Source organism: Artibeus jamaicensis, unplaced genomic scaffold (genome assembly GCF_021234435.1).
Source record: "Artibeus jamaicensis isolate MK-2021 breed Jamaican fruit bat unplaced genomic scaffold, CSHL_Jam_final scaffold_916, whole genome shotgun sequence".
Classification (NCBI taxonomy): Eukaryota; Metazoa; Chordata; class Mammalia; order Chiroptera; family Phyllostomidae; genus Artibeus; species Artibeus jamaicensis.
The window spans coordinates 63,530,960-63,603,048 of NW_026522059.1; positions in this window are offsets into that span (position 1 = coordinate 63,530,960).

Sequence of the window (72,089 nt, forward strand, 5' to 3'; positions counted from 1 at the left end):
ACCTAACCCAACATCTACAAGGACTGGAGGAACAACAAGAAAGACAGCCCAAAGCTAGTAGAAGGAAGGAAATAATCAAAATCAGAGGAAAATTAAATGAAATAGAGACTAAAAGAATAATTCAAAGGATCAATAAATCCAGGAGCTTTTTCTTTGAAAAGATAAACAAAGTTAACAAGCTTTAAACCAGACTCACCAGGAAAATGGAGAGGACCCTAATAAATAAGATAAAAAACAAAAGAGGATAAAATACAATGGATACCACAGAAATACAAGGAATTGTAAGAAATTACTATAGACATCTGTATACCAAGAAATTTGACAACCTGGGTGAAATGGACAAATTTTTAGAAACATGTAATTCTCTAAAATTGAATCAAGAAGAAGCAGAGTGCCAAAATAGACTGATAAAAACTAGTGAAATTGAAGTATTCCTGGAACACAAAAGCCCTGGACCATGGCTTCACAGGAGAATTTTACCAAACATATAGGAAAGAGCTAAACCCTATCCTTCTCAAACTATTCTAAAAAAATCCAAGAAGAGAGAAGACTCCCAAACTCTTTTTATGAGGCCAGCATCATTTTAATTCCAAAATCACATAGCAAAGAAAGAAAACTTCAGGCCAATGTTGCTGATGAACATAGATGCTAAAATTTTTTAACAAAATATTAGCAAACCAGATCCAGCAATACATTAAAAAGATTATACACTGTGAGGTGGTGGCATTCATCCGAGGGATGCAGGGATGGTACAATATTCACAAATCAATAAATGTAATACATCACTTAAAAACTAAAAGACAAAACCCACATGATCATATCAATAAATGCTGAAAAAGCAATTGATAAAGTACAGCACCCATTTATGACAAACACAGCAAAGTGGGAGTACATATCAGCCATATACAGGCCATATACAAGAAACCTGCTGCCAGCATCATAATCAGGGGTAGATAAAACTTTCCCCTAAGCTCAGGAATGAGACAAAGGTTTCTGCTTTCACCACTTCTATTCAACATAGCAGTGGCAGTTCTAGCCACAGTGATAAAACAAACAAACAAACAAACAAACAAACAAACAAAATAAAAGGCACCCAAATTGAAAAGGGGAAAATGAAACTGTCATTGTTTGCAGATACATGAGAGTGTATATAGAAAACCCTATAGACTCCACCAAAAAACTGCTCAAACCAATAAACAAATTTGGCAAAACAGGATGTAAAGTCAATATTCAGAAATTGAAAACATTTTTGTATACCCACAGTGAAAGATCAGAACCAGAAATTAGGGGAAGAAAATCTATTTGCTATAGCAACAAGAAAAATAAAGTACCTAGGAATAAACTTAACGATGGAGGTAAAAGATCTGTACTCAAAAAACTGCAGAATACTGAAAAGAAATTAAGGAGGTCACAAATAAATGGAAGCACATACAGTGTTCATAGATTGGAAGAACTGACATCATTAAAATGCCTGTGCTCCACAAAGCACTCTAAAGATTCAATGCAATACTTATTATTTTTTTCAATAGAAATATAATTTTTCTATTTTTTATTTGTCAAAACAAATTTTACTTTTTCTTTCTCTTTTTTAAAATTGTTGTTCAAATAGAGTTTTCTCTATTTTCCCCTCACCACTCTCCCCCACCCCAGCCATCACCACCTCCCACCCTGGATCCTACACCCCTTTGGCTTTGTCCATGTGTCCTTCATGCATATTCCTTGATGACCCTTCCCCCTTTTTGCTTACATTATCCCCTCCCACCTCCCCTCTGGTTACTGTCAGTTTGTTATTAATTTCAATGTCTCTGGTTATAATTTGCTTGCTTCTTTGTTTCATTGATTAGCTATAAAAACTATGGTACGTTTGCACAAAGGAATACTACACAGCAGAAAGAAAGGAGCTACTACCCTTCACAACAGCCTGGATGGATCTGGAGAGCATTATGCTAAGTGAAGTAAGCTAGGCAGTGAAAGACAAATGCCATATGATTACACATATAAGTGGAATCTAATCAGCAATACCTATTAAAATAACAATGGCACATTTCAGAGATATAGAACAATATTTCAAAAATTTATATGGATCTATAAATGACACTGAATAAATGACACTGAGAAAAAGGACTATGCAGGAGGGATCACAGTACTGGATATCAGACTATATTATAAGGCCATTGAAATCAAAACAGTCTAGTACCAGCATAAGAACACACACATAGATAAATGGAACAGAATAGATAGTCCAGAAATAAACCCATGTCCCTATGGTTAATTAATATTTGACAAATGGGACACAAGCATACAATGGAGTAAAAAAAGCCTCTTTAATAAATGGTGCTGGAAGAACTGGACTGGTAGATGCAAAAAAATGAAACTAGACCACCAACTTACCCTATCTGAACTCAAATGGATAAAAGACTTATCTATAAGTTGTGACATAATAAAAGTCCGAGAGGAAAACATTGGCAGGAATATTTCAGATATCCTATGTAGCAATATTTTTGCCAATATATCCCCTAGGACAAGGGAAATAATTGAAATAAATAAACAAATGGGATGACATTAAATTAAATAGCTTCTGCATGGCTAAAGAAACCATCAGAAAAATGAAAAGGGAACTGACTCTATGGGAAAACATATTTGCCAATGATACATTGGAGAAGCATTTGATCTCTAAAATATATAAAGAACTCACATGACTACGCACCAGGAAGACAAAGAATCCAATGACAAAATGGGCAAATAACCTGAATAGAAAATTCTCCAAGGAGGACAGATAGATGACCCATAGACATATGAAAAGATGCTCAACATCACTAGCCATCAGAGAGATGCAAATTAAAACCAAGATGAAGGTGTAGGTAGACATGCTTTGCCTTCTCGCATGACCACAGAGAATAATAATTAAACCTCAAAACAGATAACACCTAGAACTGTCAGAAAATCAAACTCTGTGGAAATCATACAACCAAGGATTTAAAGAAGCCACATTCATCCAGATGGGTAGGAGGTGGTGGAGACACAAAGATAGGTGTGGAGGCAAGGAGATGCAGTGTGGCATACAGAGGCAGTGGAATGGGTGGTCCCACTTTCACATTTGGTGGATAACTTGGGAGCGAGCAATCCTAGCCCAAAGCCAGAGCACACAGCCCAGTGTTCCAGTGGCAGGAAGATAAATCCCTATAACTTCTGGCTGTAAAAACCACTGGGGGTTGGAGCAGCAGAAGAAACTGCCAGGTTTTCAAGAGACTCCTCTTAAAGGGCCCACATGTGTTAGAATGTACTCAAATCCACCCACTTTGTGATATAGCATCAGGGCAAGAGCTGGAAGGGTTCCAATTGCATATGGGGAGTGGGTGAAGTGACTGGAAATGGGGTGAGTGCAGGGAAACCTCCAGAAGCCAGGTAGTGGCACTTTCCCCCTCTGAGCCTTTCCCCCACACAGAGGCAAAAAGCAATAAAGCAGGTTGCCTTGCCCTGGTGATTACCTAAGGATCCATCCCACACAAATTGCAGATGACTTTTCTACAATAGGCCACATTACTAAGGGAATCTAAGCAGCTCTACCTAATACACAGAAACAAACACAAGGAGCCTGCTAAATTGAAGAGAAAAAGAAATATGGCCCAAATGAAATAACAGAACAAAACCCCAGAAAAGGAACTCAATGAAACAGAGATGACCAACCTATTAGCTACAGAGTGATCAGGATGCTCAAAGAACTCACTGACTACAACAACACCATAAAGAAAGAAATAAATTTCACACTAAGTGAAGTAAAGAAAAATCTACAAGAACCAACAGTGAAGGGGAGGGAGCTGGGGTTCAAATCAATGATTTGGAACATAAGGAAGAACTAAGCATTCAACCAGAACAATGAGAAGAAACAAACATTCAAAAAATGAGGATAGTATAAGAAGCTTCTGGGACATGTCCAAAAATGCCAACATCAGAATAATAGGGATGCCAGAAGGAGAAGAGGAAGAGCAAGAAATTGAAAACTTATTTGAAAAAATAATGGAAGAACACTTTCTTAATTTGGTGAAGGAAATAGACATGCAATCCAGGAAGCACAGAGAGTCCCAAACAAGTTGGACACAAAGAGAACTATACCAAGACACATAATAATTAAAATACCAAAGGTTAAAGATAAAGAGAGAATTTTAAAAGCAGCAAGAGAAAATCAGAGTTGCCTACAAAAGAGTGCCCTTAAGACTATCAGCTGATTTCTCATATGCAAGCAAGAAGGGACTAGCAAGAAGTATTCAGTGATGAAAAGCAAGGATCTTCAACCTAGCCAACTCTATCCAGCAAAGCTGTCATTTAGAATAGAAGGGCAGTTAAAGTGCTTCCAAGACAAAGTAAAGGTAAAGGAGTTCATCATAGCCAAGCCATTATTACATAAAATGTTATAAGGCCTTATTTAATAAAAAGAAAAAGATAAAAACTATGAACATTAAAATGGCAACAATTCCACAACTATCAACCACTGAATCCAAAAAGAAAAACTAAGCAAACAAGCAAAACATGAACTGAATCATAGATATGGAGATCAGATCATTTGGACGGTTATCAGCTGGGAAGCAGAAGGGGGAGTGTTGGGGAAAAGGTGCAGGGATTAAGAAGCATAATTGGTAGGTATGAAAATGACAGGGGGATGTTAAGTATAATATAGAAAATGTAGAAGCCAAAGAACTATGTACAAAACAAAATGACATGAACTAAAGGGAGGATGGCTGGAGGAAAGGGAGTACTGGGTGGAGTGAGGGCAACAGGGGAAAAATTGGAACAAATGTAATAGCATTATTAATAAAAGATATTAAAAAATAAAACCACAATGAGCTATCACCTCATACAAGTCAGAATGGCCATGATTAATAAATCAACAACAGTAAGTGCTGGCAAGGATGTGGAGTAAAGGGAACCCTAGTGCACTGTTGATTGGAATGCAGACTGGTGCAGCCACCGTGGAAAACAGTATGGAACTTCTTCAGAAAATTAAAAATGGAACTGCCTTTTGACCTAGCATTTGCACTTCTGGGATTATACCCTGAGAAGTCGAAACACCAATTCAAAAGAATTTATGCTTGTGGTACATATACACAATGGAATTCTATGCTGCAGAGAGAAAGAAGGAGCTACTACCTTTTGCAACAACATGGATGGAACTGGAAAGCATTATGCTGAGTGAAATAGGCCAGGAGTTGAAAGACAAATACCATATGATCTCACCTTTAACAGGAAGCTAAACAACAAAACAAACAAGCAAACGGAAAAAAAATAAAGACACTGAAATAGAGAACAAGGGGATAGTGACCAGAGGGGAGAAGGAAGGGAAGTTAAGGGGAAAAAGGGGGGAGGGATTTGGAGGAACAAATAGGAAGGACACAGGGACGAGAACTAAGGGGGGTGGAAAGGGGAGGGAGGGGGGGAGCAAGGGGGGGGGGAGGCTGGGATGGGAAAAATAGACAAAAAACTGTACTTGAAAAATAACTAAATAAAATTTAAAAAAAAGAAATACAAAAATGAAACTAAAAAAAAAAGAATTTATGCACCCCCACATTCATAGCAGTGTAATTTACAATAGCCAAGTGTTAGAAACAGCCTAAGTGCCCATCTGTAGATGTAGGGATTAAAAACTGTGGTAAATTTACATAATGGAATACTATGCAGCAGAAAGAAAGAAGGAAATCCTATCTTTCATGACATCATGAATGGAAGTGGAGAGCATTATGCTAAGTGAAATAAGCCAGTAAGTGAAATATAAATACCGTATCATTTCACCTGTAAGTGGAACATAATCGATGGAACAAACAAATGAGCAAAATAAAACCAGAGGCAAGGAAACATGGAACAGACTGACAGTGACCTGAGGGGAGGTGGGAGGGGGACAATGGTGGAAAGAAAGAGAAGGGACTAGTAGAAAAACATGCATGAATAACACATGAATGTGGTCAATGGTGTGAGGATTGACTGTGGGAATGGGGGGGTGGGCTAGTCAGAGGAGGGCAAAGGGAAAAATCGGGAAAATGTAATAGAATAACAATAATTTTTTTAAAACATGAAGTATGTTCTTGATTTCTCTGTTTAATAAATAGGATGGCAGATTAAAATGAGATTGTGGGGGAGGCACGCTTAAAAATAAATAAAATTTATTTAGTCAGATTTATTTGAAAACATGCAGTATAAAAGTGCAACTCAAACCTTGATGCATTTTCCACTGTTGCACACTTGGCTAGGTCAGTGTTGAAAATGTGTCTTCCCGAAAGCACTTGTTGCACTTGGGTGCCTGTTTACTTTTGGAGCTGTGTAGTGATACATCAACACCAGCTTTTTAAAGCAAAACCCATTTCAAATGACAGTATCCTGTCTTTAAAAGTTTAAGCCATCTTAGCATTCTGTGATCTGATGTACTTGTTAGAGGTAGCAGGATTCTAGCTACATTTCACACAATATTAAGCTTATGATGTTCACACATACACTCTGGGTATTTTTGTTGTACTTTTCCTCTTCATATGCTTTTCAACTGTGTCATGTTTTTCTGCTTTCCCCCACAACTGGCTCTGATATTATTTTGTATGAAATCGCCCTGTTTATAGTTTGATGCCATCCTATTAAATCTGGGATGTGATTAGGGGCTTTCGTGGTTGCAGAAATGCATTTAGATATTGTGACCATCGACACTCATGAATTCAGATTCATCCATCTATATTACATCCCTTTTTCCTTTTTCTTTTGAAATTAAAGCTTTAAAATTATTGGCTAAGATCATATGTGTTCTTTAGTAGAATCTGGAATGTAACTGCAATGCATTTTCATCTAATCTATGGGACTTGCACACAGTTTATCACCATTCCCATTTGAGCTTTCACTCTCTGCCACAGGTACTGTACCTTGGGACTAGCTCATTTCCTCTGTTTGATAGTGACAACAAAAGATCTAGACACTTTTTATATTTTGTAGATATGTTTTGGCTTAGCAAAATTTCTTATATTTATCCATTCATTCATATTTGTCTCATAGGATAAGGTAAACATATCATTTGCTTTAGTCCTTTTCCTTTTCTTGCTTAAATTCCAAATCTCTTATTTTATTATTTCTAAATTCATTTTCCTTAGTACATCCAATTCTCCCCAGCACTCCTGTGAACAGGTGTGGGTAGTGATGGGCAATGTATTGAGATAGCACTTCCTCACTCAGCACATACCCCCAGAGCAGCTTTATAGAACTCGGGCAAAGTACAGTGGAACTCTGTGGCAGATGGACTTTCAAATAGCATTCACCAAGAACCTTTCCTTTCATATCAAGGAATGTGAGCTATATATCCTACTTAGTATGCTGACATTTCACAGTTGATATCCTCGTGTATTTTCCCTTTCACTTGATGGGCAGGGGTGGGAATTGAGGTGCCCTTGTCAAACAAAACATGCTTTCTTTTTTGGCATCTCTTGACTGTTGAGTACAACAAATCTATTTGTCTGCATTTTACTTGTTTTCTAAATTCTTATGTTGCACACCTAATGCAGTGACTACCAAGTGTTGGAAATATGCTAAATTGGTTTCCAACTTCATTACCAGTTTGGTGCAACAATTGCTATATTCAAGCATATATTTAGTTTACACATTGTTAAGAAAAGTAAGTTTTATGCTATCTTCCATTTCTGTTTTACTAGTTTGTGTACTTGTGTTTTATTGATTTGCAAATGTCACAGAAATTAGTGTTAAAAGAACTCTTGAATATTGAATAGAGTGTTTAAATAATCTTTTCTTCATGACAGTGAAAAGAATTTTCTAGTTTAGTTTAGGTCCTGTGTTTTGAGCTTATTTTTACTTTGTACTCTAGAATAATTAGATGACCAATTTTCCCAAATGAAAAGAAAATGAGTTTTGACAGAGAGATAGGGAATTTTACCTCTGTCTTGTTTGTTCATAAAAGGCATTTTTTTTAAATATCAAAAACTTTCAGCAAAAATATCCCATTGGTCTCAGTCCTGCAGTAAATTTGGTTATGGAAAATTTAATATAATGTGTGTGAAGTGTCTGGAGACAAGTAAGTGTGTTTTTTTCCCTCTTGAGTAACTCCAGATTGTTTTCTTTAAAGTTTTGATTTAGCAGATAATCCTCTAGGTGTACCTTGACAGCCTGGCTAGTCCCACCCCAGCCCTCTGAACGTAACAGGCAGGCAGCTGGCTGCCTCACTACCTCCAGCTCTAGGCCTATTTGAAAGGAACATGTAAGTGCTCATGATGAATTTTAGTGTGGGGTTTATTTAGATTGAAATGTAGCCAAAATGCTCAGAAGTTTTCAAGGGTACTAGGGCCCATTACTGAGTGGGAGTTTGGAACATTTTATTTGTATAGATATAACCTTTGGTACTACCTCTCCTACTTATTTGAAGGAGAGACAGATGCTTATGAACGATTTAGCTAAAAAACATGAGAGTTTGTCCTCTGAAATATAAAGAAGAATCTGTGATGGGAAAATGTTCAGAATCAATGAGTCTAACTATTTTGTGTTAGTAGAAAGTGGATGTTGTTAGAAGTGAGTAAGCACAGCAGGAACAGATTATTATTTATGAGGCAAAATAACAGTTTAAGGCCATAGTTATTTGCCAGATGCTGGTCCAACTGCTTTGTTTGTAGAACTACATTCAATCCTTATAATCCTATGAAGTAGGAAGTATTATTTCTCCTGTTATATAGGTGGGAGAACTGGGACAGAGAAAGATGATTGTAGAAGGCAGAATAATGGCTTCCTCAAATATGTCCTCATCCTAATTCCTGGAATCTGTAAATATGTTATTTTATTTGGCAAATGGGACTTTTTTTCAGATGTGACTACTGTTAAGGACCTTGAGAAAAGGGTGGATTATCTTGGTTTATCTGGGTGGGTCTACGCTCACATGAGTCCTTAAGAGGGGGAGCATATTTCCTAGCTGTGGTCAAAGATACAGATGTGATGATGGAAGAACCGTCAGAGAGATGCAAAACTATGGATTTGAAGATGGAATGGGAGGCCATAAGCCGAGGAATGTAGGCACCCTCTATAAATTGGAAAGGGAAAGGAAATTGATTTTTCCCTGGAGTGTTCACAAAGTGTCTTATTCTGGTCAGGATATTATAGCAAAATGTCACAGACTTGGTGTCTTATAAATGACAGAAATTTATTTTTCACTGTTCCGGAGGCAGGAAATCCAAGATCAGATGTCAGAATGGTAGAGTGAGAGCCCTCTTCCAGGTTACAGATTTCTGGTTGTACCTTCATATAGCAAAAGTGTTTAGAGAACTTTGTGGGTAGTCTTTTATAGGAGCACCAATCCTATTTATGAGGGCTCCACCCTTATGACCTAATCATCTCCCAAAAGCCCCATTTTCAAATTGCATCACATTTAGCATTATAATTTTAATATGTAAATTTTGGAAGCACACAAATATTCACAACATAGCAGAAAGGAACACAGCACTGCAAACATCTTAATTTTAGTCCAGTGAAATCCACATCAGACTTCTGACACACCCAGAAATGTAAGATAATAAATTTGTGTGTTTTAAACCACTACATTTAAGGTAATTTGTTAGAACAACAATAAAAAATTAAGACAGTAATGACATTTATATGCATAAAAAGTCAAAGAAACTCTCAGAATTCTTAGCAGGGATAACAGAAGGTATTTATCTCTTGAAGTCAATGAGTAAAGAGTAAGAGATGACTTACTCTTACTTACACATTATTTTAAGTGTGAAGACAACAATTCAGGACTATAAGGGACATGAAAAATCAAGGAAGAATGACAGCACCAAAGGATCGTAATGATTATTCAGTAATACAGGAGCTGACCCTAAAGATATGAAACTAGAGATCCATAGCAGGAGGAAAACTGTAAAATTTACAAATAGTTGGAGATTAAATAACATACATTGAACAACAACAAAAATAGGTCAAGGATAAATTTTTAAAAATATATTGGAGAAAACAAAAATGGGAAATATAAGAAATAAAACTTGTGGGATGCATCAAAAGGAACTTTAAAATTTTATAGTGATGAACACCTACATTAACAACAAAAAAAGAAGTATCTCAAATCAACTACCTGGTATTATACTTCAGGGAACTAGAAAAACAACAAACTAAGCTGAAAGTAAGCAGAAGGAAGGAAATAGCGAAGATCAGAGTGTAAATAAATAAAACAGAGACCAGAAAAATAATTTAAAAAGCTCAAAGAAACTAAGAACTGACTTTTTGAAAAGATAAACAAAACTGACAGATATTTAAGTACACTAAAAAGAGAAAAGATTCAAATAAATAAAATTAGAAATCACAAGTAGACATTACAACTGATACCACAAAAATACAATAGATCATGAGAATAATATGAACAATTGTATACCAACAAATTGGATTAAAGAGAAGAAATAGGTGAATTTCACCAATTCAAAGACCCTGTGTACCCTAATGTTCATAGCAGCACAATTTGGCAGTCAAGTGTTAGAAGCAACCTAAGTGCTCATCAGTAAATGAATGGGTCAGAAAACTATAGCACAATAGAATATTGTACAGCAAAAAGAAAGAAGGAGCTCCTACCCTTCATGACAGCATGGATGGATCTGGGGAGCATTATGCTAAGTGAAATAAACCAGGTGGTGAGAGACAAATACCACATGATCTCACCTATAAGTGGAACCTAATCAACAAAACAAACAAGTAAGCAAAATATAACCTGAGGTATTGAAATAAAGAACAAACTGACAGTAACCAGAGGGAAGGTGGGCAGGTCTCATGGAGGTAAAGGGGGAAGTGTTGTCAAAAAACATGTATGAAGGACACATGGGCAAAGCCAAAAGGGGTAGGATCGAGGGTGGGAGGTTGAGATGGGTGGGGTGGGAGAAAAATGGAGACAATAGTACTTGAACAACAATAAAAAAGTTTAAAAAATAAATAGGTGAATTTCAAAACGGAATCATAAAGAAATAGAAAATCTGAGCAGATCAATATTGCATAAGAAGATTGAATCAGTAATCAAAAACTTCCAAAAAAGAAAACAATCAGACTATATGGCTTCACTGGTGAATTCAATCTAATACTTAAAGAAGAATTAATGCCAAATCTTCTCCAAAAATTGAAAAGCAGAAAACATTCGTAATTTATTTTGTTAAGCCAACATTACCCTGACCAAAGCCAGTAAGGACACTTGAAGAAAACTACAGGTTAATATTCTGGATGAGCATAGATGTACAAATTCTTGACAAAAATATTAGCCAATTAATTGAACAAAACATTAAAAGGGTCACACACTATGATCCTTTTTGATAAAAAATGGAATCTATCCCTGGGATACAAGATAGTTCAACATACACAAATCAATAAATGTGATTGATTTATTACATCTCTTTAATACAATAAAAGCCAAAAGTGATATGATTGTCTCAATAGGTGCAGAATAAGCATTTGACAAATACAACATTCTTTCCTGATAAAAACTCTCAACAATTTGGTTATAAAAGAAACATACCTAAACATAAAAAGGCCATATATGACAAGCCATATATAAAATCATTCTCAATGGTGAAAGGTTGAACATTTGTCCTCTGAGATTTGGAGCAAGACCAGAGTGCCCACTCTCACTACTTCAATCTAACATAGTACTAGTACTAAGTGTTCATTACATCAAAAGTAATAAGACACTTAGTAATAAATTTAAGGTTGATTCTACCAAGGAGGTAGAATATCTGTCCACTGAAGACTATAAGATACAGGTGGCAAACACAAGGCCTGAGGGCTGAATCTAGCCCTCAACCTTGTTTTATCTAGCCTGGCACCTTGTTTCTATCCAGCGTCAGTGCTGTGCTCTCGCTTAACTGTTAAGAGTAGTTACATTTATACAGTCCTAAAATTACATTCAGCCCTTTGAAGGCAACTGTGAGGCTGATGTGGCCCCAGTTAAAAATGAGTTTAACATTCTTGTTATAAGACATTGATAAAAAACATTACAGAAGACACAAATAAATGAAAAGATATTTCATGTTCATGGATTGGAATAATTAATATTGTTAATATTGCCCAAAATAGTTTACAGATTCAATGTATTCTCTATGAAAATCCCATTGGCATTTTTCACAAAAATAGAAAAAACAATTCTAAATTTACATGGAATCAGAAAAGACCTGAAATAACCAAAACATTCCTTAGAATAAAGAACAAAGCTGGAGACATACATATGGTGATTCCAAATAAGATTACAGAGCTATAGTAATCAAAATAGTATGGAACTACTATAAAAATAGGAATATAGAACAATGGAACAGAGTCAAGAGCCCAGAAATAAACCCTCACATATATAGTCAACTAATATTTGACAAGGAATTCAAAAGTACTTAATAGAAAGAGATTGGGCTCTTCAATAATTGGTGTTGTGAAAATTGGATGGTCATGTACAAGAATGAAACTAGACCCCTATCTTACAACACTCAAAAAAAAATTCACTCAAAATGGATTAAATACTTAAACCTGAAATCTAAATCTCCTTTGATTAGGTTTCCTTATATCTTCTTTACATTATCTTACCAATGATTTCTGGATATGATCTCAGAAGCACATGCAACAAATCCAAAATTAATTAGTGGGACTACATCACATTAAAAACTTCTGCACAGCAAAAGAAATAATAAATTATATAGAAAGTGTAACTAGGGGGTGGGAGAAAATATGTGCAAACTATCTAATGAGGAATTAATATTCAAAACATGTAATGAACTGCTGTAACTTAGTGGTAAAAAAAATCACGTTTAGAAGTTGTCAGAGAGCCTTAACAGACATTTTTCTAGAGAGTACTACAAATGGTCAACAGGTACATGAAAAGATGCTCAACATCACTATCATCAGCTAAAGACAAATCAAAACATGATGAGATATCACTTCACATCTGTTAGAATAACTATTTTGAAAAAGACAGATAACAATGTTGGCATTGATGTGGAGAAGAGGTTACCTTTCCATTGGTGGAAATGCAAATTGGTATAGCTACTATGAAAACAGTAAGGATTTCTCAAAAATTATATGTATAACTAGAACTACCATAAGTTCCAGCAATCTCTCTTCTCCATTTATACCTAAAGGAAGTGAAATAGGACCTTGAAGATATATCTGCACCCTCTATGTTCATTGCAGTATGATTTCCAATAACCAAGGTATGGAAATAACCTAAGTGTTCATCTACCAATGAGTGTGATATTATTCAGCCATGAGAAAAAATGATTTTTGCTGTTTGTGAAAACATTCATGGAACTTGAGTGCATAATGGTAAGTGAAATAAGGCAGACAAAGAAAGAGATTCTGCATCATCTTATTTACATATGGGATCTGAACAAGGCTGAACTCATAGAAACAGTATAATGGTGATGGCCAGGGCCTGAGGGGTGGGAGAAATGGGGAAATATTGGTTAAAGGATTTAAACTTGTAGTTATAAAAGAAATAATCTTGGGAATCTGATGTAAACCCTGATGTCTATAGTTAACAATGCTCTATTATATTCTTAAAATTTCCCAAAAGTAGATCTTAAATGTTCTAATCCTCACCCACAATACAATGGTAATTATATGAGGTCATGGAAGTGTTAACCAGCCATATGTCATAACATTTGAAATGTGTATATATCAGATCATCCCACTGAACACATTAAAGTAACAAAATGTTGTGTATCATTTACATCTCAGTAAAGCCGGAAAAAGATTTGTTGGATAAATAGTTACAAAGGAAAAAATATTAATTGCCTAGTATATGCCAGGCATGAAGCTAGGTGCCGGGTAGGTGATATGGTATTTTGATATATAAGACAGTCATGGATATTGCATTTTTAAGGTATATTTTTGTTGAAGACATTAAAAATAGGAAAAAATGAAAATGAAAATTTAATTACAATTGTGATAGGGTCATGTACATATAAATGTATGAATAGTGATTAAATATGATAGTGATTGTCTCAGTTGTTGGTGTTAGCTTTCTAGTCTTTCCCTGGATCTGTCTTTGATCCTTTCACAGCTCCAGGTCTTACAAAAAAGAAAAAAAACCACAATGCCTCCTGCTGACTTTGAATCCACCAAGCAGGTTTTGCTGGTCTTCCTGGATGTTGCAGGCAGCAGGAGGCTGGGCTCTGGGGTTTCCCCCCCTTCCCTCTGGTTCTGTGTTGGGGGCTCTGTCCATGAAATCCGGAAGCACCAATTCAAAAGAACCTATACACCTCAATATTCATAGCAGCACAATTTACAATAACCAAGTGCTGGAAGTAACCTAAATCCTCACCAGGAAATGAGTGCATAAAAAGACTATGGTGCATTTACACAATGGAATACTATGCAGAAGAAAGAAATGGATGGATCTGGAGAGCATTATGCTAAGTGAAATAGGTCAGGCAGTGAAAGACAAATACCATATGATCTCACCTATAAGTGGAACCTAATCAACAAAACAAATAAGCAAGCAAAATACAACCAGAGACTTTGAAATAAAGAACAAACTGATAGCAACCAGAGGGACGGGGGAGAGGGATAATGGGGGAAAATAGGGGAAGGGTATACATTGAGAAACATGTATATAGGACCCTAAGGGGATAGGATCAAAGGTGGGAGGCAGGCATGTGTGGTGCAGGAGGGTAGTGGTGGGGTAAAAGTGGTGGGGGATAACTGTTCTTGAATAACAACAAAAAATATGGTAGTAATTGATTGTTGGGAACTGCCCTGCCTGGTTTTAGAAGCTGTAACCCATCCATGGCTAAGGCTGAGTGAGCAACATTCAGACCCTAAGCCACTGAGACAAAGCTTATCTCCATGGCAGGAGTGCTGCTTCTGCTCCTTTTACTTCATCCATCACTGGCCCCCAATGCTTGGTTGATTAGCCAATGACAGGTAAGATTCGTCAAGGGAGGATTGACCTGACAGGCACGATTGCATGGAGGCCCCAGGGAAGGAATTGGGGGTCTGTGGAGAAAAGGGGTAATGGACCCTTGGCTTTGACATAGCCTGCGTCCTCATTCTGTCTTTGAGAAGTCTTCTGGCTGCCTTACTTCCCCTACCTGACTTAAGCCTGAAACAATGACAGAGGGCGGTGCAGGCCTGTGCTGGAAAGGGCAGGTTCCCTAGGGCGATCAGGCCTAAGAAAGAATACATAATCTATGAAACCTGCTTTGCTAAGAATGCTCTCAGTTAAATGATAAAGGTCTGAGAGGAAATGAGTTTGTTTGCCAAAGTTTTGTAGCCCTTTAGCTAACAGACCCTCACCCAGAATTGGGCCTCAGAGTTCCTCCTATGTTATCTATTGTTTGGTAGATAGATACCTTACTGCCTAACAATTATTAATGAGCTTTACCTGTATTCTTGTGCAAAATGAACCCAATAAAAACCCACTGAGGAAAAGGCTATTGGCCCTTCTCTTTTGAGAGATCGGCCACCTTTCCTCGTCAAGCAGATCATGTCTTGGTAGACTTATTCTCATCTGTGGTGGCTAGGGATGGAGCCTGTGGGCAGAGCGCCCACACAATTGATCAGCTTCCTTTACATGGCTAGGGAAGCTTTCTCCACGGAGGTTGTGTTTACATTGATACTACCAAAGGGTGGGGGCAGACCAGGATTATCTTCTGGAGGGCAGGCGCATTTTAGCACAGGCTTCCCCTACTAAGTGAATATTCTGGGAACTCATCTGTGTCAGTGTACCAGATAGTGTTGTTGTGATAGGCTGTGTTTGGCTGAAGCCAAACTTCACAGAAGTGAAATTTTTTGAAGACTCTTTCAATGTGTTTGCCCACACTGTGCTGAATGTTGAGGAGTTTTTGACCAAATGGCATGCCTCTCATCCCCTACCCTTCCTATTCACCTGATCTTGCCCCAAGAGACTTTTCTTTGTTTCTCCAGATTAAAAAAAAGTCTTCAAAGGGAAAGGTTTTGCCAATGTGAAAGAAGTGAAACAAAAATCTGCAGAAGCACTAAAAAGCATCAAAATTGACAAGTTCAAAAACTATTTTGAGCAGTGGAAAAAACATCTTGATAGGTGTAGTGTATCAAATGGAGAGTACTTTGAAGGTGACCTAAGTTTAAATATGTAAGAATAAATACACAATTTTAATAAATAAATCTCATTTTGTGGGGGCCCTCTTGTATATTTACATTGAGAGGCACAGAAAAGACTAGCCTCCAGGAAAGTGGAAAGAGTGTTATGCAGAGAATAGAGCAAATGCTAATGTTCCAAGAATGGAGAGAGGTTTTTACTGTGTTCATGGGACTGCACAAAGATCCTGATAGCTGGTGGAGTACAAGGTAGACAGATTCAAGATGAGGTTGAAATCATGATCCAGGTCAGGGAAGGCATTGACAGCCTATGCATATGAGTGGGGATTTTATTCTAGGCTCAGTAGGAAGCCATAAACATGTTTGTGAAGCAAGGGTGTAGGGGACCAGTTTGTCTTGGCTTGGCAAGTGTGACTCAGCTCTGTATGGAAAACCTACAGATGTGAAGTGGTGGGCTGAACCCAGACTTGCAAACCAAGTTTTCCCATAGGAATCAGGCCTAGAAAATGCTTACAGACTGTTATGGCTTGCTCTTGCTAAAACTCCCTCACCCTGGTCTAAAGCAACAAATGTGTAATGTTTATCTTCAAGGTAATTTCCAAAGCCTGTATGAGTTCTTCCAAGGACAGAGCTAATGAGCTCATTGCCATCCCCCTCTGCATGTTATTTTTATTTCCTTGATTGTACCTAGAATGTAGACAATAATATTCTTTGATGAACAGAATGTGATTATCTATCTGTGATGAACAGATAGATAATAAATCTTTCTATGATGTAAGACCCCAGGAAAACAATAAAAGCCTGTCTAGGCAAGGGTCAGGGCTCTCTCCTCTTGAGGGAGTGGCCGAGGCACCCACAGGCACTCTCCCCTTGAGAGAGCAGCCCGGCCTGTTTCCTTTTTCCACTCAAGATTGTTGTCGCCTGTGCATTGATTCTTGTCGTAAGCCACAACAGGCAGACTCTGCTGGACAGGGTCAGCCACACAAGGGAATGATATGAACTGATTTATGCCTTACAAAAATTTGACATGCCCAGGATTGTAGAAGACAAGAGTTGAAGCAGAAGAAAAAGAGGACTAATTCATGGCACAGTAGAGATGCACTCCTCCCTGCAGTGTGCACAAGTTTAGTGAATGTCTTTTTATTGAAGAAATTATACACAATTATTGTCTCTAGAAAAATCAGAAAGGCTGCATTTTAACACCTGTGTTATCTGTTAGTCAAGATTTCGGTTGCCAAAATAGGAACACTTTAACTGACTAGAGAAAAAATGATTTTGTCAGCCGTGATCTCATGCTACAGCTTACTGTCTCTGCCTAGATATTTGTGTATTTTTACCTCAAATTTGGTAGTATGATTTGGGGGCAAGTATCTCTCTAACCTGTGACTTTGAAAGCTAACACACGAAGAAATAACATCTTCAATAGTACAGCTTACATTAGAGCCATTTTAAATATAATCTCTGACTCAGTGTAATTTATAAAACTCAGGATAAATAGCCAAGTTTATTAGGTATGAAATTGTGTCTGGTATGGATCTAATATTCCTACATATTCCTATTATCTCTGATGATGAACTCACCTTTATATGAAAAGCTCTATTTTGCTCTGAAGACATTATGTGGAATTTAAAACATGCCACAAATATATATGTGAATGTGACTTCTAATTTCATTTCAAATTGAAAAAAAAATCTCAGTGGTGCAAAACTTGACCATAATGACAAGCTAAGTCTTTATGTAGAAGAAAAAGCCCTTTAAGGAATTAAAAAGCTAATCATCCTACAACAATAAACACTTATCTACATTGTTTATATGGAGTTTTGTGCTTGTTAAAGAGACTTTAAGAATCTGCAGTAGTGTGTGGAGTTAGAACTGCATTGGAGAATTAGAATTGCTAACTACCTGAATTGTCAACTATGCATTTTGGTAGATTTTTGCCTTGAATGTTAATGTGGTCTTTCAAGTATCATTTTGATGAATTTTATTGTTCATTTGATACAGTCTGGTTTTTCCAGTAATGTCCACTCCATCACTGTCAATATGCTACCATACCATTAACTATGACCAGAAGTAAACATTACTGAAAGCTGTGCCTGTTACTGGTGTTTTACACTAGTGTAATTTTGTTTTTATTTCCTTTGATTTTATGCTGATATGGGATTCAGCAGTATTTGCCTGCAGCCTCTTTCAGCTTTTCCTTTTAATTAAAATGCCTAATTGGGAGTAATAAAACCTCCAATTAAGCCTTTTAAATAAAAACTGCAAGCTGGAAGTGGCTGTGGTTGCAGAGAGAGGCGGGTACTGACACTGTCATTATGGTGGATTGTGTTACTGCAAGACGACTTGTGGTTTCCAGGTTTGACATGAGACCTGTGAGTTAGGACCTGGGGAGGGATATCCAAACAGATCATTCATTATACAGCTAAACATCCATGGGTTTTGGGGGGGTGGGCTTTGTTTATTAGGAAGGAAGGATACTGAAGGGAAGTTTAAATCATCATCACAGATAACAATTTCAGTAACTTAGCACTTTTGGTAGTAAAAATAAAATATTCTAGTATTTGAACAAAAACAAAATTTTTTTTTTAATTTTATTTAGTTATTTTTCAAGTACAGTTTTTTTTCATTTAGGTATAAAGTAATCTAAATATTTTGGCTTGCTCTGTGTTCCTTCGTTTCTTGCACTAGAAAAATATGCTAGAAAAAGCCTGCAGTAGAATCTAGGGTTATATAGTCTCCGACTGGACACACTGGTGCTTATTTTGCTGATTCTTGTGTGCAAATTGAATAATAACAGCCTCTATAATAGATGTTGACACTCTGAGCTCAAGAAAACTGGACTCTGACACACTGAAATACAGGGATACTTCATATGTTAATATTTTTTCTCATGGTAAGAAATATTTGCTAACATAATACAAGTTTTGGTAAATCAAATCACATTTTAAATATGCCAGAGATGTTTGATATTTGAAGGAATAATATAATGAATCATTTTGTATGACAAATAATCAACTCGTAATCAATTTTACTGTATAGTTTCAATTTACATATATCACTTAAAGTAGGCATATGCATATGTATACTTTTTTGTCTTATAGTTTGTCAAATGCTCAGTATATTGTACTAGTTTCAAAGTAAGCAGAAAAAAAAAACCCCAAAAAACAAAGACAGAGAACAAGGGGTAGTGACAGGGAAAAGGGGAGGAGAGACAAGGGGGGAAAAATAGACAAAAAACTGTACTTGAAAAATAACTAAATAAAATTTAAAAAAAAAAAAAAAGAAAATGAAAAGTCAGAGATGTCAGAGATATTTCTAACTTTGTAAAATTGTAATTATTTTAAGTGGATATAGGTTTTTGTGTGTGTGTGTGTGTGTATGTGTGTGGAGGCAGCCTGGAGACACTAATAGACCAAATATTAACTTTCATTAGTTATTCTCATTAAATTAAGGTCTTCTTGGGCTGCATGCATTCACTTACAAGGTACCTCTTGAAACACAGAGGAGCACAATACATTTCAGGTCAAGTATCTGTCTTTTTTCTCTGTACAAACCTTACCTTATGTAAGGTTCTGGCTTTGGGAACTGAAGGGCTAGGAAAGAATATGAAAAAGTGAGAGGACAGTTTGGTGGCAGAGGAAGAGGTGTTTTTTTTTTTAGGAAGAAAGCTTAGCTCAGGAAGATAAGCTTTCTAAAATCTTATCTTTTAGGAAGATACATGATGCTTCATGCAGCAGCAAACTCTCTAAGCATTTTCAACAGAAATCTACATACATTATAGATATTCGAGAAGCCAAACCATAAATGGTGAGTTAGCCACAGTATTAGGAACAAGAAGAAACCATTACTGACTATGCCTAGGGGCCTTCATGAGCTCCCAATCCCAGTCCCAGGATCTAGGTAGGCACTGAAGCCATGGTGAGGGCTGTCTTGTGAAAGCCCATATGTGAGCGATGAGCTGGTGTGAGTGGGCTGGAGTTGAGGGGGCAGGGAGTTAGAGATGCTATCCTAGGCTGGGGAAGGAGGATGTCAGTGGAAACAACATTGTTTCTCCCGTCTTTTCACCCTCTGATCCCTGCCTTTTCCTCCATTAGCCAAATCAAGGTGGAAATCAGCTGGCCAGGGTGGGTCATTTATGGGGCTAATTTTCCTGATATACAGTACAGAGAAACAGAAGGGTAGATAATGGATCTCAGAGTAGGTAGAATAGTGACCAGTTTGTGTGCTATTGATATTTTATGTCTGTGAGTAGGTCTAATATACAGAGGTGCAGATGCCTGGTATGGGGATAGGGGCCTGCCAAACTTCTTCAGAGAGTGCAACTAGAAAATGAGTGGGTTTAGGCCCAAGTCACTGAAACAGAGTGAATTCTAGTGGAGCTGTGGGGAAAAAAATTCTGCACTGGGAATGAAATGGAGATTCTAGAATCGACACAACAGTACTCTAACTATTTGTTCTTGACAAATCTTTAATATTTTAAGCATTTCCTCCCTTTCTTTTTCTTCCTTCCACTTCCCTCCCTCCCTCCCTCCCTCCATCCCTCCCTTCCTTCCTTCCTGTTAGGTTTGAATATAAGTTTGAAGATTAGATATGATACTCTGAGATTACTTTTGTGTTCAACATTTCATGCATGTTGCTTGCCAGAATTGTATCAGTAACATATGCCTTTTTCATTATTTTATCCATATGCCTCTGTGTTATGGTCTGATGTAACAGAATATTATTAGGCAATAAGAACTCTGCCTATTCAGTTTTTACCCTTGTTATTCTTTTAGGACCTGAGGCTCCCAGGGGAATGTGTGGTGGCTTTTAGTATTCTTTAACAGTGAAATCTTTTAAAAGCATCATTTCCTTCTAAAAACTCAGTTTTTCTCTCTTCCTTTCCTTGGACTCCTTCAGTTCCTCCCTCTTTTCTTTTTTCTTGCTAATATGCATTTAGGATCTAATATTATAAACTATGAAAAAGATAAAATAAAAATCTCTATAATCCTTCATGGAAGAGTTATATATTTGTTGGCAAGTGAATGATAAAAAAATGAAGTTCCAGTCCTTAAGTCTCTATCTTCTAACCTATTGATTTTTATGATCAATGAAATATAGGTGGTGTCAGACACTGGTACCATATTCCACCAAAGCCGATTAAGTACATTTTTTTTGTTCATGTGGGCACTAGATCTTCAATGGGGAATGCAGTGGGGCAGCCCATGGGAAAGACAGAACAGGTAAAGTATAAAAAAGGAGTCCTGGGAGCTGAAGGAAATCTTTTCTTAATCCAAAATTTACTTTAAGGGCTAAATTGTGCAACCAGGTAAGGCAGGTTTAATTTGGGAGAGGGAGCTTTAAAGCAGAGAGCATTGCTATCCTGTCTCTTTCAACTGACTCTCCATGTTTCACCTCTTGACCCAGCAAGCTCAAATGCTTGGAAGAGCTTCTAAGTAGAAATAAAAATGATAATTCTTTTTTATTTCTCCTTCTCCTTCTCCTTCTCCTTCTCCTTCTTTCTCCTTCTCCTTCTCCTTCTCCTTCTCCTTCTTCTTCTTCTTCTTTCTTCTTCCTTCTTCTTCTTCTTCTTCTTCTTCTTCTTCTTCTTCTTCTTCTTCTTCTTCTTCTTCTTCTTCTTCTTCTTCTCCTTCTTCTATGAACTTTAGTATCTGGATTTTCACTAAACATGGGAGGATAAATAATGGGAAGTGCACTTTTCCTGAACTCTGTCAATGTTCTATAAAATGTTCAGTTAACTGTACTTGCCTCTGTCCATATTTCTTTCTATACTCACTGGGTTACATGAAGTTTTTCTAGGGTTTTAGTTAACAGTAAAAAAAAGTCAATTTATTATTTTTTACTTAACTCAGATAATATCTGGGTGAATAAATACTGCTACTAATCATTTCACCTGCTTCATTACCTGTTGTTTAAACTTTTAAGGAACCATAACACAGTAGGATCTAAAACTCTTTTTAAAAGAAAAGTCAGCTAGTGGATAACAGGAATAAAACTTGATTTTTCCCTATGCTTTTGTACACCATCCAACACTTTTTCTGTGAGCTTTTCCCATGAGCTATCAAACCATGTAACAGCAGAGCAGGTAATTCCATTCCATGTGACATACATAAAATGAACAACAACAAAATTTACAAAGGAGTACAGAGAACTGGTTAGTGTTTGAAGCATTACACATTTAGAAATGTAGGTGGATACCAGCCCTGTAATTTAATAGCTATGTGACTTGGGTCAAGTTGTTTACTTTTCCTAAGGATTATTTTCCTCATTTGTAAAATGGGAGTAATAATACTTAACTCTCAGGTCATTGTACAGACTGAGACACTGAATGAAAAAGCTCATGGTCAGTAAGTGGTAGCTCAGATGCCATCACCAACAGAAGTGAAGCAAGAACCTTTTCTATCACTGTTCTAATCAAGGGACTATTGTGCCACAAGAGAACAAAGATCGAAACAGTGATTTCTCTTTCTATTTCAGAAAATGTGGATGGAGATCTATCAGTTTCTATTAATAGGGACAGAGGGTGGGTGTGTATGTGCAAGAGAACGAGAGAGAAACAGAGAGAGACGGGGGAGAGAGAAAATAACTGTCTTAATGGGTGGTGATGCTCCTACCTGGATGTAGTTAAACTGATTTCTTTGAAACATTTTTTAGTATCAATGGAGGGGAAAGAGCAATAGAGTTAGAATAAGAAAACTTAGGTTGATGTCTCAGCGCTGCCAAATATTGATTACATTAAATACATAATTTATGCAGGTACCCAGCAAATTAAATGTTTATTTGGTTTAAGGATGCATGAGTTGTTAGTCCCTCAGTATTGGGGCTGGATATAATTTCTGTAGGCTGCACTATTTGCTTCTTTCAAAGATCTTGAAAGAGTGACGAGAACCATAAAGTAAACTTTGGTCAAGAAGGTGACCATGTCTGTGGAACTGATTGAAGCTGTTAGAAATGTCATATCCTCCAAATATTTTCTTTGCTGACTTGGAAACATTATTACAGACTTCATGATTGCTGAATAATTTATGTCACTGATTCTCAAACTTTTAGGCCTCAGAACACTTTTATGCTTTTTAAAATGACTGGTGATGACTTGTTTATGTGAGTTATATCTACTGATATTGCTGTATTAAAATTTAAAACAGAAATTTAAAAATATTATAAAGGACCATTATATGTTAACCTGATTAACATTTTCATGAAAGGAACTACATGTAAATTTTTTATTCAGGGTAACACTTTTGTGCAGCAATAAGCATTTTTGTGCAAAAAATTTACATATTTAGAATAATGTCCTTAAGTTGGAATGCTGTTGGAATTACTGATCGATACACATTTTTAAAGCTTTGAATTTATGTGAGGCAAATACCTTTCAAAGGGCTCTATTCTTAACACTCTTATCATAAATGTATGAGTGTTGGATAATTTTATGTATATTCTGGGCCCTGGGATACATCAATAAGCAAAACATAAGAGCTGCATCCTTAGCAGTAGCAGACAATATAATTTGTTTTAATTTTTACATATTTGATAGGTAAGAAATGAAATGTCTACTGAGGACAAAGCATTAACAAAAGTACTGGAAGGTGCTGGTGTGGTCTTTTGTGTACATGAAGATTTTTCTAGTGTCTCAACTAACATTTAATACAAGTAGATTTTTAATATTTTCCTGATTTGTACCCCAGTACTAATGATTTTTTAAAATTTTATTTAATTATTGTTCAAGTACAGTTTTCTGTCTTTTACTTCCATCCCAGCCCACCACCCAGTGCTCCCCACCTCCCTCCCATTTCCACCCCTCTTAGGTTTTGTCCATGTCCTTTATACTAATGATTTTGTTTTGTTTTGGCTGGTAGACTTTTTAGAAGCTTTCAGAGCATACTTTAATCAGCTTACTTATTTTCCAGACAAAAGCTGATCCTGGGGCAATATATTCTAAGGGCTCTAATTTTTTAATTTTTATTTTTTATTCAATCTTTATAGTATTTTTTTGCATTTAAAAATGTTATTGTTCAGTTACAGTTGTTCCCACTCCCACTCCCCTGTGTCCATTGTTCTCCCCTACTTCTTTTTTAAGCCATAAACTATTTCTTTATTGTCATTTCTAAGAAGTTTATTGTTTACAAATTAAAATTAAAACATCCTTTAAAATTTTTTTTTATATTTAGGGGATTTAGGAGGGGCTTTCAAGATGGCAATGGAGTAGGACGGAGCAGATACCAGTTCCTAGTACAAAAGGGAGAGAAACCTGTCGGATTGGAGGAGAGAAGCCAGCAATCCAGCGGTTGCCAAGCATATATGAAAATAAGGGACCAGAAACCCTGATGGTCACGGAGGAACCAGATGGTAGGGAGACAGCAGCGGTACAGTAGTCTCGGGGACGGAGCAAAGAGGAACAGCAGGGATCTCCGCTGGTGCATGGTTGGGGGACTAGCGCCCGGCAGCCAGTGCCCAATGGCGCCTGGGCCAATGTTCAGGGCCCGGACAGCTCCCTACCTAGGATTTCTCAGCGGGGACCTGCCAAGTGGCCCAACCAGAGAGGAGCAGAGGGGATTTTAGCCTGTGCATAGTTGCGGGGTGGGGGGGGGGAGTCCAGCGCCTGGCTCGCAGTGTGTCTGGGCGAGTGCCTGATGTCGCCTGGTACAGCGTTCAGCGCCCAGATGGGTTCCCTGAGTGGCTCCCTTCCTAGGGTTTTTCGGTGGAGGTTGGCCAGGGGACCCAGGCAAACACAGGAACAGAAGGGATTTCAGTCCACACACAGTTCGGGGGATCAGTACCGACCACCAGCATGCCATGATGTGAGCACAGAGTTTCTAGATTGGCGCCCAGTCCTCAGATAGGCTCCCGGCTTCCAGTCTACCCCCCTCAGACTATCTGGAAGCCCGGGGCGCTGAGGGGTCCTGGGGAAAGAGCTGAGACACTCAACCCCCTCCCTTTCCAGCCAAGCCATGTGGGGTGCCAGGAGAGACTTGTTTGATAGAGTTTGCAGAGAGGGTGCTGAGGACAAAGGGCCCCAACAGAGGACTCTGTGGTTGCCAGCCCAGGAGAACTGAGAGGTACAGCCTGGGGCTCTGAATCCAATAGACACAATAGCCTGGTCTGCTCCACACCCAGCTTGGCAGCGAATCCGAGATTGGGCAGAGTGCCTGAAGCTTCCTCACAGAACGGGGGGGGGGGGGGGGCAGGTTTGTGCTCAATCCCAAGGGAACTAGGCAGCTCGGCCAGCACAGGCACCTGCAAGCACCGCAAACCAGGCCATGGCGGTAACCCCTGGGAGGGGAGCACTGTGAGGAAGGCCTAGTTCCCCACTGTAGGGAGCTGGGGAGAGGCGCCAAGTGTCTGGCTCCTGAGTGAGGACTGCCAGAAAAATCACAATAATCGACCCTCAGCCAACTGCAACCAGAAAAACCAGTTCGGCTAGTTTGAAACCAACACGTGACGTTTCTTTTTTGTTGTTTTTGGGATTTTTTCTCTCTATTTTACTTTTATTTTTATTTTTTTTACTTTTCTTTCTTTTTCCATTCTTTTTCTTTATTTTTTGCTTGTTTTAAGTAATTTGTTATTTCTTTTAAATTTTATTACTGTTTCATCTTTTGATACTTTTGTCCTCTTTTCTCAGATTTTCTGTTTTATTACTTCTTTTCTTTCTAAACTTATCACTCTCTCTTCCATTCCCCTACCCTTTTTTTCTTCCTTTTATTTCTTTCCTTGTCTTTTCTTTCTTTTACCCACAAGAGTCACAATCAACTTGAAATTATGAAAAGACCAGAGCTGGACCCATAAAAGAGGCCTCCCAATAGTAAAGTCAGAGAGACAAATTGCACTTTGCTGTAGGAGAGAAGCCAAAAGTTGCTGCAGATTTGAGTAGGTGGAAGCAGAGAACGACAGGATAACCAAAAGAGGCTGCACCACTGAAATTCACAGATATTCCACCACAGAAGTTCACACCATAAACCTAGAGAGTCAAAGCAGATTAATCTAAGAAGCTGAGGCTAACAAGAAGAGTCTCACAAACAATGGGAAGACACAGAAACAATCCCCAAATGAAAGGAAAGGAGAAACCCTCAGAAAAAATGTTAGATGAAATAGGGGCAAGTCAACTATCAGATACTGAATTCAAAGCACTGGTTATGAGGAAGTTCAAAGAGCTCACAATGAGCTACCAGAAACTATAGGGGAGTTATAAAGATCTCACTGCAAACTATATCAACATGAAAAAGGAAATGGAAATTATTAGCAAGGGCCAAGAGGAAATGAAGAGTATAATTTCTGAGATGAAAAACACAGTAGAAAACATTAAAAATAGGATAGATGAGACAGAGGATCGGATTAATGAGTTGGAGGACAAAGTAGAAAGAATCTCACAGAAAGAACGGGAAAGGGAAAAGAGGCTCAGAAAAACTGAAGAAGGATTAAGAGAAATGCAAGACAATATGAAACATAATAATATCTGAATAATAGGAATACCAGAAACAGAAGAGGAAGAACAAGGGATAAAAAACATATTCAAAAAAGTAGTGAAAGAAAATTTCCCTAATTTGATGAGAGAAAAAGGTACACAAATCCAAGAATCACAGAGTCCCAATCAAGAGGAACCCAAGGAGGCCGACTTCACGACACATCATCAAAATGGCAAAATTCCAAGACAAAGAGAGAATCTTAAAAGCAGCAAGGGAGAAAAAAGAAGTAACATACAAGGGAGCCCCAATAAGGCTAGCTACTGACTTCTCAATGGAAACACTCCAAGCAAGAAGAGAATGGCAAGAAATATTCCAAGTAATGAGAAACAGAGGCCTACAACCAAGGCTACTTTACCCAGCAAGGCTCTCAATCAAGATAGAAGGCCAAATAAAGAGCTTCCAAGACAAAAGAAGGCTAAAAGGATATGCTGCCACCAAGCCAGCTCTACAAGAAATACTAAAAGGACTGCTTTAAGGAAAATAAGGAAAAGCTAGAGACAGAGAGGAACACAGGTACAAAAATGACAATGAATAAATACCTATCAATAATAACCTTAAACATAATGGATTAAATGCTCCAATCAAAAGACACAAAATAGCTGCATGGATAAGAAAGCATGACCCACACATATGCTGCCTATAAGAGACCCACCTCAGGACAAAAAACCATCACAGACTAAAAGTGAAAAGCTGGAAACAAATTTTCCAAGCAAAGGGACAAGAAAAAAAAAAAGCTGGGGTAGCAATTCTCATATCAGACAAAATAGACTTCAAAAAAAGGGCCGTAAAGAGAGACCCAGAAGGTCACTTCATTATACGCAAGGGAAGAATCCACCAAGAAGACATTAACATCGTAGATATATATGCACCCAACATAGGAGCACCCAAATATATAAAGAAAATCTTAGAGGACTTCAAGAAAGATATAGACAGCAACACAATTATAGTAGGGGATTTTAACACCCCACTATAAAAATGGACAGATCTTCCAAACAAAATATTAACAAAGACATTGTGGCATTAAACAACACCCTTGATGAAATGGACCTAACTGATATATACAGAGCCCTTCATCACAAAGAAGCTAAATACACATTCTTTTCAAATGCACATAGAACATTTTCAAAGATAGACCACATGATAGGACACAAAACGAGCCTCAAAAAATTCAAGAAAATGGAAATCATACCAAGCATTTTCTCTGACCACAAGGGACTGGAACTGGAAACCAACCCCAAAGGAAAAAACCCAAAACACCCAAAATCATGGAGACTGAATGGCATGCTATTAAATAACCAATGGGTCAAGAATGAAATTAGGGAAGAAATCAAAAAGTTTCTGGAAACAAATGAAAACGATCTCACAACAACCCAAAACTTATGGGACACAGTGAAAGCAGTCCTGAGAGGGAAGTTTATAGCAATACAGGCCTACTTAAAGAAGATAGAAACATTTCAAACAAACAACCTTACTCTATGCCTGCAAGAACTCAAAGAACAACAACAAAAACAGCCCAAAGCAAGTAGAAGGAAGGAGATAACCAAGATCAGAGCAGAACTAAATGACATAGAGACTAAAAGCACAATTCAAAGGATCAATGAATTCAGGAGTTGGTTCTTTGAAAAGATAAACAAAATAGACAAGACTTTAAGTAGGCTCATCAAGAAAAGTAGGGAATGGACACAAGTAAACACAATCAAAAATGAAAGAGGAGAGATTACGACTGATACCACAGAAATAGAAAGGATTGTAAGAAATTACTATGAAGAACTGTATGCCAAGAAATTTGAAAACCTAGGGGAAATGGACACATTTCTAGAAAAATATAATCTCCCAAAACTCAGTGAAAAAGAAGCAGAAAATCTAAATACACCAATAACAGCAAAAGAAATTGAAGCAGTAATCAAAAAACTCCCATCACACAAAAGTCCTGGACCAGACGGTTTCACAGGAGAATTCTACAAAGCATTTAAGGAAGAGCTAACCCCTATTCTCCACAGACTATTCCAAAAAATCCAAAAGGATGGAAAACTCCCAAACTCCTTTTATGAAGCCAGCATCATCCTAATTCCAAAACCAGATAGAGAAACAACAAAGAAAGAAAACTTCAGGCCAGTATCACTGATGAACAGATACTAAAATCCTCAACAAAATATTGGCAAATCGCATCCAACAATATATCCAAAAGATCATACACCATGACCAAGTCGGATTCATCCCAGGGATGCAAGGATGGTTCAACAATGGCAAATCAGTAAATGTAATACATCACATAAACAAAAGCAAAGACAAAAACCACACGATCATATCAATAAGGAAAAAGCTTTTGGTAAGGTACAACACCCATTTATGATAAAAACACTCAGCAAAGTGGGAATAGAAGGAACATTCCTCAATATAATAAAGGCCATATATGAGAGACCTACAGCAAATATCATACTCAATGGGCCAAAACTAAAAGCTTTTCCACTAAGATCAGGAACAAGACAAGGATGTCCACTTTCACCACTTCTATTCAATATAGTTTTGGACATTTTGGCCACAGTGATCAGGCAAGAAAAGGAAATAAAAGGCATCCAAATAGGAAAGGAGGAAACAAAACTGTCACTGTTTGCAGATGACATGATAGTGTACATGGAAAATCCTATAGACTCTACCCAAAAACTGCTTGAACTAATTAATGAATTTGGCAAAACAGCAGGATACAAAGTCAATATCCAGAAATCAAAGGCATTTTTGTATACAAACAATGAATCAGCAGAAGCAGAAATCAAGGAAAAATCCCATTCGATATAGCAAAAACAAAAATAAAATATCTGGGAATAAACCTAACCAAGGAGGTAAAAGACCTGTATGCAGAAAACTACACAGCACTGAAGAAAGAAATCAGGGAAGACACAAACAAATGGAAACATATACCTTGTTCATGGATTGGAAGAATGAACATCATCAAAATGTCCATACTACCCAAAGCTATTTACAGATTCAATGCAATACCTATTAAAGTACTAATGGCATATTTCACAGACATAGAACAAACACTTCAAAAATTGATATGGAACCATAAACGACCCCGAATAGCAGCTGCACTTTTTTTTTTAAATATTTTCTTTCTTTATTTTTTGAGAGAGGGGAAGGGAAGGAGAAAGAGTGGGAGAGAAACATCAATGTGTGGTTGCCTCTCATGCGTCCCCTGCTGGGAACTGGCCTGCAACCCAGGCATGTGCCCTGACTGGGAATCGAACCGCGATACTCTGGTTCGCAGGCCGGCGCTCAATCCACTGAGCTATGCCAGCCAGGGCGCAGCTGCACTTTTGAGAAAAAAGAACAAAGTAGGAGGGATCAGAATCCCTGATACCAAACTGTATTACAAGGCCACTGTAATCAAAAGAGCCTGGTACTGGCATAAAAACAGGCACATAGACCAATGGAACAGAATAGGGAGCCCAGAAATCAACCCAACTCTCTACAGTTAATTAATATTTGACAAAGGGGGCAGTAACATAAAATGGAGTAAAGATAGCCTCTTCAACAAATGGTGTTGGGAGAACTAGACAGCTACGTGTAAAAAAATGAAACTTGAACACCACCAACTTACACCATACACCAAAATAAATTCAAGGTGGATAAAAGACTTAAATATAAGCTGTGGCACCATTAAAGTTCTAGAGGAGAACATTGGAAAGAAAATCTCAGATATTGCACGCAGCAAGATTTTTACTGATATGTCCCCTAGAGCAAGGAATATAAAGGAAAGAATAAACAAATGGGATCTAATCAAAATAAAAAGCTTCTGCGTGGCTAAAGAAAACAGTATTAAATTAAAAAGACAACCAACTGTGTGGGAAAACATATTTGCCAATGATAACTCAGACAAAGGTTTAAGCTCCAAAATAGACAAAGAACTTACACGACTCCACTCTAAGAAGACACCTAACCCAATTAAAAAATTGGAAAAGGACTTGAACAGACACTTCTTCAAGTAGGACATACAGAATATCCAGAGACACATGAAGAGATGCTTAATATCTTTAGCTATCAGAGAGATGCAAATTAAAACCACAATGAGATACCACTTTACACCGGTCAGGATGGCTATCATAAACAAAGCAACAAACAAAAAATGTTGGAGAGGGTGTGGGGAAAAGGGGTCTTTAGTTCACTGTTGGTGGGATTGCAGACTGGTACAACCATTATGGAAAATAGTATGGAATTTTCTCAGAAAAATAAAAATCGACCTGCCTTTTGACCCAGCAATTCCATTGCTAGGATTATATCCCAAGAATCCTAAAACATCAATGTCAAAGAACCTATGCACCACAATGTTCATAGCAGCACAATTTACAATAGCAAGAGTTGGAAGTAACCTAGATGCCCATCAGTAAATGAATGGATCAAAAATTTGTGGTTCATATACACAATGGAATTCTATGCAGCAGAGAGAAAGAAGGAGCTACTACCCTTTGCAACAACATGAATGGAACTGGAGAGCATTATGCTGAGTGAAATAAGCCAGGTGTTGAAAGACAAATACCATATGATCTCACCTTTAACAGGAAGCTGAAGAACAAAACAAACAAGCAAGCAGAATAAAAACCAAGACACTGAAATAGAGAACAAGGGGACAGTGACGAGAGGGGAGAGGGGAGGGAATTTCGGGGGATAAAGGAGAGGGATTTGGAGGAACAAGTATGAAGGACACAGGGATAAGGACTAGGGGGGAAGGAAATGGGAGGGAGGTGGGGAGCACGGGGTCGGGGGGCTGGGATGGGAGAAATAGACAAAAAACTAAACTTGAAAAATAACTAAATAAAATAAAAAATTTTTATATTTAATTGTTGTTCAAGTATCCCCTGCTTCTTTCTTTATTTTTCCATTACCATGTATCCCCTTATACCTTCTACACCCAGCAATCACCACACTGTTGTCCATATCCATGAACCTATTTTCTTTTTGCTTAGTCCTACCACCCCCTCTCTGCCTGCTGCCCTCCCCCACCCCCAAATCCCCACTAGCTGTCATCCTCATCCTGTTTTAAAATCTTGGTAGACATAAAGCAAGAACGGTGTATTTGTGGAAGGTAGAGTGGAGGTTGTTAGAATGGTCTTAAAATTCCAGGATAATTTTAGTGAGACAGGATCTCAAATAGGACTGTGATGTAGGACTGTGAGAAAGGGTTCAGGTGGTGTTACAGGCTGAATGTCTCTTTCCTAATTCATATGTTTAAGTCTTAAACCCTGGTATCTCAGAATGTGACTGTATTTGGAGAAAGGGTAATTAAAAAGAGATTAAGATTAACCGAATCTTAATTTAGTTAAGAATTAAGGTAGGCTCTAGTCCAGTAGAACCTGTGTCTTTATCAGAAGAAGAGACTGAGACACAGACACAGAGGGAAGACCCTGTGAACAAACTGGAGGAAAATGGCCATCTGCAGCATTGCACTAACAGGCAGAAAGTGGGAGATGGATGTTTTTGCTTGTTTACTCCTGAGCAACTGCTTCTTGGTGTCCATTGTCTTGTGGGAGGAATGCTGCGCCCTCTTGTGGGACTCTAGATGATTTTGGGGTCTGTTACTTGGGTAAAAGCTTTAACAGTTGGGGCTCTAGATGTGAGAACAAGCTGCTACGGGGGGATGCTGGGACTGGGTTTTATTGTTGGAGGAAGAAGGCAGGGGAAGTGCCCACCACCTCCCCCTAGCTCTAGGAGATTGAGGTCTGCTTCCTAGCTAGCTGATTGGAAGTAAGACCTACCCAGTCAGCAGCTTGCAAAGCCTGCAAGCAGACCCCTTCCTTCCAGGAGAAAATGGAAGACATGGTTTTTTGCCTGCTCACCAGTGCTGAATCTGCAAGGGTTTGCAGAACTGTTAAGAACTGTTTCTTTGTGCACTGTTGTCACATGGGATTTGAGAGTGCAAATCCCCTTGGCTTTCACAGCTAGGTGTTTGGGGTTCCTCTCTGAGGGGCAGTTGATATGGGGCACTCCATGTGCTGTAAATACTCCTCTCTTCTCAGGAGAAGCTCGGAGCTGGGGTCTATCCGGATTCTGGGTCTGTGCTTGGGGTGTGGTCTATGGACAGAGGTTGTCTCAGTCTTTCCTTTTCAGGGTTTATTTTTCCTTTCCCCTCATGTGCAGGAGTCCCTTAGCTAGTTTCTGGACTTCTCTCAATGAGAAATGCTCCACATGCAGCTCTACGTGAGGTGTGTATGTGGGAGGACAGAAACCCAGGATCTGCTTCCATTCTCATTTCACTGGGAGTTCAAGGGGTGCCCTGGGTGAACTGTGACTCAGGTGTGAAGCTGCCTGACTGTGGATGACAATGCTCTCAGATATATAATCCGCAGAGACAACCTTTGAGCACGTAGCTCTTAGTATGAAGTGTAAACTTAATTAGTTTTTTCATAAGAGGGTTTCATTAATTATGAAATTAATTGTTTAATTAATTAAACAATTGTTTATAACACTTGCTCATTCTCACAAACATCAACAACTTTGGTCATTTACTTTGCAAATGACCTTTAATTTGCTTTTTAAAAAATTTAAATTAACAACCTGTTGACCTTAAATAAATAGATATTTTTTCCAGTAAAATGCGTTTATTTGGGAACAATAAAAAATTACAATTAGAGTTGACTTATATGGTCTAACGATGAACTACATGCAAGTCCAGACAAATAGGAAAGGAACATTTTGCTTAGACTCAGGACAGACTACAGACTATTGTATAAAAAGAGCACACTGGAGAGAAGGAAAGTTTGAGGCATAGTAACTTCTTACTGGCTGAGCTACAGCAGCCTCCCATTGATGGAGCTGTTAATGGGAAGGAGGGAATCTTTCCTTCCTTTCTGGGAGGTAGTAGGGCCACTTCTTGTCAGAGATGCTGGTATGCATGCCTCTTTCTGTTAGGGTCAGTAGGATGCACTGAGTGACATGCGAGTGAGCATTTTCCCTTTCAGCCTCCTGACTCCATTTTAAATGAGGTTTCTATTTATTTTCACAAACCAAAGAGGTCTTCTTACAGCATTACTTTTGCCCTTGTTAGCATTTTTTCTGCTAATTTTTAAGAAGTGTTGCTAGCTCATTTGGAATAAATGTAAACTTCTTAAATGAGTTAGGTTTTGTTATAGAACTGTGGATAATTAAGTTATGAACAATAAACTGTGAGATACTAGTGAAAAAAATCAATGCATGGGAACGATTGTTTTCCCTGGAAATAGAAAATTAGGTACTTCAGGGACTACATGGTAAATGCCCTAAATTTGGAGCTTCTCTTTCAGCAGAGAAACCATAAAATTAATTTAGCTGATGGTTTCAGGGTAACAATTTTTTCTCTTGTTTTTCTGACTTTCTGAACCCTGACACAAGATGCTTAAGTAGAGTCAGTTCTTTTAAATGAGACTGCTATTTTTATCATTAGTTCCTTTTCTTTTTAAAATCAAGTTAAGTAGAAAAATATTTGGAATTCAACAAAGATATTAAATGACAAATACTACTATTCTGAAAAAAATTTAAAAGGATTTAACAAATATTTTATTATTTTATGTTGCTTAACTATTGATTTGTTATTTCATTACTATGAACTTTCTTATTTTTTAAAGCTATTTTAGAATTTAAGATGGTAGAATATTTTTATTTTTATAGAAATCATCAGATATGCAGGACATTTATTTAAAAAGGAGCATAAATCATTTTAATGAGTGGAAGTTCTTTTCTTTGTTTATTTCCACTGTCTGTGTCAGTATATAAGATACAATATGTGTAAAGGATAACAGAAATTTCAGTGAAAAGGTAAAGAATATAATCCTAAAAATGTATAATATTAGGCCTGGCTGGTGTAGCTCAGTGGATTGAGTGTGGGCCTGTGAACAAAAGAGGTGCTGGTTCAATTCCCAGTCAGGGAATATTCCCAGGTTGAGGGCCAGGTCCCCAGTAGGGGGTATGCAAGAGGCGACCACACATTGATGTTTGTCTTTCTCCCTCCCTTTCCATCTCTCTAAAAATAAATAAATAAAGTCTCTTAAAATGTACAATATTAGATTTGATAATGATGCAGCTACAAAGTCTTAAACTTGTGATTTGCTTATATATTTAAATTATATGCATTTTATGTCCTAAATATAGCTTAATTTTAGCTGTTTACCTCTCTCTGTATGTTTTTCTTTGAGTATTTCTCTCTGTTTCTTTTTCTTCTCTCTCTCTTTCTAGCTCTAGGTTTCCCACAAGTTTGCTTCATTGTTACATTTCAGGTGAACCATTCATGCTGCCTCCATGTGCACCATGTGACTGGAGCCTCCTGGAGTAGTCCTGTGCTCAACCCTTGTGACCTTACACAGCAGTCCCATGAACCTAAGGTATAGCAACTTATTACTTAGTTTCTTCAATAGCTCTATCACTGGACCTGTGAACTTCTTCTAATTGGTTGTTTTAAATATTTTTAACACAAGTAAAAGAAATAAAAATTTACTTACAGAATGGCACTGGCTTGATGTGATATGTTTTCAAACAGTAAAATATACTCCTTGGGAAGTGTGTCCATAAGATACACTCAGTCATCCTTACTAATCTCGTTATTGGGTTAAGTATCAACAACTTTTGTGTATTGTTGCTTTCTCATCTGGGAAATGCAAGTTGTGGGACTAACTCAGAGGTTTTCAAACTCTGACCAACATGAGATAGTTGTTAAAACTGTAGATTTTAGGTCCCACTTCAAGCCTTGGAATTATCAATATCAGTGACTCTGACCTGAGACTATCTATTTCGTAAGTGCTTCCCAGGTGGTTCTGATTTGGAAACCACCAAAACAGGATTATGGTACTTGCAGCAACTGTACATGGTGATTTTTTCATTTATAGATGGGTTATTTGTTTATTTGTTTGATAATATCTTTTCCTTTTTTCCCTTTTCTCCCTTTCTCCTTAGTATTTTGCATTTGAGTTGCTATTTATTCTGCTTACTATTCAATTATATTTTGAGCCACAAACACAGTGTTACTGTGTTAATAGCATGTGTTGTACCTAGAGCTGTTTTACCGTATGTGTGCCTCCCACATTAAAAATGCCATTGTTATTTTGAGTTCTTATTTATTAATTTCTGAGCTTAAGTTGCTGGATATATCCATTTTGATCTCAATTATTAGTGTTCATTGACTAAAGGTGGTTTTTTCTTAACCAACATCAAGTATTTCTTGAACAGCTACATGAGAGAAAATACAAAAATTATGACAAGAATAAAATTATTACAGCTATCCCAACTTAGACAATGGGAGATGTTGTGACTGATAAAACCTTCCAAGTCAGAACTGCTTCTGAATTTTGCACATTTTAAGGAGACTATTGATGATAAGAGAAGAAGGCTTTGTTGCTGAAATATAATTAGTGCCATTGATTAAGTTAACAATTATTTATTGGGTACTTGTTCTACATCAGCCTATTCTGATGATGCAGAGAAACAATAGAAGACAGGTTCTTGCCCAGCTGGGGAAACAGAGAAATAATAAATTGATAATTAATAAATAATAATATTAAAATAGATAGTGTTAAGTGTTACCAGGAAACTTAATGGATGATGTGATGAAAGTGTCTGGGTGGTCAATCTGAATTAGGAGGCTAGGAGGGGCCTCTTTGAAAAAGTAGTATTTATCTATGGAATTGCTTGACACAAAGCAACTCTGCAAAGGTCAGAGGGGAGAACATTCTGAGAGAGAGTGCAAAGCTCTAAGTCTGAGGATGATCTTGGTGTATTAGAGGGGCAAAACAATGGCATCAACAAAAACAAACAAAAAAAGGTCAGTGTGTCAGGAGAGAAGTAGGTAATAGGTGACAGTATTGGGAACTAATATGAGCAGGGAATGAATCTTATAAGAACTTTGCAAGTATGCTTTGAAAGCCAAAATAAGAGATTTGTTGGTAAGGAATGGCATTATTTTATTTAATTTATATTTTTTGACTGCCCTGGGAGGAATGTAGTAGAAGGGGCCTAAGTAAACATAGGAAGCCCAGCTAAGAGTCTGTTGCATGGACTAGAGTGATGATGGTGGTAGGACAGAGCAAAGTGTAAGGATTGAAAGTGTGATTTCCAGGTACAGTAGACAAAACTTGCTGATAGACTTCTATCTTGAGCTACTGAAGGAATGATGGTGCTGTTGACTGGGATGTAGATGATGTAGCAGCTTATTACCTGCCTATTCTTCCTTTTCAACTCTCTCAGGCATTTGGATATGGAATCCCATAATCTGTTTTGGGGAATGAGAAGAACTGATGTTGAAACATCTAAGCTCTGCCCTTTGTCAACTTCAGGCAGTGGGGAATTTACATAGATTTTGTGAACTCAAATTTCTAATTTGTGATTGAAGCATTAGATTAGGGGTGTCAAACTTATTTTCATCGGGGGCTACATTAGCCTTGAGGTTGCCTTCAAAGGGCTGAATGTAATTTTAGGTCTGTATAAATGCAATTACTCCTTAACAGTTAAGTGAAAGCTTGGCACCTCCACTGGGTAGAAACAAAGTGCCAGGCACGATTTGGCCCTCGGGTCTTGTGTTTGCTGCTTGTGCATTAGATGCGATCATGAGTGTTTATAGTAGAGGATCTGTACATAATAAGAGCATAATTCTGTACATATGAATTCAAACCTTTCCTAGCTATATTTTGGTCTCTCACTGAAGAATATAATTCTCATGAGTTGGATGCCACTAATCAAGGTTGTCGCTTATACTTAATTTAGTAGTTTAATTATTTATTTATTTACTTTTCCCTTTCTATTGAATTTATTGTGGTGATAATGGCTAACAAAAATATACAAGTTTCAGGTACACAATTCCACCACTCCAAGTCAAGTTTCTTTCCATCACTATTCATACACCCTAAATCTTCCTCCGTCTCCCTCTACCTGCCTCTTCCTGGCAATCACTACTCTGGTGTCCATGTCCATAAGCCTTTTCTCCCTTTTTTCTCTGCTCAGTCTGGTAGATTTTATTTGAAATAATGGAGTACTCTGAAGACTTCTATAACATCTATTTGAAGATAAGCCTATCTTGAACTGTAATTACCATTTGAATTTACCTCTTAGGAACAAAGTTTCTATAGTTTATAAATTCACAACACAATGGCCATACTGGAAAAACTATTTTATTCCTCTGACCTTGTAAGGTTGTGTCTTTTCTTTTTCCAACTTGAGACATAATTGACATAAAATATTGTCTAAGTTTAAGGTGTGCAGTGCATCAATTTGTTACATGTATATATTGTGAAATATTGCCACAATAAGGTTTGTTAATATATCTTTTACATCACATAATTACCATAATTTTGCTGTTGTTATGGTAAAAACATTAAAGTTATACTCACAGCAACTTTTAAATATGCAATGCAGAATCATTAATTATAGTTATCATGCTGTACCTTAGATCTCCAGACCATATCCATTTTATAACTGAAGGTTAGTACCCTTTGACCAGCATCTCCTCAATTTCCCTACCCCTCAGCCCCTGGCAACTACCATTCTCTCTTTGTTTTTATCAATTCGAGGTTCTTTTTTTTTAAGTTTAAAAAATTTTTTATTTATTTATCTTTAGGGGGGAAGGGAAGGAGAAAGGGAGAGAAATATCAATGCATGGTTGCCTCTCATGCATCCCCTGCTGGGAACTGGCCTGCAACCCAGGCATGTGCCCTGACTGGGAATCAAATCACAATCCTTTGGTCTGCAGGCCCACGCTCAATCCACTGAGCTACACCAGCCGTGGCCTTGAGGTTCTTATAGTCCACATATAAGTCAGGTTATGAAGTATTTCTCTCTCTGTCTGGCTTATTACTCCGAGTGTAATGCCCTCAAGTTACATCCCTGTTTTTGCAGATGGCAGAATCTTCTTTTTTATGGCCGAATAATATTCCATTGTATATATGTATATAGCACATTTGCAAATCCATTTATCCATCAATGGACACTTAGATTATATCCATGTCTTGGCTATCATAAATAATTGTGTAGTGAACATGGAGGTGAGATTTCTCTTTGAGGTAGTCATTTAGATATATGCCAACAGTAAGATTACTGGAGAATATGGTAGTTCTATTTTTATTTTTATTTTTAAGGATCTTACGTGCTTCCATGGTGGCTACTCAATTTACATTCTCAGAACAGTGCATCTGGCTTTCAGTGTGCATAGTGGTGACTGTGGGCTTACTGCATGCTCCTGGGGGTGGAAGCTGCTGATGGCAGGTATGCTGGCCATTTCTTTCTTCAGTGAGGAGAGCTGCTGGGTTTGTCTGCAGAGCAGGTCACCCCATACTGCAGTCACTCCTGCTCTGTGGCTGCTATGGGAGCCTCTGCTTTTATTCCTTATTTTTAGCCATCTCTGTACCTCTCAACTTTGTCTGGCTCTGGGTTACTGGAATGGTACCTTCATGCTGTACCCTGACCTGGTCACTCACCCTGCTCTTCCTTTCCCTGCAACAGAAACTTTTTCTAGCTAGAGAGCTCCTTCTGGTGCTGAGCATTGCTGCCTTGGTAGATGGGACCACAGAAGCAAAATGTAGTTGCCTTCCTTCTCTTTTTGTGCTGTTATTCTGTTTTTCTTTGTTGTTCTGTTTTTTTCTACTGTGTTGCTGATATTTCTTTTTTCATTGAATTTATAGAGATGAAATTATTTAATAAAATTATATAGGTTTCTGGTGTAAAGTTCTATCATACATCATCTGTATATTGTATTGTGTGTTCACCACAAGAAATCATATCTCCTTTCATCACCATTTATCCCACCTTTACCCTAGTCTATCCCTCTTCACCCCCCTTTCCTTTTGGTAAGCACCACCCTATTGTCTGTGTCTATGACTTTTTATTTTTCACTGAATCCCTTCATTTTTTTCACCTAGCCCCTAACCCCCTCTCCTGCTGATAGCTGTCAGTCTGTTATCTGTATCTATGAATCTATTTCTACTTTGTTTGGTAGTTTATTTTGTTCATTAGATTCTACACATAAATGAAATCATATGACTGATTTATTTCACTTAGCATAAAATTGTCCACTGACAGTCTGATGGGAACTCCTTTGTAGGTGACTGCCCCCTTATCTTTTGCTGCTTCTAGGATTCTCTCCTTCATTTTAATCTTGGCTAATATAATGATGATGTGCCTTGGTGTGTTCCTTCTTGGGTCCAACTTCTTTGGGACTCTCTGAGCTTCCTGGATTTCCTGGAAGGGGACTCTCTGAGCTTCCTGGATTTCCTGGAAGTCTATTTCCTTTGCCAGATTGGGGAAGTTCTCCTTTATTATTTGTTTAAATAAGTTTTCCACTTGTGGCTGTTCCTCTTCCCCTTCTGGTACCCCTATAATTTGGATGTTGAAATGTTTAAAGACATCCTGAAGGTTCCTAAGCCTCCTCATTTTTTTGAATTCTTGTTTCTTCATCCTTTTCTGTTCCGTCATTTTTTTCCTCCTTCTGGATTTCTCAAAAGAGACCTTACAGGCAAGAAGGGGCTGGAAAGAAGTATTTCAAGTCATGAAATCCAAAGACCTACATCCAAGATTGATCTATCCAGCAAAACTTTCATTTAGAATGGAAGGGCAGATCAAGTGCTTCTCAGATAAGATCAAATTCAAGGAGTTCATCATCACCAAGCCCTTATTATATGAAATGTTAAAGGAACTTACCTAAGAAAAAGAAGATAAAAAAGATGAACCGTGAAAGGACAGCAAACTCACAGTTATTAAGAACTACACCTAAAACAAAAGCAAACTAAGAAGACAGCTAGATCAGGAGCAGAACCATAGAAATGAAGATCAAATGGAGGGTTTAGCAACAGGGGAGTGGGATAAGGAGAAGGGGGGAGAAGGTACAGAAAATAAGTAGCACAGATGGTAGGTAGAAAATAGGGGAGAGGGCAAGAATAGTATGGGAAATATAGAATCTAAAGAACTTGAGACACGTGGTCATAAACTAAAGGGGGGGAGTGGTGGGGGAGAGGGTGTGCAGGGTGGAGGGGAATGAAGGGGGGAAATAGAACAACTGTAATGGCATAATTAATAAAATATATAAAAAATTGTCCAGGTCTATCCATGCTGTCACAAAAGGTAAGATTTACTTCTTTTTATTTTTTTTACCACTGAGTAGCGTTTCTGTATATAAATGTACATTTTTTTTGTACAAATGTAGCATTTCTTTGTATAAATATACCATAGCTTTTTTATCCACTTATCTACTGATGGACACTTGGTCTGCTTCCAAATCTTGGCTATTTTTAAATAATGCTGCGGTGAACATAGAGGTACATATATTATTTCTAATTAGTGTTTCAAGTTTCTTTGGCTATATTCTAAGTGGGATTGCTGGGTCATAAGGCATTTCCATATTTTTTTTTGAGGTAATGCCATATTGTTTTACACAGTAGCTGTACCAATCTGCATTTCCACCAATAGTGTATGAGGGTTCCTTTTTCTCCACATCCTTACTAATATTTGTTGTTGTTGATTTATTAATGATAGCCATTCTGCCAGGTATGAGGTGGTATCTCTTTGTGCTTTTAATTTGCATTTCTCTTATGATTAGTGATGTTGAGCATATTTTCATACGTTTATTGGTCATCCATATGTTTTCTTTGGGAAGTGTCCATTCAGGTCCTTTGCCCATTTTAAAATTTTATTTTATGTTATTAATTTTTTAAATATATAATCTTAATTTTTCCCATTATCGTTTAGTTCCCTTACACCCACCCCCCCAGCAGCTACTACCCTGTTGTTCATGTCGATGAGTCCTTTTTCTTTTTTGCTCAATCTTTTTACCCCTAACCTCCCCCAGCTCCATTTTTAACTGTTTTTTTATGTGTTGAGTTTTATTAAGTTCTTTATAAAGTTTGGATATTAACCCCTTATCTGATGTATCACTGGTGAATATGTTCTTTCATTCAATGCATTGTCTTTTCATTTTGTTTATAGTTTCCTTTGCTATGCAAAACCTTTTTAGTTTGATGTAGTCCCATTTGTTTATTTTTCTTTTATTTCCTTCTCAAGATGCAATATATTAGAAAAATATTGCTATGAGAAATGTCTGGGATTTTACTACCTATGTTTTCTTTTAGTACTTTTATGGTTTCAGATCTAACATAAGACTTTAATCCATTTTGAGTTTATTCTTTTGTGTGGTGTATGGAGGTGGTCTAGTTTCACTTTTTTGCATGTATCTGTCCAATTTCCCAGTATATGTTTTTGCCCCCTTTGTCAAATTTTCATTGGCCATAGAGACATGGGTTTATTTCTGGGCAATCATCTATATGTCTGTTTTTATGTCAGTGCTATACTGCTTTAAATGCTGTGGTCTTATAGTATAGTTTGATATCAGGTAGCCTGATTCTTCCAACTCCTTTGTTCTTTTTTTCTGTAGATTGCTATGTCTATTTGGAATCTTTTGTGTTTAGCTGATATTTTTTAAGTGGATTCCAGAGCTTTTCCAGAAGTAGTTTTGTTTTTGTTTTTTTGTTGTTTTTAGTTTTATTTTCCTTCTCATTTTATTTTTTTCACATTTTTGAAATTGTTGTTCAAGTACAGTTGTCTCCATTTCCCACTACTCCTCCAACCCCAGCCATCCCCACTGCCCATTCTTGATTCTACCCCTTTTTGGTTTTGTCCATGTGTCCTTTGTAGATGTTCCTGTAAACATTGTCTCCTACCCCCCAGTATCTGCTCCCACCTCCCCTCTGGTTACTATCACTTTGTTCTTTATTCCAATGCTTTAGGTTAGATTTTGCTTGCTTGTTTGTTTTGTTGATTAGGTTCCACTTATACAGGAGATCATATGGTATTTGCCTTTCACCTCCTTGCTGATTCGCTTAGCATAATGCTCTGCAGATCCACCCATGCTGCCATAAAGGGTAAGAGCTCTTTATTTCTTTCTGTTGCTTAGTATTCCATCATGTAAATGTACCATAGTTTTATGATCCATTCATTTACTGATGGGTACTTAGGTTACTTCCAGCACTTGGTTATTATAAATAGCACTAATATGAACATTGGGGTGCATAGGTTCTTCTGAATTGGAGTTTCAGGGTCCTTAGTGTATAATTCCAGCAGTGGAATTGCTGGGTCAAAAGACATTTCCATTTCTGTTCTCACAGTGTTACACAGTGGCTGCACTAGTCTGCATTCCCACCAACAGTGCCCTAGGGTTCCTTTTTCTCCACATCCTCTCCAGCACTTGTTTGGTGCTTTGTTTATGATGGTCATTCTGACTGGTGTGAAGTGGTATCTCATTGTGGTTTTAATTTGCATCTCTCTGATGGCTAGTGATGCTGAGCATCTTTTCATTTGTCTCTGGGCCTTTTGTATGTCCTCCTTGGAGAAGTGTCTATAGAACTAGTTTTGTTCTTAAATAGCTTCCTAATTTTTACCTTTGTAGGGGATGGAAGCTTTCCTACTCCTCAATTTTGGTAGTATCACTTGTAACTTGTGTGTCTTCTTAAGTGCTAAGGGCAAATAATATTCCAAGAGGCAAAAGTAGTATTAGATAGGATTAGTGAAAATAAGACAGCTGGTCAATAAGGGAAACTGATAAAAACTCAGCTGTTACTTAAATATAAGGGTTTATATGAGTATTTACATACATATATTTGTATAATATGTAACACAGAGCAATAAACCTGAGCAAGAGACATAATACAAAATATCTAGAAATCCAATTTCATGTTCTGTTTCTTTCTTATCAATAAAGAGTAAGGATTTTCCACCTTTGTATATACCTTGAGGACCCAATTTTTAATATATGTGTGGTATTGCATTATTTAATTGAGTTCTGTATTGTGTAATAAGTTCTCTAATCACTAGTAGAACTCTGATTCCACTACAAGTATCCCAATTTTATGCAATTGAACAAAGTAGGGTTGGGTGTTTCAGAAACTGGGTGACTTATATGAGGATTTACTTTGATTTTGGCTGCTGTTGTAGGGCTAGAGTCTGGTCTATTCCAGTGAGTATACTCTATATTTTGAGTATACACTCTCTCAGGCCTGAGATTTGGGGCTTATATTTTTTTCAGAGATGATGGACAAATTGATTTCTCTTTAAATAGCCAGTAAACAGTATGCTTTAAGAAGTCGGTATAAGTTACCTTTAGCTCCTTTTCTGCATTTAATTATGTTTTACAGAAATAAAATCACAGTACCTAATACTTTTAAAGCTAGTATTAAAGTGCATTAAGGCTTCTTGAATTTTTTTCATCTGTTCTTCTAAATCCTCTTGAAGTTAGGTGTAAAAAATAATAGATAGTTAGATAGATATTCAGTTAGGGTACTGAAGACTTTTACTGGCTTTGGATTAAAGGATTTTCAACTACCAGTGTTTAAGCTTCAAGTTGCTGTCAGTTTGTCTTGACAAAACCAAAATAAGATTCCAATAGTTGTAATTGTAGAGTGAGTGCTTTTTCACTAGGTAAGGCAAGGTGTCAATTAAAAGGGTATTGAGATAAAGAAATTGAAACTAGATTAAGTTTATACTTTTTCATGGATGATAAGAAAATCCATTTCGAGTTACATTTCAATGAGGATCTCTTATCAGAAGCAAAGCTGGAATATGTTACACATTAAAAATACCATCCTTTAGTCTTTAAAAAACTTATTGCCTAGTAATTATATTAAAAGAATATTTATATGTATGAAACAAATATTTTAAACAAAATGAAATGCCAATATCATATTTGCAGGAACTTTTAAACAAGGTATATAATCAGCATTCTTATTTTTTTCTGTCTTTCCTACTAGTTTTCTACCACTTAAATCACGAGTATTTTTAGTCTTTCAGTGGGGTTTCTAATCTTATAAGGAAGTCTGAAAACTGTATTTCATGTATATCCACAAAAAGAAATACTGTGTATGTTTCCAGTGTGACTGTCCTTTCTTTAGAGGCAATGCATAGTAAGACTGAGCTTAAGATTTTCATACATCACTGAAAATTGAGCATGCAGCTACAAAATGCATAGAATACCAAGCTAGAAATGGCTCTTCTGACTAATCTATATAAATAAAATTCAGTTTCTCTCTGATAGTTACTGCATATAGTGGAAATGGTTGAATAGATTTGTCTAAAACTTAGAAAGCCTTTTTAGGACTTAATAAGTAGTCTGTACCTTAACTAAAAAATTCACCAAGACCCAGGAGATCTATGAAAGAGATGCCTCCAGTAGAACTTCAGCAGTGATTTGCAGAGCTGATTCTCATGCAAAATTGTGATCTAGTTTGCTTCTAGGTAAGAGATTTACATACATACTTAGTGATAGTTAATGATTCTTGCTTTTTTTAAAGCAGTGTTATGAAATTTAGTTACTTGTTGCTTATCTCTACAATTTCATGTGAGAAATGCATTGTTTTTAGAAATACTTTTTTCTTTGGGTGTTTAGATATTTAATTATGATGAGTCCTGTTAAAAATTTCTTATGATTTAGCCTGTTTAACAGTCACACTGCTTCTTGAATCTTCAGATTTGTGTCTTTTGCCAAATTTGGCATGTAAGATGTTTAGAATATTCTTTCAGTCCCACTTTGTTCCTCCTTATCTCCTTTGCCCTCTGGGACTTTGATGATATGAATGTTGGATCTTTGTGTCATTGCCCAGCAGGTCTCCAATGCCCTGATCATTTTTTCCCCTAGTCTGTTTTCTCTCTGTTCTGCATACAGACTAAGTTTTATCGATCTTTCCTCAGGTTCAATGATTGAATTCTCTCCAATACTATTGTGACCATCCAAGTTTATCATCCTTTTCTTGTGTATTTCAGGTCTATAATTTTTATATAGATACTTTTCATTGCTTCCATTTCTCTCCCAAGATTTTTCTATTTTTTCTGTTTGTTTGAATAGAATGTAATTGATTATTATTTTTGTGATGGCTGCCTTAAAATCCTTGTCAGATAATTGTAGTATCTGATTTATCTTGTCAGCCTAAGTTGATTGTCTTCTTTAATTCAAGTTGTGATCTCTTCATTCTTTAAAAAAAATTTTGTTTATTGTTCAAGTACAGTTTTCTGTCTTTTACTCCCATCTCAGCCAACCCCCTGCAGTGCTCCTCACCTCCCTCCCATTTCTCCACCCCTTAGTTGTTGTCCATGTGTCCTTTATACTAGTTCCTGTTAATCCTTCCTCCTTTTTTCCCTGAAATTCCCTCCTCTTTCCCTTCTGGTCACTGTCCCCTGTTCTTTATTTCATTGTCCTTGTTTTTATTCTGCTTGCTTGTTTATTTTGTTGTTTAGCTTCCTGTTAAAGGTGAGATCATATGGTATTTGTCTTTCAACACCTGGCTGATTTCACTCAGCATAATGCTTTCCAGTTCCATCCATGTTGTTGCAAAGGGCAGGAGCTCCTTTCTTTCTGCTGCATAGAATTCCATTGTGTATATGTACCGTAATTTTTGATCTATTTATTTCCTGACAGGCACCTAGGTTGCTTCCAGCTCTTGGCTATTGTAAATTGTGCTGCTATGAACATTGAGGTGCATAGGTTCTTTTGGATTTATGTTTCAGGGTTCTTAGGATATAATCCCAGCAGTGGAATTGCTGGGTGAAAAGGCATATTCATTTTTATTTTTCTGAGAAAATTCCATACTGTTTTCCATACTGGTTGTACCAGTCTGCAATCCCACCAACAATGAACTAGGGTCCCCTTTTCCCCAAACCTCTCCAACATTTGTTGTTTGTCATTTCGTTTATGATAGCCATCCTGACTGGTGTAAAGCGGTATCTCATTGTGGTTTTAATTTGCATCTCTCAGATAGCTAGCAATATTGAGCATCTTTTCATGTGCATCTGGATCATCTGTATGTCCTTCTTGGAAAATTGTTTGTTCAAGTCCTTTTCCCAGTTTTTAATTGGGTTAGGTGTCTTCTTAGAGTGAAGTTGTGTAAGTTCTTTGTATATTTTGGACATTAAAACTTTGTCTATCATTGGCAAATATGTTTTCCCATAGAGTTAGTGGTCTTTTTATTTTAATGCACTTTTCTTTAGCTGTGCAGAAGCTTTTAATTTTGATGAGATTCCATTTGTTTATTCTTTCCTTTATATTTCTTGCTCTAGGGGACATATCAATAAGAATGTTGCTGCGTGAAATATCTGAGATTTTCCTGCCAATTTTCTCCCCTAGGACTTTAATGGTGTCACAGCTTATATTTAAGTCTTTTATCCACCTTGAATTTATTTTGGTGTATGGTGTAAGTTTGTGCTCCAGTTGCATTTTTTTGCACATAGCTGTCCAGTTCTCCAAACACTATTTGTCGAAGAGGCTATTTTTACTCCATTTTATGTTACTGCCCCCTTTGTCGAATATTAATTGACTATAGAGACTTGGGTTGATTTCTGGGCTCTCTGTTCTGTTCCAGTGGTCTATGTGCCTGTTGTTATGCCAGTTCCAGGCTCTTTTGATTACAGTGGCCTTGTAATACAGTTTGGTATCAGGTATTGTGATCCCTCCTACTTTGTTCTTCTTTCTCAAAAGTGCAGCTGCTGTTTGGGTTGTCTATGGTTCCATATAAATTTTTGAAGTGTTTGTTCTATGTCTGTGAAATATGCCATTGGTACTTTAATAGGTATTGCATTGAATCTGTAAATTGCTTTGGGTAGTATGGACAGTTTGATGATGTTCAATCTTCCAATCCATGAACAAGGTATATGTTTCCATTTGTTTGTGTCTTTCTTGATTTCTTTCATTGGCGTTGTGTAGTTTTCTGCATACAGGTCTTTTACCTCCTTGGTTAGGTTTAATTCCAGATATTTTGTTTTTCTTTTTGCTATATCAAATGGGATTTTTCTCTTTATTTCTGCTTCTGCTGATTCATTGTTAGTATACAAAAATGCCTTTGATTTCTGGATATTGACTTTGTATCCTGCTGTTTTGCCAAATTCATTAATTAGTTCAAGCAGTTTTTTGGTAGACTCTATAGGATTTTCCATGTACACTATCATGCCATCTGCAAACAGTGACAGTTTTGTTTCCTCCTTTCCTATTTGGATGCCTTTTATTTCCTTTTCTTGCCTGATTGCTGTGGCTAAAACTTCCAATACTATATTGAATTGAAGTGGTGAAAATGGACATCCTTGTCTTTTTCCTGATCTTAGTGGAAAAGCTTTTAGTTTTTGCCCATTGAGTATGATGTTGGCTGTAGGTCTCATATATGGCCTTCATTATATTGAGGAATGCTCCCTGTATTCCCACTTTGCTGAGTGTTTTTATCATAAATGGGTGTTGTACGTTATAAAAAGCTTTTTCTGTATCTATTGATATGATCATGTGATTTTTGTCTTTGCTTTTGTTTATGTGATTTATTACATTTACTGATTTGTGAATATTGAACCATTCTTGCATCTCTGGATGAATCCTACTTGGTCATGGTGTATGATCTTTCTAATGTATTGTTGGAAGCAATTTGCCAATATTTTGTTGAGGATTTTAGCATCTATGTTCATCAGCGATATTGGCCTGAAGTTTTCTTCCTTTGTGTATCTTTATCTGGTTTTAGAATTAGGATGATGCTGGCTTCATAAAAAGAGTTTGGGAGTCTTCCATCATCTTGGATTTTTTGGAATAGTCTGTGAAGAATAGGGGTTAGCTCTTCCTTAAATGCTTTGTAGAATTCTCCTGTGAAACCCTCTGGTCTAGGGCTTTTGTGTGTAGGGAGTTTGTTGATTACTGCTTCAATTTCATCTGCTGTTATTGGTATATTTAGATTTTCTGCTTCTTTTTCACTGAGTTTTGGAAGATTATATTTTTCTAGAAATGTGTCCATTTCCCCTAGGTTTTCAAATTTCTTGGGGCATACAGTTCTTCATAGTAATTTTTTACAATCCTTTCTATTTCTATGGTGTCAGTTGTAATTTCTTTTTCATTTCTGATTGTGTCTATTTGGGTCCTCCCTCTTCTTTTCTTGATGAGCCTGCTTAATGGGTTTTTGATTTTGTTCATCTTTTCAAAAAACCAGCTCCTGGATTCATTTATCCTTAGAATTGTGCTTTTAGTCTCTATGTCATTTAATTCTGCTCCAATCTTGGTTATTTCCTCCCTTGTACTTGCTCTGGGCTGTCTTTGTTGTTTAAGTTCTTGCAGGCATTAGGCTGTTTGTTTGAAATATTTCTATCTTCTTTAGGTAGGCCTGCATTGCTATATATAAACTTCCCTATCAGGACTGCCTTCTCTGTGTCCCATAAGTTTTGAGTTGTTGTGAGTATATTTTCATTTATTTCCAGAAACTTTTTGATTCTTTCCCTAATTCCACCCTTGACCCACTTGTTGTGTAATAGCACTCCAGTCAGTCTCCATGATTTTGGGTGTTTTGGGTTTTTTCGTTTGGGGTTGATTTCCAGTTTCAGTCCCTTGTGGTCAGAGAAAATGCTTGGTATGATTTCGATATTCTTGAATTTGTTGAGGCTCGTTTTGTGTCCTATCATGTGGTCTATCTTTGAGAATGTTCCATGTGCATTTGAAAAGAATGTGTATTCATCTTTGGGATGAAGGGGTCTATATATATCCATTTCATTTAAGTCCATTTCATTTATGGTGTAGTTTAATGCCGCAACATCATTTTTGATATTTTGTTTGGAAGATCTGTTCATTTTTGACAGTGGGCTGTTGAAATCCCCATCTATAATTGTGTTGCTGTCAATATCTTTCTTTAAGTCCTCTAAGATTTTCTTGTTGGGTACGTATATATATATGATGTTAATGTCTTCTTGGTGGATTCTTCCCTTGAGTATTGTGAAGTGAGCTTCTTGGTCTCTCTTTATGGCCCTTTTTTTTAAGTCTATTTTGTCTGGTGTGAGTATTCTACCTCAGATTTTTTTTTCTTGTTCATTTGCTTGGAAAATTTGTTTCCAGCCCATCACTTTTAGTCTGTGTAAGTCTTTTGTCCTGAGGTGGGTCTTTTATAGGAAGCATATGTGTGGGTCCTGCTTTCTTATCCATTCAGCTATTCTATGTCTCTTGATTGGAGCATTTAATCCAATTATATTTAAGGTTATTATTGATAGGTACTTATTCATTGCCATTTTTGTACCTGTGTTCCTCTCTGTCTCTCTCTTTTCCTTCTTTTCCTTAAAGCAGTCCTTTTAGTATTTCTTGCAGAGCTGGTTTGGTGGAGGCATATTCTTTTAGACTTCTTTTGTCTTGGAAGCTCTTTATTTGGCCTTCTATCTTGCTTGAGAGCCTTGCTGGCTATAGTAGCCTTGGTTGTAGGCCTCTGGTTCTCATTACTTGGAATATTTCTTGCCATTCTCTTCTTGCTTGGAGTGTTTCCATTGAGAATTCAGCAGCTAACGTTATTGGGGCTCCCTCGTATGTTACTTCCTTTTTTCTTTCTTGTTGCTTTTAAGTATCCCTCTTTGTCTTGGAATTTTGCCATTTTAACGATGATATGATTTGAAGTGGGCCTCTTTGATTTTCTCTTGATTGGTACTCTCTGTGATTCCTAGATTTGTGTCACTTTTTCTGTCATCAAATCAGGGAAGTTTTCCCTCATTACTGTTTCAAATATGTTTTCTATCCCTTGTTCTTCTTCTTCTCCTTCTGGTATCCCTATTATATGGATATTATTACATTTCATATTGTGTTGCATTTCCCTTAATTCTTCATTCTTTCTGTGCCTCCTTTCCTTTTCTTGCTCTTTCTGGGAGTTTTTTTTCGACTTTGTCCTCCAACTCAGTGATCTGATATTCTGCTTCATCAATTCTGCTTTTGATTCCTTCTACTGTGTTCTTCAGTTCAGAAATTGTATTCTTCATTTTCTCTTGTCCTTTGCTGGTAGTTTATATTTCCTTTTTCATGTTGATGTAGTTTGTAGTGAATTTATTTTATTTTTTCTGTAGTTTCTGGGAGCTCATTGTGAGCTCATTAAATTCCCGATAACCAGTGCTTTGAATTAATTATCTGATAGTTGACTTGCCTCTATTTCATGTAACATTCTTTCTGAGAGTTCCATCTTTCCTTTTATTTTGTATTGTTTCTTTGTCTTCCCATTGTTTGTGAGACTCTTCTTATTTATGAGACAGCTTCTTAAATTTATCTTTTCTGACTTCCTGGGTTTATGGTGTAAACTTCTGTGGTATTCTACTGAATACCTTTAAAATTCAGTGGTGTAGTCTCCTTCAGGTATTCTGATGTTCTCCACTTCCACCTACTCCCTTCTGTGAGTATGTGTTATCAGTTAAAGGGGGAGGCAAAATGGTTTATGACAGCAGGAGAGTATCTTATGACATATACAGTCACAGCTGGTAGAGAAGGGATAGAAGATGTTTAGGCTATATATAGTGTTAACCGTAATCTTCAACCCTACTTGCCACTTTTAAAAAAGGATGGACAAAAGATAAGTCTCTAGTTGGGGATGGAAGGCTTGTAAGTTGTATCTAGAAAGCAGTGAGGTTGTGGGAGGTCAGATCCTGAGGTAAAGGGAGAATAAAGAATAGTAAACAGGTGTAGTGTGTGAGGAAATATAGTTAATCACTACAGTAATAGAATTTAGGAACCTGTAAAGTGGGCTAAGATCTGGGAGATGTTTTGTGAAGTATTTACAGTTGTATACAACAGCTATTATTTACAATAATATTAGAGCAACAATCATATGACAGACTCTATGTGATCTGGGTAACATGAATAGGTAGTATAAAACTTTGGGTAGTATGCTAAGCAAAAACAAGTGGTGTGAAGTATAGAAAATTAGCACTGTGGAGGAGAGAACAGGGAAAACCTGTCAAATGATACAATATAACCAGCCAAGGCAAAGAAGCCTCTACAGGAAGAGGAGGAATACAAAGGTACTATTAAAATATAAAATAGTGAGAATAATGAAAAAATAATAATAATACAAATATGTAGCAACTTGTGGCTTCTATGCTTTAACAAAGTGAAATTTGTCTCTCTGTCTCTACTGTTGGAATGCCCCCTCTTTGGGTCCAACTCTGGTCTTTTCACAGTTCCAAGTTGTTCGTGTAACTTGTGGGTAAAAGAAACAAAACAAAACAAAACAAAAGGCAGGGGAAGGGAGGAAAAAGCAATAAGTTTGGAAAGATAGGAAGAAGGAATAAAACAGGAAAGAAAAAAAGAGGAAAAAAGTATTGAAAGATAAAACAATAATAAAATTAGAAAGATACAAGAATACTTAAAACAAAACAAAACAAAAACACACCTCATATTGGTTTCAATCTGGCCAAACGGTTTTTCTGGCTGCAGCAGGCTGAGGGGCAATTTGTGTGGTCTTTTTGAGAGCGCTCTCCCAAGAGCTCACCTAGCGCCTCTCCCCAGCACCCCACGAAGGGGATCTAGGTTCTTTTCAGAGCACTCTTTCCTGGGGGTCCTTGCTGTGGGCTGGGGTGTGGGCATGTGCACACCAGGCAGGCTGTCTGGGTCCTACAGGATCTGGCACAGTCCTTCCCAGTGCTGTGGGGGAGCTCAAAGGCTTCTCCCCATCCTCTGGATCGTTGCCAGGCTGGGTGGGAAACAGGCCAAGCAGCTGTTGGAGGCGAATCCTTCAGTTTACTTTCCAAAAAATTTCTCAAGAAAGTCTGCCTCTTAGCACAGCCTAATCCCCCAGCCAAACCAGTGACTGTCACAGTCAGAGCCTGACCATGCGCCTCTTAATTCTCCTGGGCTGGCGACCACAGAGTCCGAGGTTGAACATGGCCCTTTATCCTTGTCACATTCTCTGTAAACTCAAGCAGAAAAGTCTCTCCCCAGTGTTGCCCAATCTTGCTTAGCTGGGGAGAGAGGGAGCTGATAACCCAGCTCTCTCCCAAGGACCCTGCAGCAAGCCCAAGGCTCCCAAAGAGTCCCTGGCAGACGCACCGGGTGCTGGTCACTGGCTAAGGCCACTGGTCGCTGGTTGAGGCCACTGGGTGCTGGCTGAGGCTGCTGCTGCTTCTGTCTTTGCTCCAGTGCCTGAGACCCTACTGACCTGCAGCTGTCTCCTTACCGTCTGGTTTTTCAGTTTCCGTTACAATTTCTGGTCTCTTATTTTCATATATGCTGGGGGACTGTTGGCTGTTTGCATTGTTTCTCCATAGATTGGCCAGGATTTTCTCCCATGTGTACGGGAAAATGGAATCCGGTCCATCCTACTCCGTCGCCATCTTCCCTCTTCCAAGTGCTGTCCTAATCTCAAAAGTATTTCCACATGTGTTTTCCCTTCAGGAGAATAGCCTGAAATTCCTTAGAGCATGGAAAAGACTGAGTTCCAGAAGCCATCATCCCAGTGTTCAAATGCTTACCAAACCTGTGTTCTCATCATGCATGCTGGTACAAGACTACAGAGAATCTCTTGTCCTAGCCAGAATCCATGTAGGAGAACCGCACAGGCCTGCACACTGGCAGCATGGCACTCTGGGAGCCACCAGTGCCATGGCTGACACACAGGCACCTGAGAAACTCGTTTCCACTAAGCTGGTAGCTCAGGGTAAGAAATGAAACTATGTTCAGAAATGAAAATATAGTGTCATCAGGAACACTAAAGTTTAGGAGTTTATTATATGAATTTTTCTATTCATATGAATAGAAAAATTCATACTTTAAAAACTTTCAATATTAAAGCAGAAAAAAGAAAATTAAATAATTGAGTTTTATTAAAATTTATTTAAAATTTCAGAAAATAAAAATTAAGCAGCACACAATAAAGCAAAGGAAAGAATTTAGTAATTTGAAATGATAGGTTAATATCAGAAATTGCTTCCTTGAAAAGCATAATGATATAGACAAAGCTTTGATAATAAAAAATCAAGTAAAACAGAGGAAGCCTATACACAAAATGAAGACTGAAAATTGGCATCAGAAAAATATTATGATTAATTCTAGGCTAACTAATATGTACTTCTTTATAGTATTCTGGAATCCGTTACAAAACTGTTAAAAAATTTTGTAGTAAAAACATTCAAAAGGATTGTACAAATGATTATTTGTAGATAATGTGATTTGCTATCCAGATGGATTGAAATTATTAAGATTAAGAAGAAATCATGTATTTATAGAACATATACACAAAAATTCTCAACAAAATATTGGCAAACCACATCCAACAATACATTAGAAAGATCATAAACCATGATCAAGTGGCATTCATCCTAGGGATGCAAGGATGGTACAATATTCACAAATCAATAAACATAATGCATCGCAAAAGCAAAAGGAAAGACAAAAATCACGTAATTATATCAATAGATGTGGATAAAGCATTTGATAAGGTACAGCATTCATTTAAGATAAAAACACTCAGCAAAGTAGGAGTAGAGGGAACATTCCTCAAACTAGGAAAGAGCATATAGGAGAAAACTACAGCCAACATCATACTCCAGGGGCCCAAACTAAAAGCTTTCTCCTAAGATCAGGAATAAGACAAGGGTGTCCACTTTCACCATAGCATTCTACATAGTATTGGAAGTCCTAGTTGCAGTGATCAGACAAGAAGAAGAAACAAAAGGCATCCAGATTAGCAACAAGAAAGTAAAACTGTCATTGTTTGCAGATGACATGATAGTGTACGTAGAAAACTCCATCAAAAGAACTACTTGACCTAATAAATGACTTTAACAAACCAGTAGGATACAAAGTCAATATTCAGAAGTTGAAAGCATTTTTGTACATCAAAAATGAAATATCAGAAACAGAAATCAGGAAAAAAAGTCCATTTGACATAGGAATAAGAAAAATAAAATACTTAAGAATAAACCTAACCAAGGAGTTAAAGACCTGTACTCATAAAACTACACAACACTGAAGAAAGAAATTAAGGAAGACACAAACAGGTGGAAGCATATACTGTGTTCATGGATCAGAAGAATTAACATCATCACAATGTCCGTGCTACCCAAACAATTTATAGATTCAGTGAAATCCCTATTCAAATACCAATGACATATTTCACAGATATAGAACAAACATTTCAAAAATTTATATGGGATCATAAATGACTCTGAATAGCCTCAGCAATTTTGAGAAAGAAGAACAATGTAGGAAGGGTTACAATACTTGATATCAAACTATATTAGAAGGCCACTACCATCAAAACTGTATGATACTGGCATAAGAACAGACACATAGATCAGTGCAACAGAATAGGGAGCCCAGAAATAAAGGCATGTCTCTACAGGCAATTAATATTCAACAAAGGGGACAGGAAAATAAAATGGAATAAAAATTGCCTCTTCAATAAATTGTGTTGGAAGATGTGGACAGGTACATGTAAAAAAATGAAACTCGATCACCAACTTACACCATACACAAAAATAAACTCAAGGTGGATAAAATACTTAAATATAAGTTGTGACACCATAAAAGTCTTAGAGCGGAACATAGTCAGAAAAATCTCAGATATCCCACGCAGCAATATTTTCACCAATATGTCCCCTAGAGCAAGGGACCTAAAAAAAAGAATAAACAAGTGAAACTTCATCAAAATATAAAGCTTCTGCATGACTAAAGAAAATACCAGCAAAATAAAATGGGAACCAACTGTATGGGAAAATACATTTGCCAATCATACCTTGGACAAGGGTTTGATCTCCAAAAAATATATAGAACTCACAGACTCTATTACAGGAAGACAAACAATCCAATTAAAAAATGAGCAAAGAACATGTATAGTCCCTTCTCCAGGAAGGACATTTGGAGGGTCCAGAAACATGAAAGGATGCTCAGCATCACCAGCCATCAGAGAGATGGAAATTAAAACCACAATGAGATACAGATACCACTTCACACCTGCCAGAATAGCCATCATAAACAAATCAACAAAAAACAAGTGCTGGCGATTCTGGGGAAAAAAGGGAACCCTAGTTCACTGTTGGTGGGATTGCAGACTAATGCAGCCACTGTGGAAAACAGTATGAAGTTTCCTCAGAAAACTGAAAATGGAACTGCCTTTTGAACCAGCAATTCCACTGCTGGCATTATAACCTAAGAATCCTGAAACACCAATTCAAAAGAACCTATGCACCCCAATGTTCATAGCAGTGTTATTTACAATAGCCAAGTGCTGGAAACAGCCTAAGAGCCCATCAGAAAATGAGTGGATCAAAAATCTGTGGTACATTTACACAATGGAATACTATGCAGCAGAAAGAAGGAGCTCTCCTACCCTTTGCAATAGGATGGGTGGAACTGGAGGGCATAATGTTAAGTGAAATTAGCCAGGAGGTGAAAGGCAAATATCATATGATAGCACCTATAAGTGAAACCCAATCAACAAAACAAACAGGCAAGCAAATATAACCAGAGACATTGAAATAAAGAAAAACCTGATGGCAACCAGAGGGGAGAGAGAAGGGAGATAATGAGAGACAGAAGGGGAAGGGTTCAAGGAACATGTTCAAGGAACATGTATATAGGACTTAATGGACAAAGCCAGAGGTAGGATTGAGAGTGGGAGGTGAGGGTAAATGAGGTGAGAGAGGCTGGGGTGGTGGAAGTGGAGACACTTCTGCTTGAACAACAAAGAAAAAAAAAGAAACCAGATATTTATAAACTGCATAAAGAGAAATAAAATACTACATCATTTATCAGCAATGATCACAAAACATTGTAGAAAAGGATTTTTACTCATATTACTAGTAAAACTTTAGGAATTGGCACAGTGTCTTGTCTTTGTAACTATCTCAAATAATATTTTCTGGATTATCAGAATGAATAAAAATGAATAAGAGTGTAGAACCTATATAAATAGATCAAATACATTTTGCTTATGATATAACAACAGCCTTGATTAGATAGATGTATTATGATGTTCCAGTATGGGAAGTATGACCATTGTAAAAAGGTTATTTTGCCCTGGCTCAATGGATCAAGTGCTGGCCTGCAAACCAAAGGGTTGTCAGTTCGATTCCTATCAGGGCATATGCCTGTGTTGGGGGCCAGGTGCCCAGTAGAGGGTGTGTGAGAGGCAACCACACATTGATGTTTCTGTTTCCCTCTTTCTCCCTCCCTCCCTCCCTTCTGTCTAAAAATAAATAAACCCCAAAACATTAATTTTATTCTACTAATTTAAATATTTACTTAATTTTCATTATGTACCTCCAGAATATTTTGGAACTCAAAGACAGTCATACAAAAGTTTAATGGAAGAATAGAAAAGGTAAGAGTGACAGAAATTTCTTTAAAAAAAAAGAGTAAGTAAAAGGGCACTCCAAAATGCTTCATATTAAAACAAGGCCATGGTAATCAAAACAGCATGTGATTGTACCAAATCCTCACAATCAGATAATGGGATTGAATCAAAATATCAGGAACAGACTATTAGTATAATCTGAATTCAATTTATGATGAAGTAAAATTTCACTTTATTATGTAGAAAAATAGCAGTCTATTTAACTAGCCATGCTGAGTCCATTATTATCTATAAACAAATAAGATCGATCTCTACCTGAAATGATAATCCATGACAATGAAAACCATGGTAAATGGCACATTTGCCTACATCAAAAGTCAAAATATTCATATGTCAACATATTATGGATAAATGTTAAAAATATGTTTCAGTTATGAAACTAAGTTATGAAAAATGAGTAAGTTCTAGGTATCTGTTGTACAGCATGATGCCTATATTTAACAACACCGTTGAACATTTAAAATTTGTTAAAAAGTTAGATCTCATGTTAAATGTCCTTACTACAATGAAAGACATTATAACATACTGTTTAAATAGTGAATAGTCTCATTAAAAAAGAGCTTTACAAAAAATAATGAAAGAATGAATAATAAGTACCTAAATAATAAAATCATGATTAGATCATAAACACACAAAGTAATACAAAATGAGAAAAAGAATGGGAATTGTTTAACCTCATAATTGATTAAAGATAATAAAAATTTATACATTTTTCATCATTAAATATGAAAAATTGAGTAAGAATGATAGCCAGTGTTGGCAATGCTTCAAGTAAATGGTACATATTTTGGAGGGGAGTTAACATGGAACAACAGTGTGTAGAAAAACTTGATAATATGTACCAAAACACTTTAAATTATAATATCTTTGATCTAGTAACATTTCCTTCTGAAACTTACTTTAAGGAAATAATTATGAATGTGAATTAGAGTGTTAATATTTAATAGCAAACATAAAACAAAATATAAGTAACCCACATTCACAACCATAGATTATTAGTGAGGAACCTTAAATCTGTATAATGGGAATAATTGTAGGCATTGATCATGTATGCAAAAGAATATATACTCCATGGCAGACAATAGTATACAGGATGGTTAATATTATGGGAATAAGTAGTTTATAAAATATTATACCTCAGTGGAAAAATCTTTGAGAGATATATACTAAAATACTAACAGTTTATTTCTTATTTGTGGCACTATGAATGATTTTTTATCATTTAAAAATTATTATTCTATTACAATTGTCCCAATTTTTCCCCCTTTGCCCTCGTCCTCCCATCCCACTCTCTACTCCCACACTATTGTCTACATTCATGTTCTTTGACTAGCCCCTTTTCCTTCCTTCCACCATTATCCCTCTCTCCCCTCCCCTCTGGTCACTGTCAGTCTGTTCCATGTTTCCATGCCTGTGGTTCTATTTTGTTCATTAGTTTATTTTGTTCATTAGATTCCTTTCATAGATGAGATCATATTTGTCTTTCACCAACTGGCTTATTTCATTTAGCTTAATAGTTTCCAGGTCCATCCATGCTGTCAAAAAAGGTAGGAATTCCTTTTTTCTTTCTGTTGTATAGTATACCATTGTGTAAATTTACCACAGGCACCTGGGTAAATTGATCAGAAAGGTGCAAAGTGAGGGGATTTCTTGGCCCCAGCCTGGCATAGCTGGCAGGGTTGTGCAGAGTGGAGAGTGAGGACTTCTGTTTGCTGCAAGGGCAGTGGGCTGGGAGCTGGAAGTGCATGAGCTGAGCACTTGAGATGATTTAAAACCAGACAGAGTCCCCTTCCATGGCAGAGATGGAAGGGAAAGTTGCACCTTGCTCTACCTCCTGCAGGAGTGGGGAAGGTCTGCAAAACAGGCAGATCAGGCTCAAGAACCCTGAAGGGTGCATTTCCATAAAAGAAACACAGCAAGAGGAATGCCTGAAGGGCCCATTTTGAATTTCTCTCAGGGAGACAAAATACACTGGTTCCTAGGGCCCTATTTCACTGAGTCCAGCAGAGCAGGGACATCAGAAATTGGTGCAGCAAGGAGGCAACACCAAGCAGGAGAGCAGACCCTCTTACACAAATTGTCCCCCTACACCAACAACAACTAATCCATGAGAAACTATACATCACTGGAAATCAACTGGGACAGACCAAGATTGGTGGTGCAGGGGCAGGGGGAACACACATATAATTTTCCCAGAAGACTAAACAATGCCTCCCTGTGGAGACCTAAGGCTTCTACTCTCCTGATCACAAAAGAATCTCCCTCTAAAGGCAGGTGAAGGTAGTACAGACAGTGTTACCAGAGGTTGGATGACCCACCCCTAGGATCCTGAGCTGATAAAAAACCAGAGAAGGAACCAGAAAGAGAAATTGGCAGGCAAACACCAAACAGCTGAGATGAATGATTTTTAATTGTGATTTTCTGTACTTTCCAAAGTTTCTTAATTATTGCTTTATTTTTGTAATCAGAAGAAGGTAGCCAAAGTTACTAACCATTAAATAGAAAGGTGATAAAATGAGACCCATCCTTCTGCTTGCATACACACATGTGAGACTATATTTATACACACATGCATGTATGTACACACACACACTCCTCCCAGAGTACAGAACTCATTTTTTTTGTAGCATCAGCTCATAGCATCCTTAAATTAATAGGCTTCAGAGCCACATATATCTGTTGCACATGTGGAATATTTGGAAAATGCTCAACATAAATTCCCCAGTCACGTGGGCATTGCAGACTCCTGCTACTTGGTGAAGAAGTTTGGTCTTCCATGGACAAATCTGCTATCTGAGAAGTTTTCTTCAGGCCCAGTCCTGACCATTTCCAAATACTCAGAATACTACAGGTCTAGAGGATATTTATTTTTTCTACTTTTCCTTCAGTTACTTCCTGAGGAGTTCTCTGTCAATGACTGATGTAAGATTTACTATTTTATAGAAGTCAAGAAGAAACATTGCTATGTCTGTTTAATATTTACTTATTCATCCTCCTTCCCTGTTTATGTTCCTTCCTTCCTCTCTCTCCCCTACCCTTCTCTCAGTCTCTCCATTGTGTTGTGTTTTCTCCTTCCTTGCTCTCTCTCACCCCTCAGGTACCTCCTATACAGCAGGTATAATGTTTAGCATCGACCACTCAGGAGCAAACCAGCCTAATTGCTTTTAGTAAGCTCAGTTACTTAGGGGGATACCTAGTGTTTAAAGTGAAATTTGCCACTGAAGTGTTATGTGCTTTCAGAAAATTTATGAATTCATACTTTGCAAGGGCTAAATCAATTCTCACAAGGGTTTGGTGACAAAGCTGGTAAGAAGCTTAAATGTTTTGACAGAATAACAGAAGTCAAGCCACTTGCCTCACTGTTCAACAACTCTATTACTGCAGTAATAACTTAATATATGACCAGTTTTCACACCCTATCCTAGCAAATTGGATCTCTCTTTTTTAGTATGCTGCTATGGGCTGAATGTCTGGGCCCCCTCCAACTCAAAATCCCCAACGTGATGATAGTAGGAGGTGGGGGGCCTTTGGGAGGTGATTGGGTTATGAGAGAAGAGATCTAATGAATGGTATTTATTCCCTCATGAAAGAGACTCCAGAAAGATCCCTGGCTCTTTCCCTGATGTGAAGTCATGATGATAATGACAGCCATCTGTGAGGATGCAGTTCCTCACCAGACACTGAATCTGCTAGCCCTCTGACCTTGGGCTTTTCATCTCCAGAACTCTGAAGAGCAAATGTCTGCTGTTTGTAAATCACCCAGTCTGTGGTTCTTTGTTGTATCAATTCAAAGGGACTAAGACATCCTGAAAGTATTTTCAGGCTTACCCTAACCAGTAATAAACTTTTCTTCTCTCCATTCACTGTTAACTATATTATATGCAGGAGCACTTCCCAGCCACAGCCCCCCAACATCAGCAAATTGTCACTGTAGTCTCACTGTTTTTAAATGTCATTCTTCACAGAACATTGGGTTTTTCTAGGGTGGTTAGAAAAGTAGACCTGACATTTGTCCTTTTTTCCTCTGCTTTCCACAATTAATCTCTTTTACTTCCTTTTAATTTGTAAAGGCTCTGGGTGTGAATACATCAACTTGGGAGTTGGTATTAAAAAGGTGAAACAAGATTTTAATTTGCATATGGGAATTTTCCCTTTGAGATTAAAAGAAGAGTCAAGGCCATGTTACTGTTCAAAGTTCATACAGTATATACACTCATAAATTAAAGATAACATAGTATTGCTGGGCAGGATTCAGATAGAAGAATGTTCTGATTTATTAAACTTGTCTTTGTCAGTAAGATAAAGCGGTTGAGCTAATAGACAGTCTGGATCTCTTTTCCCTGAGTCTCAGAAGGAAATATTTCTGTTGTAAGAACCTTGGGAGGAGGCATATAAAAATGGGTTCCACTCCAATGGGCAGAGATTGGGAGAGGGGCTATATAATTTTGTACATTGGGACTAATTCACATATTGTTAATTGTACCTTCTTCTAGCCAGGTGCTGCCCCGAGACTCTACATACTCCACTTAATCACCTCCTGGAATTAAGTGTTAAGAGCTGAACTATGATTTAGAAGGAATCATGATCTAGGCTTGCACTCTGCAGTGCAGCCATCCCAGCATGTGGGAGGCCAGGGGTGGAAAGGTGGAGAAGGACAGGAACTAGGACCATTTCTGTTACTTTTTGTCAGTGCTTCCTATAAATTAATTTTTGCTGTTATGGCAGTTTAATTAATTTAAGTGTGTGGAGAAACAACCAGAGAGTTGACATGGGATCTAGGATAATGTTAACAGCTTATGTTTTTCATGTGATTCCCATTTTGACCTTGGGAGCCTTCCTTTACTCTAGTCCACCTAGGCATCTGTGAATCCAGGAAAAGACTTCAGGTTCTGAAATTCAAAGAAAGGTTTTGCATCTACAATTTGCCTTGCTAAACAGGATTAATAGTTGAAAGTTTATTTCTTTTTTCATCATGGGAAAAAATCTTGTTCGGCAGGCTAGATCACTCAGTTTTAAAAAGGGGATATTTTGATAGGTAGGTAGAAGAGGAAGAAGAAAAGAAGAAAGCCCCTTTTTTAAGTTTCAAGGGGTTGTGGGACGAAAGATGAAAGTGACAAAGCAGTGTGTGAAGTGGGTCTCAATGTCTATTCTTCAGACATCAACCTAGAGTGGTAGTTTTTCAGTAAATAAGAATATCACCAATTACAGAGGGGCAGGACTTCTCTATTCCTTGTTTGCAACTCTGGGAGGAAGTTACATTATTTGTTCATTCATTTATTTATTTATTTTTCAAGTATAGTTTTCTGTCTTTTACTCCCATCCCAACCCACCCCCATGCTCCCCAGCTCCCTCCCATATCCATCCAAAAGAACCTATGCACCCCAATGTTCATAGCAGCACAATTTACAATAGCCAAGAGTTGGAAGCAACCTAAGTGCCCATCAGTAAATGAATGAATCAAAAAATTATGGTACATATACACAATGAAATTTTATGCAGCAGAATGAAAGAAGGAGCTCCTACCCTTTGCAACAGCATGGATGGAACTGAAAAGCATTTTGCTGAGTGAAATAAGCCAGGTGTTGAAAGAAAAATACCATATGATCTCACCTTTAACAGGAAGCTAAACGACAAAACAAACAAGCAAGCAAAATATAACCAAAGACATTGAAATACAGAACAGGCTAATAGGGACCAGAGGGGAGAGGGGAGAGAATTTCAGGGGAAAAGGGGAAGGATTCACAGATGTCATTCTGTAAAATGAATTTCCCTTTCAACTTAAACAATCCTGATTAAAGTGGAGTCAGTTTGAGAAATTGAACTGTCTTCCTCTTTGTTTCTCCTATTTTCTCACACCTCAAGCACCCCAACTCCCATCTTCATCTTCTAAGAATTTTAGCACTGGAACATGGGAAAACAGGTTTTCTAGATCACAAAAGTTGTCTTGACGAAATTCTATTCAAAGAATGTCACCTGTTGTTAACTTATGATGCTCATATCTTTTATACTTGTTAAAACAAGTATAAAAGCACTGGTGCAGCTGTTTGCATTGATATTTCTGCTTCTGGATGTTGAATTCACTTTTTTTTCAATCTTATCTTTTTAAAAGACAAGTGGTAAGAAATGATACTGTCTACTCCTGCCTGAACTTGTGAAGATTCTCTTGGTTTTCAAATTTGTTTGTAACAAATATAATTAAAGGACACAAGGTTTGTCACATAGATAATCTGCATCTAGATTTTGCTTCCTTTTTACGTATCTAACTCTGCATGGTTCTTGGCTTTTCTTGTCTTTCTAGGTCATGTTTTTTCTTTGTCATTTGTTTCTTAAATTTTATTTTTCATTTACAGTTTACATTCAATATTTTCGTGTTCTGAGGTATGCGTGTGCTTCATGGACTTGGTGAACTCACTAAAGTTGCTTGTGTATGCTATATGAATATACATTTTTTTAACTGAAGGTCCATCTTTTTCATGACATCTTCAAAGAGGAATGAGACAGAATAAATTTGAGAATTCTTGTTCTATCTTCATATGTCAGCCTTGTTTTTGTCCCATTAACTCTTCATTTTCTTCTGTCTCTTTATTTCCCTTTTTTTCCTTCCATTATATGGGTAGGAAATATATCTTTATTGACCCAGAAAAACTTTGCTTTCTGATTATAATATAAAGAGGGAAGAATGAGAAAAATTTATATATTTGTTTAAAGTTGTTAGGTGTTCTTCAGTTTATTATTTAAGTATAATTAATTAGTTTTTTTTAAAACAAACAGAAAATTAAAATAAAATCCATAATAACAGCAACACCCTTTGGGATTCTTTTGATTTTGAAAAGAAGTACAAAAAAAGGCAATATATTGAAGAAATGTTTTTCAAGTGAACATATCTCTCTGAATATTAGATTAATAAATTATTTTAAAAATATTTAAAACATGCTTAAAACAGACCATGTGTATATCCAAAAATCTTACCGCCCAGAATTAATCACAATGAACCTTTTAGAAAATTTCTTTAAGAAACCAGATGGGAGAGAATTTCAGGGAAAAAGGGGAAGAATTCACAAGAACAAGTATAATGGACACATGGACAAAAACTAAGGTGGGGGGGAATGGGAGGAAGGTGGGGAGCACTGGGGGGGGTGGGCTGGGATGGGAGTAAAAGACAGAAAACTGTACTTGAACAATGATTAAATAAAAAAGAAAGCAGTATTAACACACAGTTTAAAATAAATGAGTCATCATATAATTAGTTTTTGTCATCTTAATTTTCCTACTAAATAATATATCATGTTCATTTGTTTCCATGAAAGGATCTAAACTATCATCTTCAATACTTATGTGGACTTCAATTTATATCATATCTACAATTAATTTTATCCATGTCCTATTAAAATGTATTTTATTTTTAACTAATTGTTCATTATTATAAATAGCATTTTCATGTGTGGCTTTTTCCATATGCTTTTGTATTTTTATTTTAATTTTAAAAACTCATCAGGATATATTTTAGACATACAAAAGTATATAAAAGAAAATGTAGAGGATATTCATATACTCACCAACCAAGCTCATGGCTTAAGAGCTGGGATCCCTATAACATCTTTGTATTGTTGTCTAATATATCTACTAATAATTTAGAAAAATTTCTAGAGACATAATTTCTGGATCAAAAACACAGTAAAATCATTGTTTGAATATATTTTGTTTATTTGTGTTTATACAATAGTTATTTAGTACCCCAAGGGAGTGCTGGGAACTATGTTTAGGCCAAAGATGGAGAAACGGGACAGTTCCTATACTCAATAGTTTTGAGTTAAATACTATGATGCTGAAGTACAGCATGGATTGTGATGAAATAGACATAAGAATAGGATACAACAGAAACATAGAGAAGTTAAACTTAACTGGATGGTCTGGAAGAAGAAGTGATGAGATTATAAATTAGTTAAGAAATGAAGAAAAACATGGAAGACTTCTCAAGTGGAGAGCAGTATTTGCAAAGGGCAGAAATGTCTGAGCAGGTCCCAATGGGAAGTTGTCCCCAGACTGGTAAAACTGGAGTGCGGAATACTGAGAACGGTGAGGAAGAGAAGCATAAAAGAAGGTGGAATGGAGTGTTAGAAACAGAGTGAATAGCCCTGGCTGGAGTGGCTCAGTGGATTGAGTGCCAGCCTGTGAACCAAAGGGTCACTGGCTTGATTCCCAGTTAGGGCACATGCCTGGGTTTTGGGCTAACCCCACATTTGGGGGTACACAGGAGGCAACCCGTATTGATGTTTCTCTTTCTATCTTTCTCCTTCACTTGCTCTAAAAATAAATACTGACCATTATCAGAGAGGAGGGGGAAGGGGGATAAAGTGGGATAGAAGGGGAAGGGTCATCAAGGAACATGTATAAAGGACCCATGGACAAAGACAATTGGTAGGATTGAGAGTAAGAGGTGGGAGTGTGTCGGGTGGGGGAAAGTGGTGGTGGGAAAATGGAGACAACTGTACTTGAACAACAATTTAAAAAAGCATTAAAAACATCATCAAAAAAAGAAACAGAGTGAATAGTAGTACTACTGGTGGCATGAGTTGAAAATTGTTTTTTATTTTTTAGTGAAGTTGCAATTAATGTGATTGGCAGGGAGAAGTTATAGAGGGAGAGACTAAAAATCTTGGAAAACCATTAAATTATCTGATGGATTTTAGTATGTTTGCTGCTCTTTCTGTGTCATTATTCTTTACATTTTAAATATTTCCTTTTGAAAGTCACTGTGATAAATGTTCACAGCCCATATCTAGGATGTGGTTTGCAAGAGAATATGTAGTTCTCCCCTTCCCATTCCATTCACTCTGTGTGCATAAATAGGCACCACCAGGTGTTGTGTCTTATTGACTGAACATTCCTTGTGATCATGTTGATTGCTCACTGCCAGAGGGTGGCAATGTGAAGGCTGAAACTGGTGAAAATACTAGGTTTCTTTTAATTAAAAATAGAACACTGCTCATGCCAAAGAAGTCAATTGGCATGCAATAGAAACTTATTGCTATATAGCTAATGGGTTATAGCTAACCCATTTGCAAGTTTTATCTAAAGGTATCATTTTTTCCTATGAAGTTCTGCATAAGATTTATTGCATTTTAGGTTAATGCTATTGACCACCAGGGAAGATAGTAAAAATAGAGTGCATGCCACTTAATCTTCCCTTATGGTAGAATCAACGCTGTCTTCATCTGACCTTGAATTTCCTGGACATTATGGGCCACGGTATACTGGGACAGTGTGCAACACCCTACGCCTTTTGAGTCTTAGCATCTGCTGGCAGTTTAATGACTCACATCACTCTTGGCAACTGTGGTTTGGGCTTACAGCCATAATGCAGGCTTGTGTGGATGATGGAACCAGTTTCCTGCCTCTGTGGTAGTAAATGGTCTTAAATGAACTTTATTCAAAAAACTTTCCCCTATAGAACCATTCATATGCTTTTTGACATTGTTAAAACTCATTGTGTGCTGCAAAAATGGTCATTGTTGGTTAGATAAATAAAATTACATAACTATCATGTATCACTGGCATAACCTGAAACATGAAAATTGAAGAAAAGACTTTCTATTCTTGCCATTTAGTGTTACTGATTTCTCTATTTTTATTGTTGAGACTGGCTTTCGGGAGTTTTATATTACCCAAGTAATTGGACTTCTAATATCCTTTGGGAATTATTAAACTGCCTTATAGACTAAATGGTTTAGCAACATTTTTATCTGTTTGACTTTTAGGTATGTAGAATTCTAATGAAGGATTTCTGTTGTCCTAATCACCCTGAAAATTAATAAAACTGTTTTAAGTTTGAATTTTAAGAAATTCTTATCTAAACAAATATTATAAGAAGCATAAAGCTTTCATTTTATGTTTATAAAGTTAATTTATTTGTTAATGCATGTAGTGTGCATGTTTGTGTGTATTTGTATTTAACTAAGGCTATGATAATGATATACCTGAAATATTGCAGGAAAAAAAACAGAGTTTGGAGGAAACATTTGAATATAAGGTAAATTTCAGTTTGTGAAAAACCTTAGTTAAAACCAAGCAAACCATAACTCATTGAAAATGATAAAATCAGAAGAATAGTCACTAAAATATCATTAAAAAATCTAAAAGTATTGCTGGTATATTGTTTAGATATATTTACCTTTTATTTCCCAATTTTAATGTCTCTGGTTATATTTTGCTTGCTTGCTTGTTTTGTTGATTAGGTTCCTCTTGTAGGTGAGATCACATGGCATTTGTCTTTCACCGCCTGGCTTATTTCACTTAGCATAATGGTCTCCAGTTCCATCCATGCTGTGGGTAAGAGTGCCTTTTTAAAAAAAAGGTAAAGATATACATTTTATATGAGGAAAAAATTTAGATTTTTATGCACTCAGACCTTCTCTTTCACGATCTATTAAAAATTTACATCAGTGGGAGAATGCATTTCAGTTATTTCATGCTTCTTATCTTGCAAAGTGCCATGTTGGATATTCTGAATAATATTTAATATTTCATTTCTCAAATATATATTGAGCACTTCCTGTTGTGAGTCACTGGAAGCTTTTAGTAGAATAAAAATGAAGTTTTGTGAGAGAGATCTGTAGAAACTGGGATGATTAATGGGTAATTAAATAAAACTGAAGCCAGGGACTGATTAGGAGGTAATTCAATAGCTGAATAATAGAGTACAAAGGACCTAGACTAACCAAGGTAGTGGCAACAGGAATAAAAGTAAAGGAATGGGTTGAGAAACATTTTTAAAAAACTGAGTTAAGTGTGTATAGGTGGGATAGGTAAAAGAAAGAAGAAAATGAAAGAAGATTCAAGCAACAATGGAACTGCTAGAAACAGGAAATCCAGAGAGGTAGATGGTTAGTAGAGAAAGGCCGAGGCTTAGACCCTAAAAACTAGGAGGTTGATGATAGAGACTTCCACCTGAAGTTGTTAATTAGCATATGGGGCTCAGAAGAATGAGTAGATTAATGTGACAGCCAGGGAATTATCTAGCTGGATGCAGAAAGGTACAGCACAGGAAAATTGAAGTTCTACCAAGTTCTTATTGTTGAGATTGATATAAATAAGTGAATTGTGAGTAAAACATCCTATAATCCAGAACTACTACATTGTAACTATTATTACATTGTGGAAAATACCTGGGAACTTTGGTGAACAAGTTTAGTACATTTTATAGTCACAAATGTGCATGTCCAAGTAATCACGTGGGTTGGGCATCAATGAAGAACTTTTCACCTGTTTTCTTTGTTTTACTTGATACAGTTGTAGGTATGAGGGGAATTTTTTCCTACCTAGTAGGCAAACTTTGTGCCCATCTCAGATTTTAGATTGAGGCACTTCCCCTTTCTGAGCTCCTCAAGTTTACCTACTAAAAATGGATACATATAGAAGGAGAAAAAAAAAGCAACTCTACAATGCTTTTTGTATTCTTTTGGGGAGTGGAGAAATGGAATTGTCTAAGCATAGACTAAGTTCTTAGAGAGATTGGGAGGACTTGGACAGAAGTGAGTTTTTATATTAATTTCTCCAAAGGTGGGGAGAAGAATTTAGCCAAGAGTAGAGAGGTGAGACCTCATGCTTTGAGTAATTTTTTACAAACTTGGGAGCTGCAGGTGTGAAATTACCTGAAGGCAGATCTGCCTCTTCATGTCTGTTGATGGAATTCTCAGGTTCATGTCATCTCAGCTGTGTTCAGTTTGGTCACCATCTCACCCAGACTCAGCACCTGGAGCCCCGTCCTCATTCTGGTAATGATTTTACTGGGTTCATCATGTCCCTGGGTCCCCCAGCTAAATCAAAGACTGTACTTTCCTAATTTTCCTTTAACAAGATGTAATGATAATGACAAAATCTGGGTAAACAATTGGAACAGGAGTTGGAAAAGGGAACAAAATGAGGAAGAGGCGTAGTTCATTGGGATGGAGGACGAGATTTGGAAATAAAAATCTGGTAAGAACAGTATCCAGAAGTGCTTGCAACAAGCAGCAAACAAATCTGTCACTGTGTAAAAAGGCTTTTAAATTCTAAACTGGCACATAAGAAAAATACCCTTATCTTAGTAGGTGAGTAGTATATGAAGCAGATTATCAGACGAGGAATTTAGGGATGGTAACCAAGATATAAACAGAAGAAATAGGGACAGGGAAGGTAAAATGATGCTTAGGAACAAGAGAGGAATACAGTTATCAGAACTTAAATGCTGCATTATGGTTATCAAGGACACTGATGATGCTGAATCCCAAATAATGAAGCTAGAACTAGTTCTTGGCAGAAGTTTTGGTCTCTGATATGAAAACAAGGAGGAATGTGGAAGCTGGGAACCAATCTGGATCTTTAAATCTCCCAAAGTGTTGTTGCTTTTTAAATTTCAATTTCTAATTGTCATTGCTAGTATATAAAAATATTGAAGTTTATATATTGATCCTATAATATGTGGCTTTATAAACTCACTGATTGTTCTAGGAAACCCTGCTTCCCTGCTTTTTAGTTTCGATAAAGATTTTCTAAGTAGACAATCATGCAATTTATGTGTAGTGACAGTTTTATTTTTTCCTTTCTAATTTATATGCACATCTCTCTTCCTTGCCTTATGGGTATGATGTTGAACAGGGGCAAGTGAACACCCTTGCTTTTCCCCAGTTTTTCATCATTAAATAAGATGTTTGTGGTATTTTTAATCACTACTTATCAGGTTACTTGAAGTTCCTATTCATTTCTAGTTTGTTAAAAAGATTTTGTTTATTTGTTTATTTGGGTTTTTTTTACTATGAATGAATGTGGAGATTCATAAAATGCTTTTTATGCATATTTTGAAAAGCTATTTTCTTTTTAGTTTGTTTTCTATGATTAACTCTATTGGTTGATTTTTAAATGTCGAATCAACCTCACATTTCCAGGGTATATCCACACACCATTTAGTTGTATTAGATTTTTTGTATCTTGTATTTAATTTGTTATGCTTTGTTGATAATTTTTCTTTGTTTATGAGGGGTACTGGTCTGTAGTTTTCTTATGTTTTTGTCTGCTTTTGGTGCTGATAAAATAATACTGGCTGAGCAAAAGTCTAAAAGGAAAGTATTCTATTCACTCATATTTTGAGGAAGATATTGTCTATAATTGGTATTATTTTCTTCCTAAATGTTTGCAAGAATTCACCATTGAAACAATCTTGGCCTGGATTTGTCTTCATTAAAATGTCAGAATAACATTTGCAAAATGTGATTTGAATACATTGTACTATACTATTCAATATAGATACATATAGGTCCTATGTATCTATATTACTTGGTCATGTTCTTATATATTTTCTCAAAATCTATACCATATTTACAACCTCTACAGTGAGTGTTGGCTTAGGTTAGCATAAATTATTGATGGAAAGAAGGATCTGTAAGTAGGTTTGATGCAAAGTAGACACTGTTTTGTTAGTATTCTTGATATTTCACTGAGAACTCTGGAAATGTCTGGTAGAAAAGCTAGACTTGAAATTACAGGTGACGTAAACCTAGGACCTTAAGTTAAGTCATAGACTCCCTTGAGCCCAAGTTTCTTATCTAAAAAATAGATATAACACATTACAAAATAAAATCCATCAGACAAAGTATTCTGAATTTATGCCTAATTTACAAATGATCCAATTGGTCTGATTTTAACTGAATATAAACATTAATTTTTCAAGTTAAAAAAACAAACATCAAGGATTTAAGTTATGTATCTATGAGAGAAGCACTGGTTGCTTATCAAAATAAGTATTTCCTATGCTTTCTGGGTTTATATGGCCCTTGGAGGGATTCGCGGCTGAATTCCGGCAAGTTTACATGAGAGGTAGGATTGCATGTCACTCCTAGTTCTGGTTCCTTAAGCCTCCATGTGGCTGTCCTTGTATTCTTCCCCTTCAGTCTGGTGTAGATGGAGACAATCAGTGATCTTGAACTTGGATCCCTGCATTATTCCATGGATGAGACTTGCCCTGCCAGCATATTCTCCTCTCCAGTAATGGGTGAAAAACGCAATAACCTAAATTGTTTGGATCATTTGGAAATACATTTGTTAAAACAGCTACTGTTCCACTAATTTGTACAATTTAAGAGTTATCTTTTAATTGTACCATAACTTTCTTATTAGGAATAATAAATGTTCAAATTTGAGCAATCCTAAGGTGAACAGAAGTATTCTGTGTCAGATGGGACACAATTTGTGATCCCCAAAACCTATGAATCAAAAGTAAGAGAAAAACAACTTTGAAGAGTTTGTCACTTTGAAAGATTTCGAAGAAGAATATTTGTCTGGTTGTCTGTTTAAAGACAGAAATAGTTATCCAAGTAACACTCCAGAGCAGGGCATTCCACATGGTGATGTTTTGTGTTGCTAGAAACTGTACTCCTACGCATAACTGTGTGAGACACAGTGTGTAAGCAGTGTTGATTTAGAACTTGCTACATGAGTACTGGAGAAACAAAAAAATTATATGTGCAGAAGAGCAACGGGAACCATCAGCTATTTACATGAGCCATAATTATACTTTAATGCTGAAAAGCATTTTCACACATTTAAACATGGTTCCACAGTACATTAGAAATAACAAGTCAACAATTAAAATGCAGAGATAATAGATTCACGTGCCTTCTATATGGTGGAGGTGTACTTGGTTTTCAAGGTGTATTCTGGCCTGTATACAGTGGTGTTAATCATTGTCCCTCATTTCCTTTCACTGCTGTGATTTCACAAGGATTTTCTTTCATCTTGAAAAACTGCACATGGTGGAGTGTTTCTTTGCCTTATTCCTGTAGTCTTAACATACTCTACCATGTAAATTGCTGTTTATTCTGTATTCTGGTATATTTTTTGAAAAATGGCTTTTATATCACAGATTTGATTTCTCTCAGTATTGAAAGATCATAAACAAATATATTTTTATGTTATTTTCCTTTAGTAAGCTTTATGATTTTATCCTCAGCAACTGAACTAATTCAATAAGCAGCAGACCATAAGGCAGTAAATGGGTATGACATGAATTTTTATTGCTAAAGTTTCTTTTATGTACTATTTGATCTAAAGATGTTATTCACACTTTTATGGTGAAACTGGCAGACCTGAGGAATTCTATCTCTATAATGCTTACAGATGAAGCCAGGATGTTTTTAACTCAATAGCAGCCTGAAAGACAGCATTTAGAATCTCACAAATAGATCATTAAATGAAAAGTCTTGAGTGAGAAAGGAATGGCCAAGCAGGTGATGGCAGTTTACTTGTTTGATCAATAAGACATAATTTTATGACAGTATTAATATCAGTACTACAAGAACTTGCTGGCTGATTTATTCTTTTCTTTGTTTACCTTCAACACAAGAAATATAGGCCTAAATTGCCCCAAGAATGATATCTTAAAATTGCTTTGATTCTGTGGTTGCACAACTTTGTAGCAGAAGCAGTTGACCATTAAAGTGGGATGGTCAAA